Raw genomic sequence first — 72,089 nt, forward strand, 5'->3', positions numbered from 1 at the left:
CACACCTTGGTCCCACTATTACATGCAAGGGGAGCTACTACGCATGTCAAACTTTTAACGAGTCTATGGGTAAAGATTTGTGCGCCCCAGACCAGAAATACGTCACAAAATCAGACGAACAAAACTACTTCATTAAACGAACAAAACAACTTCAACTTCACGTCATTAACCATATATTATTTATCTTGCTCATCTAAAACCTAGAGTTCCCAGGCCAGCCGAGAGACGTAGTCTCTCCAGCATGTCCTGGGTCGTCCCTGGGGCCTCCTCCCGGTGGGATGTGCCCGGAACACCTCACCAGGGAGGCGTCCAGGGGGCATCCTAACCAAATGCCCGAGCCACCTCATCTGGCTCCTCTTAATGTGGAGGAGCAGCGGCTCGACTCCAAGCCCTTCCCAGATAATCGAGTAAAAAAAAAAAAGGACTGTACGTGATTTAAAACAAAGTTTAAACAGGCCGTATGCATTCGAGCTTCATTGTTTGATTGTATTTTATGTTTTAAATGTAAATTTGATTTGTATTTCATTCAGCAATTCTCCCGCTAGTGGTTCTCGTACCACACTTTGAGAATCATTGATATAGTGGATAAGGAGTAAACTGAATGCAGTCATCATGTCATGTCAGGCTTCACTAAAATAAAAACTAGCCACACAAGCTGTTTTTAAACTAAGAAATATAATTTATTGCATAAAGATTATTGTAACAATTAAGTTACAGGTAAGAAGGCTAGATGTTTATTTACAATTGGTACATTACAGAGATAAAACGTCACTGAAATAAATTTTTTAAACTTTTTTGTAAAAATTCCTTTTTATTTTTTTAGAGAAAATCTTTTTGAACAAAAGCAAAGAGAAGTTTAATCCATGTGCAGCAACATGTATCAGAGCTACATTGAACAATCCCAAAATATCTCAGAATACTGGTCTACATTAGCCAGTCTCTGCAACAAGAAAGCCACTAATAGCATCCATGTTCTTGATCCAACCATCCTATTCAGAAAGTTGACCCTCAGAAAAAAAAAAAAAGCATTCCTGCGTCACTTTTTGTTTGATACAAAATCAAAAACCCTGTCTGTGTTATGCTCTTATTTGAAAAAATAGAATTATTCTTCCGAGAGGCAAAAGAAGTCGAGATGCTTTTCTTTTCTTTTGCGCTTGCATAGCACTTAGAAATGAGAACCCCACCTAACTCCTGCACACACACGCATGCGTACACACGCACGCGCGCGCACAGTCTAGGATTAGGCAGACCAGCCGAAATGTCCACACAAATAAATGTACACATAATAATGGTGGTGTGTGAAGGGTTGTGTTGCCCAAAGATAAAAAGAAGACAGCATACACACACACACACACACAAATGCACACACACACCAATTCATTCAAGCAGTGACATGACTCACTGCAGAAGGACGGATACTTCCAGTGCTTTGGTTTTGAGATTCCAAAGTTATAAACTTTTTTTGTTTGCGCACGTTTCTTACAATTCCAGATGTAACAGACATCAATGTTTCCCTTCTAACAATAGCTTAAAACATGGATGGCACCTAACCAACACTGATGATGAAACTAGCTTGAAGGTCCCGAGCGCAAAACAGGCAGCTTAGGAAACAGGGCTGAAGTGACCAAGTTAATGAGCTACATTGACGAGACTGAAACATAGAGCGAGTGTCGAGGTAAAAGTTATACACTCTTGCCTGCCTTGTTTATTCAAAGCATCACTAATCAATGCTGACAAATTTATCTGTTACCTCCAATGGCACATTTAAGCACCTCTTCTCACATACAGTGGAACCTCCAAAGTGAAACGCCTTAATAGTGCAGTGTCAACCCAAATTCCCATGGGGGGAATCATCATCAATCATCGTGTGACCAGACAACTTTCCCAATAAATAGCACATTTACTAAGTATACTGAAAGAGATGCAGCATAATTAAGAGGAAGAGGCAGAGTAGTTCCCCAATTATGTAAGTTCCATTAAAAGTCGTTCCCACAGAGCAGAGAAGAAATATATGCCTGTGAGTATTGTCGTATGGCCTGTTTGTATGTGTTGCTGCTCCATGTATGTTTAAGTAGCACTTGTCTTGGTTACATACATGGTTTTCCTTGAACATTTTGGTGTTGACTCCGCTGTTGTTTTGTGTCAGTTTTACAGTAAACTTCAAGCGCGAAAAACAAATAATCAAAGAGATGTTATAGTAGAGTCTCCCTTTTCTTGACAGAGTGAGAACAGTCACAAAGGAATAGCTTGCGTGTTTTCATAAGTTTAAATGTGTTTAAAGCGTATGGGAGGGGTAAAACGAATAATTATGTAAAATATACTTTTAAACATGGCCTTTAATGGCATATTTTCACCTATTGGGGGTGGGTCTGGAACATATCCCTTGCGAATAATTCACTGTATTTTTCCTCAGACAACCAATGTTGATGATCACTTTCTTAATCAGTACATACCGACCCTGGTGAGGATAAGCGGAACGGAGGATGGATGAATGAATGAATACCGACACATGCTGTAACACAAGCATCCTTTCTTTTTCTGAATTTCTTAACATTGATTGCACACCTGCACTGCATGTTGTTTATTGTTGCATTTGTATATTTACTTACATAATAAGGTTTGATTGGTTTTATAAACCCCACCTGTTTTTCTGATCTCACCTGCACAATCTCATCCTATGATTATGTTATTGTATTGAGTTTGTTGTATTGTGCAAGTACATAAATAAAAGCAACCACGAAACACAAGCTGTGTTCTCATACTGCTTGGACAGACAGACGTACAAGGCTTCATTAAGTCCAGCCACAAAGTGACAGTACTGTTCTACAAACATCTTCCTATTTCTTCTCTGAGTGAGTAATTTGACTGTTTTACTTTTATTTAGTTCACTTTTCTTTTTCTCTCGCTACAGTGTTACCCTGCTGTCCATGGGGGATAGGGACCGGGCCCTGTCGCAAATAGTGACTGTGAGCAATTGACGCCACCTAAAAACGTTATATTTGCCTATAGGTGCAACAAGATGGTGGCAAAGCACCACTGTTATAATAGAAAGGACATTGGCCTGAGCACAAAAGCAGTGAATGATAGAAGGTATGTTCCAAAAAAAATAAAACAACTATATATATATATATATATATATATATATATATCTGTGAGTATGTGTGCAACACTGTACTTGTATGACAGTTAAGAATGCTAAAATGTTACTTAAAACATTGCCTGTACGGTCAAGGTTTAATGATGGACCAGATCAATCCATTTTTAATTATTCCCAGTGATTCCATCAAAATGAAGGTTAATCTGCATCCCGCAACAGATGGTGTTCAACTTTGGAGGCTCCTCTGTCTCACATTTGAATGAAAACAAAAGTACAAAATGTTGTTGTTCTCCATGACTGAGTGACCTGCGGAATGCTTAAATCTAATCCATGGCCGCCGGGTATACTGTAGTAGAATTAGTACACAGGCAAACAACAGGGAAACGAGAGCAGCAATGATAAACAACCCCCAAATATAAAGAGCGATCCCAAAAGGAAACTTTTCAAGGATGATCAGAAAACTTGCAATTTATCCTCACTGGATGCAAGTGCTGCAAAGTGGGAGGAGAGATTACACCCAAGCACCCCCTGCCAATTGCAATGATGTAGTGTGTACGCCAAGGCTTTGAGGCATTTTGTTAGCACAATAGAAACAGTCACTCGTTCTACTCGATGAGATAAGAAGAGCCCAAAGCCAGGCGTTCAAACCAGGACCCTTCCTTTCGTCTTTCTCTGATTCGTCCGCAGCCAATGAGCGAGAAACTCGAGCCAGTCTTGAGCGAGAGCCGATTAATGACCGCTTTATGGTCGGTGTGCGTCTGCAGCCCGAGGTGCTCGAACACACAGGTTGTTCGTGCACGCCCGCAACGACAATGGAGATTTGCGTTGGTGACAAAACAACCAGGCGGCTGGCCTGAGGTGTGATGGCGTTCCATCATGAGCTTCCATTCTGCTACTCAAACACGGGTAATCCCACGTACGCTTTTGTCATACTGTTCAGACTTCAGGGGGCTGAATACATTCTTTTTTTGTTTTCTACCCTGAAAGCAGCTCTATTTATATACAGTACATGAATGTGGTCATTTTCAGACTTCTAAGGAGAAAACATCTTAGAACTGGTTTCAAATCTCAACATTGCTTTGGAGGATTCAGGCTGAGTGGTTATGGAAATGAGTTGGTGAAGAGGTGACAAAGAGGTAATCGAGTACATGGAAAAGAAACTAAATTGCTTCACCATCCGTGTCGCAGTCGACATATTCATAGGCATGTTTATGATTAGTCGCATTTATTGTTCTTGTTCTTCCTCCGCTGATCAACAATCCTCATCTGTCGTCATGACGACGAGCACCTCACTCTTGCCCATTTCTTCAAGAGCCGTTGCCAGTGAGACCAGGTCTGCGTCGCCCTGGTGACAAGCTTCCCATAAGTCCAGCAGAACTCCTGTGGGGCTGGGCTTTGTTGCAAAGTAGTTCAAATACCTTTAGAGGGGGAAAATTATACTGAAAGTCAACGGAAAGTCCATCACGGATAATTCAATATAATTACATTAAAATACAATATAGAGTCAATCTTTTGTAGGTCATTCAGTGCTGTACGGTCATATTTAATATTATATACCGGGGATGGACAGGGCTCAAGGGCCAAATTAAATTTTTAAAATGGACAAATGGGCCAGGTCATTCATAGGTGAAGTAAAACAATTTTAAATTGTGAATCTAAAAAATGTAAATTCATCCATTTTCTAGACCGCTTATCCTTATTAGGTCCGTGGGTGAGCTGGAGCCGATCCCATCTGACTTTGGGCGAGAGGCGGGGTACACCCTGAACCGGTCCCCAGCCAATCGCAGGGCACATATAGACAAACAAATACTGTATTCATACTCACAGTCACACCTTCGGAAAATGTACGTTGTTCAATGAACCTAACATGTTTTTGGGATGCGGGAGGAAGCCGGAGTACCCGGAGAAAACCCACGTAAGCACGGGGAGAACATGCCCGGATTCAAGCCCAACACCTCAAAACTATGAGGCAGATATGCACATCACCATTTCACTATTCCACCATAAAAGAGTAATAATAAAATAATAATAAAGAATATTTTCTCACTTTTGCTGTTGATATTAATTTATTTCTAATTGATTAATCATACGATAGAAAATCAATGAAAACAAGTTAATTCTTGGGGGACATGAATGTGAATAGTGAAAATCTGTGAATAATTGATGCTTATTATCATTGAAAAAAAAAAAAAAAGGTTATGGATTTTTTTTCCCCTCAAAAAAAATGTGGGGATAGATTCCCCCCTTCAAAAACAAATCAGTGAATAGGTGACTCCGTGAATGCCAAACCGTGAATATGCAGGGGTCCACTGTATGTAAAATATATATCTAAAATTGCATCAATTACTTGCATATTTTCGCTATTTGAACTGGGGTTTGGTTCACTGCATACGTTATCACGTAACACTCTCTGGATGACGCCAGAGCAGTGATTCCAAGCCAGTGTGCCATGGCACATTAGTGTGGTGTGAGTGATCATCAGGTGTTATCCAATTTCACTTAGGTGGTCCGAAAATTATTTATTTACTACAAATAATGAATTTTTTGTTCCTCGACCTATGCCAGCGATGTAAATTGAAAGGCAGAACAATGTAATGCTTTTCTACTTGATGGCAGAAGGTACAATTAATCTGTGTATCCACTTGTTGTCAGTCATACAACAGTATTATTATTATTACCAGTTATCATTATTTCAGTAAATATAATTTTAGTGACATTTATATTTGGTGGTGTGCTGTAAGATTTTTTTCCAATGTAAAATATGGGCCTAGGCTCAATAAAGGTTATGAAACACTCCACAAAAAGTATATGGCTGGTCTTGACAGAATAAGGCTTAGGGCTGACCTGTCAAAGCCTAAACTGCGTGCCAGTAGCCTCCAGTCACACCCTCGGGCGCTCGGCGCGTCCAAACTGGCACAGATCTTCTGGCGGATAGAGCAAGGCAAGCGGAAGGCATACGGTCCTACTTGAGAAGAAGGCAGACAGGAGCCTGCTGAAGGGAGCGGCGAGTGAGGGGGTAGCGTCTGCGTTGAGCAGAAAAAAAAAGCAGAAAAGGCTTGAGAACATTCTTGGTGATTTGTGCACTGAGCGGCGAGGATCTCAACATTACCTCCTGGATGTCGGTGTGCAGCTGAAAAATTTGTCCCTCCCCTTCCACTTGTCGCACGCAGATTTTACAAGAGAGCTGTGACACGGCCAGGCTGCTTCTCTCCAGGCTGAATGTGCAATGCAGAGGTCTCTGACTGCCACTCCAAATATGATAGAATGGGATCTCCTGTTAGAAATAATCAAAGAAGTGCATCTTCACAGTCACTATCTATTATTAATGTATCACAATGTCGATATGCTATTAACAGCATTGTGTTCAGATTGCGGGCTAAGGGGACTCACCTGGTACTTGGCCAATAGTTTGCTTCTCCAGTGAGTGTGAGGGATGTCGTGGATGGACAGACGCAGGTTGTGGTAGCTGTCTTTAAACAGCAGCGGCTTAGGATCCTCCAGTAAGACCCCACCCAGACTCCGCTCCAGATCCAGCACTTCCTGTATGGAGAAAACGAAGGCCTTGGGATTTACTTCCAGCTTGGATTTGGTATGGACACCTGCACATCTGATCAGAGGTATTCCATCCATCCATTCGCTTATCCTCACTAAGGTCGCGGGCGTGCTGGAGCTTATCCCAGCTATCTTTGGGCGAAAGGCGGGGTACACCCTGAACTGGTCGCCAGCCAATCACAGGGCACATACTGTATAAACAAACAACCATTCGCACTCACATTCACACCTACGGGCAATTTAGACTCTTCAATTATCCTATCATGCATGTTTTTGGGATGTGGGAGGAAACTGGAGTGACCGGAGAAAACTCATGCAGGCATGGGTCGAACATGCAAACTCCACACAGGCGAGGCCGGATTTGAACCCGGGTCCTCAGAACTGTGAGGCAGATGTGCTAACCAGTTCGGAGGTATTCATCTCACAAAATGTGTATTATTCTGGTTGCAGTTAGCGGTTGTGTCGAAATATTCTAACATTTTGCCCATCTTTGTAGCTGTGATAACAAAAACATATTAATTATTATAAAACACTGTTAACTTCGCTGTCAAAAAATTAAGATATTTGTGAAGGCACATTTCTTTGATGCAGTTCTTGTGTATAGCTAATTTTGTGGCTGGGAAGTAAACAGGCTTTTGAAAGCGGAAACCGGAATGTCTCTAAACTGTACATGGCACATCTATACTTCATAAATAAAGCATAATTAATTCAACCATATTTTCTCTAGTCAATCCATCTATCTATCTATCTACACTATCTCCATCCACCCATCCATCTATCCACCTACCTATACATTATTCTATACATCTACACTCTACACAAGGCAATTGCAGCTACCTATTGGCACCACCCGTTTCTTGGTCGTGTCTCTGTATTGTTTTGAGAAGTTTTTCCAGCAGATGAAATTTCTGGCTGCCTGTGGCTCTAAAACCTCTGAGATCATGAAAACTGTTATTATCTGACCATCGTTACACTAGTTACGTGTCATTTTAACAGCAATTGCGGTATTACGCCGCACCAGAAACGGTTGGAAGTCGCTCATCAGAAAGAAGAGAACAAGGAGAAGAGAACAGCAGTGAATGATTGTTTTTTTTTCTTCTACTGCATAATTTACGGATGATTTTTGTGGATTTTCAAATGGGTTTCTTTTGTAACCAAGCACGTGATGAATTCTACATTTCAGAGATGCCTCGTTAAATATTTGGTATTTCTTAGGGTAAGGTGGTGAAAAGTCATGCGTGCCAGTGAAGCTGTGCAGATACAGTAATTACAGGCAGTCTAAAAGTTAAAATTCAAGTTACTAGTGAAATGCAGTCATTTGTCAGGTCTGAATGGATGCTTCACAGAAAAAGTGTTTGGGGTGCGGGTGGCAGCATTACATGTGTGCCACCATTTCCTCAATTTGAGTCTCTATAGCAACCTTTGACAGAGTAATTCACAAAATGGGTTCTTGCTGTGTAGAAAGAACTTACTGAGGCAGAGCGTCTTTTTGAGCCGAGGCCACTACTTGACAATATGGTTTGATTGATAGACACCATAAGGTTAGAAAACAACATAAAATCATGAAAAAGGTACCATGTGGAAGAAAAAGGAAAATAGAAAATTAACATAAAAAAGTGACCATCTCCCACCTTGAGCGCATGAGGGGTGTCGTGGATGCAGTAAACGCGAAGGCTGTAGTCCAGGGAGAGGCAGGGTGCTCGCGGTGCAAACAAAGCCAATTGAAGGCGCTTGCAGGCGGGTTGCGGAGGGCACGACTGACCCACCAGACCGTACGTGCCCAGCTGCTCCATGAGAACGTGACAACACTCCTCCTCCAACTGCAGATAGCACGGAGAGGACAAACTTTCCTCTCCCACTGTCAGCACCTCCTGGGGGGAGGAGTGAACTGGGTCTCAACAACATGGTTACAAAGGAGAGCATTGTCTCATTCACACATGAAGCAGTCTCACCTCCCATGCTCCTTGGTGGGTCTGTGTCTTGAATGTGAGTGTCCAGTCAGGTGTTGGTGTGTCTAGCTGGGCACAATGGGGCAAGGTGAGGACCACGGGGCGATTGAGCAGCAAAGCAGACGGACCACAGCTCACTGCGGGGCTAAGCACAGTCTGACTGCCCTCAGAGGGCAACCTGTAAATGCCACACAACAATTCGTTTTAAGAGCTGCCAAAACATCACACTCAACTTCAAAGAGCACAGGCGTGCTTTTGTTGAAGCTGACATTTCTGTTGTCCAGCATCAGATGAGGCATAACACAATAGTTCCATCTGAAGTGAGAAGCACTGTGACACGTGGGTTGCAAATAAAGATGAAATCACGGACACTTACGTCGTTTTGTCCCATTTGCTGATAATGAGGTACATCTCATAGAACTTCCCCTGGGGGATGGTGCCAGGCGGGACCAGCAGACTCACACCTAAAGCAGAAGGTGTCTTTTGTGTAATCTGGGAGAGACTGGTTCACATAAATGCATTTTTCAACTATTTTTATATGCAAGTAACACTGACGGGACACAATAGGACATTCTCATGATATCCTACTTAACCAGGTGTCTACAAAATTGTCTTCACAAATATAATACGCAGTTTAGAATGATACTGTCAGAGATGTATATACTGTATTTAAAGATAAGTTCAATCAGAGATGGGGGGACTCGAGTTGCCAGTTTAATGACTTGCGACTTGCTTTCCAAATACTAAAAAAAGACTTGACTTTGGACTTGGTAGCCAAGAGACTTGACTTGGCTTTGACTTGAACTCCATGACTTGCCAAGTCATCTCGTTTACAGTTGGAAATCTGCATTTTAATTAAGACGGGTTGGCTTTTTTTTTTTTTTTTTTTTTTTTTTAAAGAAAGTTTTTTTTTTTGGGGTGGTCATTGGCACTCTATTTTCCCCCTTCACTCTCTCTCTCCCTCATTTACTAATGAGGCGAAGCGGTGTGCATAAAGTAGCACCTAAAATATAATGCCAACCACTGAATGGTGAGGAAGCGAAGCAGCATTGTTAGCGGTCAGTAGTGGAGATTTAAAATAAATAAATAAATAAAATAAAAAGTGTGAAGACGTTTGCCGGCATGACAAAAGAGCGTGACGATGCCAGGTGCATTATAGGTCTGCTGTATGGCATCACTTTGCATTACGATAACTGTGATAAAAAAAACTCATTGACAAAAGTGCGTTCCACCATTAGAAAGTACAGTACAAATTGTGAGTAGCTACGTGTGAATATAATCTTGATAATCTCTCTTGATAATCTCCCAATTTCAGGACCCTGTTACTGATGTGATGAGTTTTATTGGTAACAAGTTTGAACAATGTTTTATTGGTAACAAGTTTGAACAATGTAAATGCCTGCATTGCCTACCTGTGTTGGGGATGGTGAGACGCCCCCCGAGATGGCCCAGGGTGGCGCTGGTGCTCAGCCCAGGCTCTCTGGACAGTGTGTGGCTGTGGAACTGTCGCTCCCTCCCTCCGGTGCCCACCGACTTCAGGCTGAGGATCTCGCTGTCTCCTGAGCACATGTCAGCGGGGATCTCCAGCGACGAAAGGGTGGAGGAGTTATACATCTTGATTTTGAGACTGGGCAAGGGGTCCAACAGGGGGGAAGTGGTCATGGGGATTTTGTGGTGGTTTTCGTTAACACCCTGCTGCAAGGAGAAGAGCGGGCCGCGGAATGGCCCCGCGGTGGCTGTCAGGTCGGGAGGAGCGGATGGATGTAGAGGGTGGAGGTTATCTGTGGACATGCACACACATGAGATAGAAAGAGGCTCTTCTTTTATCTGCAAAAATGAAGTGGCCTCAGCTGAGAGTGCAAAACGTGATGCAAGTGAAATGGATTAATGTTATTCATTAATATTTGATGGACAGAACAAGAGAAAAGATACCATGACAAATGCTTTGAACTCTAAAAAATGTAATGCGGTAAAAGCAGGGGGAACTGTCTACGTGAGAGGAGATAATGTTCTGATGGTATAAAAAGCATTCCTGATAAAAATAGAAAACTGCTGAAAGTGGAATGAAATGTGAAGAAACACTTCTATGAGTAGGGTCAAAAGGAGCAAAAAAAAAAAAAAAAAAACAGGAAATTAAACACTGTGTGTGTCTGTTTGGGTGTATCAACTGACCTTGTCTGGGAGGCTTGTAGTTGCCAGGGTGAAAGGCAGCGGTGAGGGCAGAAGAAGAGTCTGTGATGTCTCCATGGAGGTGGCTGCATCTGCGGCGGTATGCCAGCACGCCCACGCACAGCACCAGGATCACGCACAGCAGCAGCGCCCCTGCCAGACCGGCGTAGACTGCTACACCCATCTCTGGCGCCAACGCTGAAAGAAAAACACAAAAGGTTGCACACACAAAGATCGCTGAAGGGGAAAAGCGGCTAATTAAGTGCTAGTCATATGAGTACAGTAAACCCCCGCATACTCAGCATTTGCAAATTCACCAATCGTCTGATTTTTCTGGGAACCTATCGCGGATTAATCGCTGGAAAGACCACCTATTCTCTGTTTTTGTGCTAAGGCCAGCCCCTTGTCTCATATCACAATATTGCTTTGATGCCATCTGGTGGCATCTTGGTGATAATGTTGAACAAAGGGGAGGAGCTTCATTTAGTCAGGCCATAGCTTTGTCCAATAGAAAAAAAATGCTTTGCCGCCATTATGTGGCATCTTTAGGCAATTACAAACCTTTGTGTGGGGTTTCAATTATATTTGCAATTCGCGGCAGGGCTCGGTCCCTAATTCCCCACGAATAGCGGGAGTTCACTGCAATGAGGGTGTTAGTTAAGCAGCATCAGATTTAGATGTCACCAGCGAATAGCAACACTGTATGTGCCTCCAATGCCTGATTCATTCATTTGATTTGGATTGAGGTCAAGTGTGCCAGAGTTTGTTTTGAGCAGTTCCAGGACCAGTCATGTAATATAACTGGGCAGAAAAACTTTGTTCCTTAGTTACGTACTTAAGTAGAATTTTCACACCTCCACACTTTATTTGCCAAGTATGTCAAATACACACAAATAATTTGGCTCCGGTAGTTGGAGCCGCTCTAGTACGACAACAGACAGCTATTTGACAGGAAATACTTTTAAGACATAAAAACACAGTACGGAGAGTTATTGAGCAATGAAAGGCTACAGGTAATGTGGTAATGCCAATACAATTTCTTTTTTTTTTGTTTTGACAATTGTACAATTTGGAGCAGTTTGAAATGACTAAATAAAATTCCCAAATGCCTCAATAATATGTATACTTTTACTATGATACCCCTAAACATCTCTGTTACTTGTTATGACAAAAAGATATCCAAAGGAAGTGTTTGTTGATAGATATTCTCCATCAAGCCCCTCGATTTGGAACGATCTGCCTGAGGATCTGAGACACGCAAATTCGGTGGCATCTTTTAAATTACTTCTTAAAACGCACTTTTACAGACCGGCTTTTATGTAATGTTGTGTACTCCTCCATTTTTATTAATTTTTTATTTCTCTGAATTTATTAATATTTTTATTTCTATAGATTTTTTGCGTATATCTATATTTATTCATTCATTTATTAATGGATTTTATGTTGTTGTTTTTGTTTTTACGTGTACTTAAATAGTTATTAATTCATTTGGTTTTTATTATGTTATTATAGTAATTATGTTATATATTTGAGTTTTTTACATAGTATTTCCATTGTATCATGTTTTTATTTAGCTGTACTTACCTATCTCTCTTTTTTAATCCTACATCTACCCTCTTGGTCTCAGTTGGGCAAGCTGGGTTCTTGCATTGCTTGGGGCTTCACTGTTTTGTTCAGATTTGTTTTTCATGAGATACAATTGTGATATTTGGTGTGTACTTTGTTTTATTCTGTCTGTCAAAACACTTTGAGAACGTGTTTCAAGGGTACTATACAAATAAAGTTATTATTATTATTATTAATTTCTGAACCAGGGAGCACAAAGCAGAAGAATAGTGGTTCCTGGACTAATGTGGAAGGGATACTTGTCGCGGGAGATCATGAAATGAGATGCAGGTAATGAGGAAGTCCTTATATGGGTGCACCAGAAGTACAGTATCTCTCTCTCTTTTCAGCGTTGCATAATGGTCAGGCTAACTTCGCTCATTAGCCAACACGCAGTATACCTCTGAAGTAAACTCTCCATCCATCAAATTCCCGTACTGCTTAGGGTATGGGGGTCGCAGCTATGCTGCAGCCTATCCCAGCTGACTTCGGAGGAGAGGAGGCATACACCCTGGACTGGTCAACAACCAATCGCAGGGCACATCTAGACAAACACTGACAAACTACTCACACATAGGACAATTTAGTCTTCAATTAACCTAACATGCATGTTTTTGGAATGTGGGAGGAGTACGCGCAGAAAACCCACACAAGCTTTGGGAGAACATGCAAACTCCACACAGGAAGGCTGGAGGCCGGATAGAAACTAAATGAATAAAAATAAAATAAATACAAACATAAAAATCCAACCACTCATTTTAAAAATTATTTTACTTCCAATAGTTAAGTACATTTAATATCAGAAAATTCCTTTGAATCCCTAACTACAGCAAATGTCATATACTTTAAGAATATACCCCAAGTAATACTCCACTAGGTGACTTTAATGGCTTCCAAAGTTATTTTCTGTTAGGATACTAGTACTTCGACTCAAGTATCGCTTACTTTATACAAGACTTTCCAAGACCATCTGAACGGGTGTTGACCAAACCCAAGAGCTCTTTTGGTCAGTTGATTTGGTCTGCATTGGAGTGTGCATTTGTATTGACTCCTGACCAAATGCACTACACCAATAAGGGAAAGACACTATATAATTCTTTTTAAAGAGCCCAAAGCAAACACCTCACTTAAATCTTCTTTCATTTACCAGAGTAGGAGTACTGGTGAGTAAATATGAGATGTCCTGATTCGAGCTTGATACATTTGCAAAGACCCTGGATGAGTACTAATCGTGAAAATATCACTAAATGAGATGGAGCCAATTATAGCTTTGGATAAAGTTTAGAAATCTAAAATGAGGACAGAGGATTTCCTCTTCCATCTGTTCCTTTTTTTAATAACATTGAAGAGCTGATCACTTCACAGCCATGAAGTAGCGAGGAAGAGGAGGCGCAATCCCAGCGGCCAGTACCACTTCTCGTCTACACGCGAGCATGCGATTTGATGGCTCTGCCAACACTCCTGCTGGGATGTTTCCACTATTCCATTCCGTTTAAGAGGATCATGCAGTAAAACAACAATGACAAACAGTGAAAGACGTAAAAGCAACATTGGATGAAGATGTTGGCCTTATGTTCACCTGCTCCCCACTGGGCTCCATCTCTTTCATCTCCTGCTGGCTGATTGCTGGTTGGGATTAGACTGCTCAATGCAGCCTCCTCAACCCTAACTACCGAAAGCAGCGATTAGGAATAATTGCTCCTTTTATTTGCGCGTGGGTTCCCCTTACAGTTGTGAATTGTAATTTGTTGACAATTTTTCTCACAGTTCTGTGTGTATGGTACCAATGCAGGATGACGCACCAAAGTCGAACTGCAAATTTGGCAGAATACTGCACATGGTCCAATATGTAATTGTTTGAATATGTAATTTAAGCAAAGACCGGGTCAGAAACTAAAGCAACCAGATGCAACTGTGGAATAGAATCGGTTTTTTTTTTTTTTTTAAACATATAATTTTTGTGTGTGCCAAATTTAGTAAAAACACTGCACACAACTCTGAAAAAGGTATCTTGGGTCCTGGCTGGTCCACCATCATCAGATGGTGCTGAAGACAATGGAGAAGATACTATTATCCTTATTTGAAGCCACAATACATATCAAATGACTCTAAAGGCCTCTTTATACTCCAGCGCCCGCGCTGCCGATAGCACCTGCATCGCATCACGTGAACGACGCATAGGGGTTGCGCGGCCCCTATGAGTCACTTGACACGCACACGGCAAAAATTGTTGCTGCGCGTAGAATGCCGCGGGGATCATCTCTCGTGATGGTCTTTTTTAGTCACATGCTGTGATGACGTACTCAGCGTTCCCCTTGGTTCCACATACCACCTTCTTGATCGATTATAATTAAATGTATCATCTGGTCATCTAAGTCCATTTGTTATAGCAGGCACTGTTCCACGGTCGCCATTGTTGTTGCTTTGCTCCTTGTCACGGAAAGGAAAGGAAAAACGGCTACCGGAAATGGCCAAAAAATGCAGCGGAAACTCCACCCTGTGGTGTCCTAGCCAATACTAGCCGTAGCGACATGAATGAGAACTGCAGCACATTTTCAAAACAGCATGCGTGGGTTGTGCTCGAGTATAAAGGCAAATTGCACGTGGGATAGCCGTAGTGACGTCAGCGCAGTCACCGCCCGGCTGAGTATAAACAAGCCTTAACCCTGAGCTTGCCTGGTTGGAGACAAAGACGGACGTAAGGGAGGAGGAGAGAAACGTGTCCATTTGTTAAAAAAAATATGGAGAGGAGATGTACTGTATATGGTTGTTATTTAATGAGAGGGCAGAGAAGAAAGTCGATGAAGAACAAGACAGAGTAGCAGTTGAAGGAGATGCAGGACAGGAGCAGTGTGAAGGAAAAATCGGTGAGAGAGGCTGACTCGCTGGAAGAGGAGCGCTTCCATGCTCATGTGGCACGATGGAACCAAATCTGACAGCCGTCCGCACTTATTACGAGAAGCGGAACAATAGGGAATTAGATGCATTACTTAGGCTGCACTCCCCTGAGCCCATGTCACATTGCGCTAAAGGAATTAGTATCATTTTAACTTTCAACCAAATCAAAGATTAGCTGAACAAATCAACTGTGCTGTCTTTCCACCTCACAGCTCAGAAGACATCATTTGAACATGCTGATTCTCTATTTATTTCACATTTTGTTTTTCGATTTATTCTCAACTGCAGCAAGTTGTGATGTGAAGGTGAGAAAGAAAGGTGAGACATCCTCTTAAGTGAATGTGAGATAACAACAACGCTGTGCACAACAGATGTTAGATGTTCAAGAGACGTCAGACACCGCCGAGTATGAAAGCCAAAAAAACAAAACAAAACAAAACAAAAAACAGTGACGTCATGGTGGTGGGCGAACTTACGATGGCTTGCATGTTCAATAGAAACCATTTTATCTGTATGAACAGAAAAAAACAAGACAGAAAAAAATATGAAATGAATAGACAACACCATACAAATCAAAGGGAGTAACAGAATGCACAAGCAAAGTGTCCCATACAAATGAATATAAAGACTGCTCGAGGTACATTCAAAAGACAAAATAGTAATCACTTCAAATGTGAGTGAATAGCCCTGTTCGAAGGCCAGTGCCATTGTTTTTTTTTTGTTGATCGAGAACGACAATCAAAAAAGATTTAAAATGACTAACATAGATGGTGGCAGGAGATGGCTTTGTGCGTGGTGCGTGAAGGAGAAGATTGAAATCATGCTGTCAAGGCTGCTAACATCTTTCTAGTCACCCTGCAGAGTGTTGTATCACGTTCGTTTTCATGTTAAAACATTTCTCTCCTGGCAGCACTACACCAAAATACACTCATCAGTACACTTGAAACAATGCAGGGGTACCTAATGACGTGACCTAGAATCTAAATCTTTGCTGGGTGGTCACAAAAAAAAACAAATCAAATCACCACATTCCTTCATTCAACAGTGGAAGACAGCAACGAAAAAGTGACGTTTATGACAGCTGCATTTGTTTCCCCTCAAAGGGAAGACAAATAATGAGACACAAGAGAGCCAAATAGTATTTGAAATAATAAAAACAATCAGCGATCAGTAGGTAATTTGCTAAGTGACCCATTCACAGATTGTCCACAGTGGACTGCTTCTCATCTTCCCTCCGTGTCACAATAACTCGGGTGCGTCTTTTCCTGGCGATCTCCCGAGACTGTTGTGTTAGATCACAAAGTACATTTTTCTAATCTGCTGCTCCATGCAAGACTGTTTGTGTCAGGAATCGCGTGTATTTCTCAGAGTCGAAGTGAAGCTCACTCTTTCCTCGGAGGATGCATCCGATCCTCCAAGTCGAATTTAGTAGGGGTTTGACCGAATATTTGGGCGTGCTGCTTTTGTGTCTTTTTGTAGATGTCTCTTAAGTATATGCGGCCTCTTTGATGTGTGTCGCGCTGTCAACTGAATCGTTCACTGCTCATCACGGGGCGCACACTCGGCGTCAGGGCGAGTCTGACTCATTCTAATATGCTTTACAGAGCGCTAGGTTTTCGACTCTGTGTCATTCTTATTTCCTTCCATCTGTGCTTTTCAGAAGTGGGTCGCTTGCCTTCTTCCTTTGTGAAGTAACATGTTCCATCTTGAAACATCTGTCTAGGATGTAGCTATTTTTCTTTTCATCTGTCTCTGCAGGATTCATGTTCTTTGATGCTACTGCAAGGTTTCAAACCTTGAGGAATACATCTTTGTATGAAATCACTTGACATGCACTGCACCCGATAAAATGATCTGACTGTGCAAAGAAATTGCTTTTCAAAAGATGTTCTATTGTCATTTGAATGACCGCCTGGGGCAACAAATATAATCGAAGGGGATGAGTCCTGATGGAGGCCTTAGAAACTCTACATTCTCTCAGATACTCCATCCATCCATCCATGTTCTCTACCGCTTATCCTCACTAGGGTCGTAGGCTGCTGGAGCCTATCCCAGCGATCTTCGGGCAGGAGGCGGGGTACACCCTGAACCGGTCCCCAACCAATCGCAGGGCACATATAAACAAACAACCATTCACACTCACATTCACACCTACGGGCAATTTAGAGTCTTCACTCAACCTACCACGCATGCTTTTGGGATGTGAGAGGAAACCAGAGTACCCGGAGAAAACCCACCCAGGCACGGGGAGAACATGCAAACTCCACACAGGTGGGGCCGGGATTTGAACCCCGTTCCCCAGAACTGTGAGGCAGATGTGCTAACCAGTCGAACACCGTGCCGTCTCTCAGATACTAAGCGATTGAAATCTTCGCAGAGATATAGTGTGTATTCATGGTCCAGTGGAAGATTTAAGGTTGAAATACGAGTTCAACATTTACTCACTGCGTGTACAGAGACCCTCGGTACAGTTTTTACTCTCCATCATGCTCCCGCTGCAGTGCTTGCCTCCATTCCTGGGTGGCGGAGCTTGACATTCGCGGCTTCTCCAGTGGGTGCACTCTGTGCCACAGGCAGACCACTTTGCCCATTCTGTCCAGCCTCCATCCACTGCAATGACACAATAATTAGAGGTGAGAAAATCAACTAGCAACAGCACACCACGATTCTGTAACAGCGATGAATCGAGCGTGACGTAACTACATGACATAGAGGACAAATATAATAGGTGAAAGTGGCTCATCTAGCAATTTGAAGATGCCTTTTATGGTTTCATTTCTCAGTCATGGTGGTGTGGCAGGCAAAGCAAGAAGTCTCACAAGTGATGATGCAACGTTTGATATATATGTTTGTAGCACTGGGTTACAAACATATATATATATATATATATATATATATATATATATATATATATATATATATATATATTTAAAGTTGTCTATGCTTTTGTTAAAACTGATTTAAGACAATTTTGCATCTCTGAATCCAAAAACAACTTCTCTTTCTCTTGTTCAGGTCAGGTTTTTATGCAAAGGTTTTTATTATTATTATTATTTTTAAATCTGATTTTCTCATTAAATTACATTATTGTGACATTGGTTGATTTTTGTTAATATTTATCATCTGAATTTTTTTTTATTTCTAACAGTTCGTTAATCTAATGTTACAAACTTCACTTATTGTAAATTGAATAATAGTGTGCTTGCATGAGTTTACTAGAGTGAATTGAAGCCTTTAGACCTATACCCTAAATTGGGTATAGGTCATAAATGCCTGTGGGTCAAATTTGGCCCACGATGTAATTATATTTGGCCCGCAAGGCCATATCAAATGTGTATTAGAGCTGGCCCGCCAGTACAGAGCACATGCGCCACTAATATTACAAATCTCAGAATGCTTTGCCAGTGTGTAGGCCCATCAGTCTAGACCGGCGAGCGCCCCTTCCCTTTCTGTTGCAGTCGTTAGCAATTATGCTACCAGTCTCCTCGAGCAAATTTACACTTCCCCTTCCCAAAAATGGCCAAACGAAAGATGGAAAACGGTTTACTTCCAAGACAAGTGGGAGGCAGATTGTCTGTTCACTAAAGTAAAAGACAGACCTGTTTGTCGTGTGCGGAGCAAAGTGGCTGTAACAAAGAATATAACTTAATTGAATTAATGTTTTTGTTAATGCCCTTTATCAACTCCTGGCAAGGGACTGTTAATAGTTTGAAGTTTGGATTTTTATTGAAGGACACTCTTTTTTTTGGGGGTTGTTTTGTTGTTGACCTTTGAAAATAGATTTACATCAAAAAGGAAGGTAGTTGGAGATAGATAAATAGAAGATGGAGAGACAGAAGAATTAATGTTATCTATATAAATACAAAACAACAAACAAATACCAGTGTCTTTTATTGCAAATTTGATTTATCGTGTTTATAATATTAAAGTTTGTTTATTCCAGATTCAGTGTTTAAGCAAAATTTAAGCTTGTTGTCCTATAATAAACTTTAACGCTACATTTCTGCAGAGAAGGGAAACATGCACATTGCAGTGATTTTTCATTAAATATTGAGTTTGGCCCGTGACGCTGTCCCAATTTTTTATTTTGGCCCACCGTGAATTTGAGTTTGACACCCCTGGTGTAGGTCGTCATTAATGTCAATTAACCAATTGAAAAAAAATACAGAGCTCAATGTTCTTCTGGTTGCCCCAGTTATTTGAAGTAACTGCTTAAAAAGTGTCATTTGTGAAGCTGCGTGACTACAGGGGACAAGAAATAAGACAGATGAGATGGTCATGCTAACCTGGGCACAGTGTGGTGCAAGTCACTCTCTGGAAGGGTGGGCCTTCACAGAAGGCTCCTCCATTGAGGGGGGCAGGGTTGGTGCAACTACGTGTTCTTCGCTGCCAACCCCGTCCACATTTGGTGTTACACTCGGACCATTCTGTCCATGAGGACCATCCGCCGCTCACTGACAAAGACACAAAACAAAGGGCTATGTTAGCTTTGTTTCACTTGAATGGTAAATGGACTGCACTTATATAGCGCTTGATCTACACCATCACAGTGCCCAAAGCGCTTCACAAAGCCTCACATTCACCCACTCTCACACACATTCATACACCAATGGGCATGCAAGGCGCTGCCAGGCCCACTGGGAGCAAATTAGGGTTCAGTGTCTTGCCCAAGGACACTTCGAAATGCGGACAGTCGTAGCCGGGATTAGAACCAATGACCCTTCGGTCACTGGATGACCTGCTCTACTGAATTGTACAGGAGAAAAAAAAGAGGAGAGGAACTTTGTTACCGTAAACAATCAGAGTTGCTGTGCTGCTGCGCCTTTTGGCAACCACATTACGAGCCAAGCAAGTGTAGTTGGCCTGTATCCGAGAGTCTGGCCTGTTTGATTATTAGGTTGCGATCAATGGTAATCAGAAAGTTGGAGTCCTGCGAAGGGTCAATGACATCTTCATTCTTCAGCCAGTCCACCTTAAAGGAGACCGAACTTCATTATTCAAACATTATACATTCATGGAAAATATCCAGTACATGCAGTATTTTTGTTGGAAAATCCCTGGAATTAGTCACAAAGTTCTGACAATCTGGAAATATATTGCATATCTGCATTATTTCAAACTGGCAAAACAACTTTGAAGACTTCATCATTTATTCATACTTTGCCCTGGGAAGCCATCATTAATTAGTCTAGTATTTTGGACATCCTTCCAAATCAATAATCAATAATCCCTGACAGTTTGAAAAGGTTTCATTGAAAATTTATGGAAAGAGACATTGGAGGTGTACAAACGGAGTTGACTTTGGAGCTCATTAACAATCTATAGGGTTCTCACTACGAAATAGGAAAATTAATTCCTAATAATTAATAGCTTATTTGGCTTTCACCAAGTGTCTGCCAATTGTTAATGATACTGTATATTTACAGTGCTTAACATATTTATTAAACCACCACACAATGTATGGTCCCATTCCTTCTCATGGTGGACGGGTTTGTATGTCCTTTTGATCCTAGGAGCCTAAGTTGTCTGGGGATTTACGCCCCTGGTAGGGTCACCCATGGCAAACACGTCCTAGGTGAGGAAGAGGGCGGAGCTGTCAACCGATCACCACCTGGCGGTAAAGTTGGCTCAAATTGTGGTAGAAGATGCCGCTCCAACCTGACAGACCCAAACATATTGTGAGGGTCTGTTGGGAATGTCTGGTAGAGTCCCCTTAAGAAGGAGCTGCAACTCCCACCTCCGACAGAACTTCACCCACGTCCCGGGGAAGGCGGGGGATATTGAGTCCGAGTGGACCATGTTCCGTGCTTCTACTGTTGAGGCAGCCGACCGGAGCTGTGGCCGTAAGGTAGTTGGGGCCTGTCGGTGGACACCAGCGGAGGGATGCCCTTAAGATGAAGAAGGAGTCCGATGGTACTTTGGAGGCAGCTTATGGGTACTGGCTGGCCAAGCGGAACGCAGCTTTCGTGGTCGCTGAGGCAAAAACTCCGGCATCGGAGGAGTAAGGTGAGGCCATGGAGAATGACTTCCGGATGGCTTCGAAGAAATTCTGGTCCATCATCCGGCATCTCAGGAGGGGGAAGCAGTGCACCATCAACACTGTGTATACTGGGGATGGGGCGTCTGACTCGGTGGGCCGAATACTTCGAAGACCTCCTCAATTCCACTGACACGCCTTCCCATGAGGCAGCAGAGTCTGGGGACTCTGAGGTGGGTTCTTCTATCTCTGGGGTTGAGGTCACCTAGGTGGTTAACGAGCTTCTTGGTGACAGGCCCCCAGGTGACAGGCCCCCCGAGTTCCTAAAGGCCCTGGATGTTGTGGGGGGCAGGCCACTGGGGACAGTGCCTCTGGATTGACAGATCAGGGTGGTGGTCCCCCTTTTTAAGAAGATGGACTGGAGGGTGTGTTCCAACTACTACACTCCTCAGCCTCCCTGGTAAAGTCTATTCATGGGTTCTGGAGAGTAGGATCCATCAGGAAGTCGTATCTCAGATTCAGAATGAGCAGCGTGGTTTTCGTCCTGGCCATGGAACAATGGACCAGATCTACACCCTCACCAGGGTCCTCGAGGGTGCATGGGAGTTCGCCCAACCAGTCTATATGTGTTTTGTGGACTTGGAGAAGGCGTTCGACCGTGTCCTTCTGGGAGTCCTGTGGGGGGGTTCTCCGGCAGTACGGGGTACCAGACTTCCTGATAAGGGCTGTTCGCTTCCTGTATGACCGGTGTCAGAGTTTGTTCCACAATACCGGCAGTAAATCGGAGTAAATTCTTTTCCAATGAGCGTTGGAGGCTGCCCTTTGTTGCAGATTCTGTTCGTTACCTTTATGGACAGAATTTCTAGGACCAGGCGGGGTGTTGAGGGGATTTGGTTTGATGTCATCACTATCATGTTGCTGGTTTTTGCAGATGACGCTGGAATGGCTGGGATGAAAATCAGCACCTCCAAATTTAAGCCCATGGTCCTCAGTCAGAAAAGGGTGGAGTGCCCTCTCTGGGTCAAGGAGGAGAACCTGCCCCAAGTGTAGGAGTTCAAGTATCTCGGGGTCTTGTTCACGAGTGAGGGAAGAATGGACCGGGAGATCGACAGGCGGATCGGTGCAGCATCTAATGTTGCAAAGCTCTTGATTTATCGGTCGTTCTATGTTTCTATCCTCACCTATGGTTGCGAGCAGTGGGTCGTGACTAAAAGAACAAGATTATTCAAGTGGCTGCAATGAGTTTCTTTCGCAGGGTGTCCGGGCTCTCCCTTAGAGATAAGGTGAGAAGCTCGGTCATCCGGGAGGGGCTCAGAGTCAAGCCACTGCTCCTCTGCATTGAGAGGAGCAGTGGATGGGACTCCAGGCACGTCCCACCAGGAGGAGACCCCGGGGACGACCCAGGACACACTTGAGAGACTATGTCTCTCGGCTGGCCTGGGAATGCCTTGGGATCGCCTCGGAAGAGCTAGACGAAGTGCCTGCGGAGAGAGAAATCTGGGCTTCCGTGCTTAAGCTGCCCCCGCAACCTGACCTCGGATAAGCGGAGGAAAATGGATGGGATGGATGGATGGACAATGCAAGGTTTGTCCCACAGATGCCCTAAAATTACATTATAGGTGTACCAAAATAATTTTTTTCATGTTTCTGTAATCTATACACACCAGTATTGAGCAGCTCTTTAACTAAAATTATATTGTTCATGCACATTTTAGCATTAACGATATAATTTTATAGTGTTTAATTTTTTTTAATTTAGTGTGAAACAAATAGTAAAGCACATTATATCTTGATTAAGATGTCACATTGAAGTTGTTTCTGGCATTCCTAAATAGAAAAAAAAATGTTTTAGTGGTTGAATGTTACACACAAAATCTATGTGGTGATGGACGGTAGCCTATTTATCGAATGTATCTACCCGGTTCCAATAATAACAATAATATCACATGAAGACGAGGGTGATGTGAGAGAGTTCTACCTCAGCAGGGGGCATGGCTTCTGGGGGGCGACACTGCAACAGGACTTCCTGCTCCAGTCGCACCTCCCGCCCCAGTGGCTCCTGCTCAAAGTTTTTCCTCAAGTCTAGAGGGCAGAAACACAGATCTGCAGTAAGTGAAAGTTGCTTTGTGACTGCTGAACGCCATTCAGTTCAATCACTAAAGAAGAGTTTATGTAATTTCAGTGTCACGCTGTCATTCTTTTCTCCCATATGTACCTTCAAAACAGGACTGTCAATCACTCAACAACTCACACAGTCATGCCGGATGACAGCATATTAGTTTGCACGTATGCTTGACAGATGACATGAAAAGCAAAAAGTTGCCAAAAACTGACATGCAATGCGGACGTAGGCGCGGTTGCTCTTGGTGGTGCCAGCTGAGCTCCAGGCTACACACTGACACCAGTAGTCCTCCAACCCAAACAGCTCCTCAACTTGGGTCCTTGACACTGAGATGTCCACCTCCCTCACCACCAGCCCTGTGGGGAGACAGCAATAGAGAGAGATAATGTACATTTGCTATGAGTTGGCGGCAGGCCAATTGCAGTTAATGTGCACATAAAACCTTGAAGGAACTAATGGAACATCCATCCATCCATCCATCCATTTTCTGAGCCGCTTTTCCTCACTAGGGTCGCGGGCGTGCTGGAGCCTATCCCAGCTGTCATCGGGTAGGAGGCGGGGTACACTCTGAAGTGGTTGCCAGCCAATCGCAGGGCACATAGAAACAAACAACCATTCGCACTCACAGTCATGCCTACGGGCAATTTTAGAGTCTCCAATTAATGCGTGTTTTTGGGATGTGGGAGGAAACCGGAGTGCCCGGAGAAAACCCACGCAGACACATGTAGTTGAAAATGATGTTTGTAACTGAGTATGCTGTTTAGGTCTGTAAAATACAAGGTGGCATTGCTGAGTGTCTGTAGTTTTGTTCACTGGGCATCTTTGATCTTCACCTGTGCTCTGGTCCAAGCTCTCCCTGGTTACATGATCATTTTGATTGACCCACTCCCCATTGCACTTGAAGTAGATCTGTGTTGCTGGTGACGCCCTGCACCGAAGCTGAACGGGTCGGTTCTTAACAATAAAAGCATCCTCTGGTTCGAGCAGGAATTCTGGGAGAGGTTCTGCTGGTGCTGACGGATAAGAGTCCGGGAGAACCTCAGCATCACTGTAGTCGCTGCTCTCTGAAAACATTGACGAACAAAGACAGGGGCTGATTGAAATGATTGTTCTTCCTAAGAAACACTTCAGCATTTCTAATTTTGCTGGTTTTCTGTGGATCAGCCTGCCAAGATATGGTCAATAAAGGCCTTCCAAAGACATCACAGCAGTCCACGTTTCTAAATAAGGGAGTTGCGGATGACCTTCATTGGAGAGGCAGCTCTGATCCTGACATTATCTGGTGACGTGCTCAATACGACACATACCCACTGACATTTCTGCATAGAGCTTTTATTGGTAGAAAGGACACCATCTTCCATCATTTTAGTTTTTATTCAAACTGTTTTTGTCTTTAGAATTCAGGCATCAACTCAATGCAACTTATATTGTAAGATCAGGTTGATGTTAAGAAAACCACTGTCCAAAAGAATCACACTGAAGGGAGGAATTTTAAAATGAAATATTATAAAAAGTTTTCAATTTCAATTTCTTGTTGACAGATATTTTAGAACTGTTAGCAGTGTGTCACTTTTATTTTTTGTTTTGTTTTCTTACCGGTAATTACATCTCTTTTATGGTATGATGTAAATACTTTTGTAGCCGATGCAGCTATCACCACCCCAGTTTAGCACCCTCCAGTGGAAACGCAAACCTGATTAGTTTACGGATCTGTACCATGGCAAACCGAGATGAACTTTACACCTTAGTGGTTAACTAGGACAGAGGAATAATGTTGAGCCTCAGTGGAGTTACCTTTTTATATTTCAATAAGAGAACTTATGGCAGACCACAGCAGCTGAGCAGTTACCACAGTGCATGCTTTCAAAAGGTATTTGTCATTGTTTTGAAATGCTTTGTATTTTAGGAGATGGCATTTAAAAAAATTTTTTTTTTTTTACACGGCTCCAGTGGTGCTTAAACAAATTCCATCAATGTGTTAAATTCATCATTCCTTCAAGTTTTTCACATTCAAACATGGCAATATCACAATTTAGCATCATTGTTCAATAAAACTAAAACGTGTGAAGGCTTTCAACAATGAGACTCGGGTCATGTACATTTTCATGGTGTTATAAATGTATCAAGCTCAACATGAGCAGTTATTCCACAACCTTAGAACAAGAGAAACTACTTAGACTTACAATCTTCTATTTTAGGAACATGAACAGTTCTCCACGAACCACCCTCTAGCCCACTTCCCCCCCTGACAGACTCTTTGCTCAGACATTAGAGCAAAGCAAGGCTGAAAGCAATGGCAAGCAGGAGTGCAAGTTTAGGAGCCTCTAAAGCCAAGATCAGTGGGATTTATGGGATTCTAATCAATGGTGGAGGTATAGTTAAAGAGCTCTCTCTCAACCCAAAGGCACCTATTAGTCATCCTTACAGAGCATCTCCTGACAGCCTCTCACATAAACCTATCCAAAGAATTTCTACACAAAGACTCTGTATTGACAAAATGTTTTCACTTTTTTTTAAAGCAATGATAAGGCCAGTGATGTATGAGAAAAATAAATGAATGATGTATGGCTGGAGGACAACAAAGTAAGCCAAAATAACACAATACGGTTTAGTGATTAGTGAACCTGTTGAATGCCCCTGAGGTTGTACACATTGGAATTTCAACAGTTGCCCAGAACTTCATAGTTATAAATAAGAGACGGATTATTTACAATTTCCAATTTTTCCTACTAGAAAAAATATTTGGAAATGTGAACAAATGGGAGGTCAGCCAGCATCCTAAAATGACATTAGTAGTTATTTCAATTAAGTTCCAGTATTCTGTTTCAGTTACAGTATAAAGATTTTTCATCGTTTACATTTTATGGATTGACATGAAACCAGAAAAGAAACTTTCACAATGGTCATTGCACCGGACTATTGCGAGATTAGTTATTCAAACTGCTCAAAGTGCTAGAGGACTCTGCATCTTTTTGCAAAATTGTCAAAAAAATAAATAAATAAAAATTTGGCCCGGCATTACCAGATAACTAGCAACCCTTTATTGCTCAGTGACTGTTTTTCTCAATGTCATTATGTCTCAAAAGTGTGCTCTGTCAATTGACTGTCTGTTGTCGTACTAGAGTGGGTCCAACTACCGGAGACAAATTCCTTGTGTGTTTTTTGGACATACTTGGCAAATAAACATAGTTGTGATTCGGATTCTGATCTCATCAGTGGTGAAGATCACATGACCAGGAAGTCCACAGTGTGCCCTCCAATCAGCAAAAAACAAACAAACAAAAAAACACTACATCTCTTTTGTCACACAGTGAGATATCAGTAATACAACAAACAGTTACAGCAGGTTATGCCATGCATAACATTGATAAAAGTTACATGCAAAACTCTTAGTGGGTACACTTGCAGGTGCACACAAGCGTGAAGAAAACGTTAACACATCTGAACATGGATGGCAATTGTCATGGTGCTTCTACAACGCTCGCTCTCTGTTTGTTCTCTTCCTCTGTCTTCTTGCTAGAATGTCGCCTACAGCCTTTCAGACTTTGAACTCTCTGTCAATAACCAATTTTGTTGCTCCTCCCCACCTTTCACCCACGCTCTCTCTCGTTGCCCAGCATTGATTGTTCGGTGTTCAAACATCAGCTGAAAAGAGAAAAAAAAAAAAAAAAACCCACACAGCCTGTCACTTGTCAGGCATGGGGAGAGCGGGCTCGGGTAGGGTAAGGTGGCGGGGGGGAATAGCACGAGAGACAGCCCAATAGAGCGAGATGGTGGTTCACTTAGAAAGAATGAGAGAAGAGCCCTGCGAATTTGGATAAACCTCTTACTGCGTGTGCGTGAGTGGGTGTGTGTATTCTGGGGCCTGCACACTTTAATTAAAACACTTTTAGATGATGGAGGTAAGAGAGCAACAGACAATGTATTTCTCTTGCCCAGTCTCTCTCAGAGATAATGCAGTTGGGAGGTTTTAAGTGGAAGCGGTGTTTTTGGGCCAGTGTACAAACATCCATCAGAGCTCAGCAGCCGGCAATTTGTGCAGATAGGAGGACCAACAGCTCCTTGCATTGCGACACAACATGACTTTTATTACTCTAATGGTAGAAAACAGACAGCTGGAAAGCATCGGGTTCGGGACATTCTTTTCAAGAAAAACATGTACAGAGACACGCTAACATGCTAACCTGTGTTTAAGAAGTCACTTCTACCTTTATTGTACAAAGAACCTTTTCAAAGGTGTAAAATTAATTCAATTCAGTTTGATAGTTATGAAGGGTACTAAAATAATTGTCAAAAATATAATGTATGTTCATGGCTCAACATATACAATCACACACCAAAAGATTTAATAGAAACCTTGAGTTTACTTTTAGAATTATGATTTATTTTATTTTTTTTTAGGACATACTATAGCATACTACAAAATAAACCTAAAAATGTGTGTCACTGATTGCAAATGAAATTTGTCAGTGTGCACAAACAAAATGTAAAAAACTTAACATAGACCGATATTCTTTCCTTCAGCCTTTTCAGTGTGAGGAAATACACTGAACAAAAATATAAACGCAACACTTTTGTTTTTGTTCCCATTTTTCGTGAGCTGGACTCAAAGATCTAAAACTTCTTCTCCATACACAAAAGGCCATTTCCCTCAAATATTGTTCACAAATCTATTTAAATCTGTGTTAGTGAGCATTTCTCTTTTGTCGAGATAATCCATCCCACCTCACAGGTGTGACATATCAAGATGCTGATTAGACAGCATGATTGTTGCACAGGTGTGCCTTAGGCTGGCCACAATAAAAGGCCACTCTGAAAGTGCAGTTTTGCTTTATTGTGGGGGTCTTGGGTGGGGGTCAGAAAAACATGCAATATTTAGTGTGACCACCATTTGCCTCACAGCAGTGCAACACATCTCCTTCGCATAGACTTGATCAGGTTGTTGATTGTGGCCTGTGGAATGTTCAATGGCTGTGCGAAGTTGCTGCATATTGGCAGGAACTGGAACACGCTGTCGTATACGCCGATCAAGAGCATCCCAAAAATGCTCAATGGGTGACATGTTCGGGGAGTATGCTGGCTCTGCAAGAACTGGGATGTTTTCAGCTTCCAGGAATTGTGTCCAGATCCTTGCAACATGAGGTGATGGTCGTGGATGAATAGCACAACAATGGGCCTGAGGATCTCGTCACGGTATCTCTGTGCATTCAAAATGCCATCAATAAAATGCACCTGTGTTCGTTGCCCATTACATACGCCTGCCCATACCATAACCTCACCGCCACCATTGGCCACTCGATCCACAACGTTGACATCAGCAAACCGCTCACCCACACAACGCCACCCACGCTGTCCTGAACAGTGAAAACCGGGATTCATCCATGAAGAGAACACCTCTCCAACCTCTCCAACGATCACATTCGCCATCGAATGTGATCATTTTCCCACTCAAGTCGGTTACAACAAGGACTTGCAGTCAGGTCGAGACCCCGATGAGGACAGCGAGCATGCAGATGAGCGTCCCTGAGACGGTTTCTGACAGTTTGTGCAGAAATTATTTGGTTATGCAAACCGATTGTTGCAGCAGCTGTCCGGGTGGCTGGTCTCAGACAATCTTGGAGGTGAACATGCTGGTTGTGGAGGTCCTGGGCTGGTGTCGTCTGCGGTTGTGAGGCCGGTTTGATATACTGCCATATTGTCTGAAACGCCTTTGGAGACTGCTTATGCAATTCACAGGCAACAGCTCTGGTGGACATTCCTGCAGTCAGCATGCCAACTGCACGATCCCTCAGAACTTGCAACATCTTTGGCATTGTGCTGGGTGATAAAACTTCAAATTTCAAAGTGGCCTTTTATTGTGGCCAGCCTATGGCACACCAGTGCAATAATCAATGCTGTCTAATCAGCATGATGATATGCCACACCTGTGAGGTGGGATTGATTATCTCGACAAAGGAGAAATGCTCACTAACACAGATTTAGTCAGATTTGTGAACAATATTTGAGGGAAATGGCTTTTTGGGTATGTAGAAAACGTTTTCGATCTTAGAGTCCACTTCACGAAAAATGGGAGAAAAACTAAAGTGTTGCGTTTATATTTTTGTTCAGTGTAAATGAGAACAATGTTGTATTTAAAAGTGTCCAGAATTAGATGTATTTTTTTTCCCCAAATCGCTGGCCTAACATCATAACTGCCAAAGTAATTTTTGGAACGTTTTCAGAAAGCAAGAAAAAAACAAGCAAGCAAGCAAAGCCCAGTTGCCTTGATTCAAACTTTGCGGATTACCATGACATGGATGACTGAGAATCTACACTAAACAGACAAAGTCAAAGACACAATTTATAACAAGCACATTGGTATTTATTTTTACTTGATATTGTGACAGTAAGTTAAAAATCACTTGGGCAATTATGCTATTCAGACATTAATGAAATGTTTTCAGGCTCCAAAACACAGTTCACATGTACGGTAAATGGCTTAAAGGCCAGGGCAAAACCATTTTCATCCACACACCACAATAGAAACAAACATTAAGTCAGGGTTTTCTCTACCAAATTGTACTGTGGTTAGCTGAAATGGTCTGTATCGCTTGGTGAAAATGTGTGTAGTAAAACTAAGGCTGTGAGTGTGTGGCACACTGTGAGACTCAATGCTATGTAATCAATGTGACAGTAATGGAGCGTGACCACACAAGAAGGCAGGACTGGGAGTCGTCTGGACCAAAGAGATGTGCTGGAAAGACAAGAAAGCTTGGCCAGAGTCAGGTCAAGAGCCACTAATCGACGAGTGGAGAAAGGATGGGGTTAGTAAGTACCTGAATCTAGTTGATGTCTGCACATCTCACCACGATGGTACAATCTCCTCTCACTTGCAAATACATCGTAAACACACAATCGTAAGTCTCAGTATGCGGACTCCAGTGAGGAGTTAAAAGAATGTAATTTTCTTTACCATTCCACACTGTGCTCAAATGTGCAAACTTTAGCTGTTAAACTACAGGGAGACATTACAATAAAGAGCATGCATGCAGATTCCCCCTACACAGTATACCTGTAGTTCAGGTGTCCTGCCAGGACAAAAGCCAACAAACAACAGCAAATAATTTCTCTTCCTCCGCTCCAGTTGGGTGTACGACATAAAAATGCTTTTTGTCTTTCTCTCTCAACTCCAGTCCTGGCTGCTGGATTCAAATGGCTTCAGTGAACACACAAATAGGTACAACAGCCCACAGCTAGGAAGTACAAATGAGTCACTGTGGACAAACAGCTGTATGAACAGAAAGCCAAAAGCCATGTTCTTATCAAGCAGTACAGTATAATTCAGATCTGTACAAATGTGCATGACATTGTACTTTCAGAAATTCTGTGTAAGACCAAGTTTACTATTTTATTTGTGGCGAGCGGAACTAAACTTCCCCACTCAACGTGCACACACACAGTCATCAAATGTTCCACATGATCATCACACTTTCAAAGAACAACTGCCACAGTCCCCCACCACACATACCTATGCAGATACACACGTGCACACACAGCCAGAGGCAGGCTGAAAGTAGCAACGATGGATGGAGTGGGACAGTTTCTCCTTGACTTCTTTAAAGGACAATTACATTGAGTGATTTATGGACCAACTGAGTTCATCATCATCAGTGCAAACAACAGTCAACGGGGGGCAGACCGAAGAAATGCAAAGAATAAAACATTTTTACATTTTAGATGATATGTGCATGGAAAATTACAGAATGTGTATGTTGGCATGTGGTGATTGGAGTGCAGGTTGGACACAGCATCTCTTCTCAAATCAACAAAGGCCGACCGAGTGTGAAGATTCATAGAGTTTGCCCATCTGACTAAGCCCACATGCACACACACACACACACACACACACACACTTGTGCAACCAATTCCACTTCAAGCAGCCTCCTTCAACAGCGGCAGAGAGAGAGAAAAAAGACATCTTTTAATAAGGAATTCACTTGTAAACAAACACACACACTTCATTGTGGTTACCCAGACAGCAGGAGGCAGGAAGCAGATTTTGACATCCCGCTAAGATTGCGCAGATCTAACACTGTGTCCCCGCGGTTGTTACATGATGGCCTTGTGAATTTCTTGTATGGATATTTTGATACTGTCACCAATATGAGCACCACATGGCTCTGACACTTTGTACTCTCCATGAGGACTCCAACAGACTTAATCCTTAACACCGGCAGCCACACACATTCAAATGCCTTGATTCTTCCAACTCTTTGCTGCCTGGAAATTCATAGTTGTAATAACTTTGTTAGCCAGAGTTTTAAAAAGTTGGACAATTTAAAAGAGTTTAAAACACATTAAACTCTAAATGTATAATGATTAAAAAAATCCATTATAGAGGTTTGATATGGCAAATATGGTAGAGTTACTATTATTGCATATGAATAGATACTAGAATTTGTAGTGCTACTGTGAATTTGTAGTGCTACTGTGACAAGAATTGATTGTATACACTGTACTGGCTGGTTTATAATTATCCCTGTGTGCAACACAAGGGACAGCCTACTCAAAGTGAGACTGCGTGAGTGTGTTTTTAAATGTATGGGTAAGTGTGACTGCAAGATTGGGAGCGCTAAGAGGATTTGTGGTTGTGTTGTAGCAGCCAACCCACTGGCGCTACCAGTGCCGTAGAGTGGACTGGACAAGCAGGGGGTGGGCCCTGTTTTGGCCGGAAATGTATTCTGCCGCAACTAGAGGGCGCCACCCCCACAGAGCTCATTAATCATAGCCCATCAAAAAGTGGCCCTGTGCCGTTTGTGTGCGCGCCCCAGAGACCTCCTGCTGCATGGGAACACGGGAGTAGGCAAGTAGCACAATCAATCACTATCAAAGGTGCAGAAGGGAGACGCTGGGCGAGAGGCAGAAGGAGGAGGCACCGTGGGTGACACAACGTTGTTTTCCTATTATGCGCTCGAAATTACAGAGCAATGTCGCACTTAGAGGTCAGGTTAGACCAACACGCGTCTAGTCCCAACAGTACAGTAAGTGTTTTGCATACGGCGCCAATGCTTGTCTGCCCCACGACTGTGCAGCTGCCTGATGAGCAATGCCCAGAAATCTACCCAGTGTGGCTGGTTGCCATGGCTGGTATTCACTTGGAGCACAGTCCTCTTGAGGCCTGCAGCCTACACAGACATTAACTACAGTATAGATCACACACTTCCCTTTTTTGTTTTTGTTTTGCCTGCTTACCTTGTAAGATTTGGTTGCAGCCTATCTGTCCCTTTTCATTTATTGCATGTGTGTGTGTGTGTGTTTGAGTGTAATATATATATATATATATGTATATATATATATATCAATTTTCAACACCGCTTATCCTGGTGAGGGTCGCGGGACGCTGGAGCCTATCCCAGCTGACTTCGGGCGAAAGGCGGACTACACCCTGAACTGGTCGCCAGTCAGTCGCAGGGCACATATAGACACGGACAACCATTCACACTCACATTCACACCGTCACTGAGTGGGAACTGTAACCCACGCTGCCTGCACCAAAGTCAGGCGAGTGTACCACTACACCATCAGTGACTTCTATATATATATATATGTCTGTATGTATGTGTGTGTGTGTGTGTGTGTGTGTGTGTGTGTGTGTGTGTGTGTGTGTGTGCATGTAAACATTGTGAAAAGATGAGCAGTACAATGGAAGTTGGGGCCATTTAAATGGGAGTAATTACACGAGAAGATGAGGTGCATTCCTTCCTGAGGGCAAACTGATTATAGGCCTCACCTCTCTGGACCCCTGTAATTAAGCACACACACACACACACACAGACACACAGACACACACACTACACCCCCCTTTCTGAAAAAACAAAAACACCACCACCACTCCCACAATCACAATGTCCCTAACCCTATGTGGTAAAGTTACCACCTTCATTCATTCATTCATTTTCCATACCGCTGATCCTCACTATGGTCGCTGGCATGCTGCAGCCTATCCCAGTTGACTTCGGGCGGGAGGTGGGGTACACCCTGAACTGGTCGCCAGACAATCGCAGGGCACATATAAAACAAACAACCATTCGCACTCACATTCATACCTACAGACAATTTAGAGTCTTCAATTAACCTACCACACATGTTTTTGGGATGTGGGAGGAAACCAGAGTACCCGGAGAAATTCCACGCAGGGATGGGGAGAACATGCAAACTCCACACAGGCGAGGCCGGATTTGAACCCGGGTCCTCAGAACTGTGAGGCAGATGTGCTAACTAGTCCTGAAATAAACTCCACCTGACTTTGTCCTTACCCATTTCTTTATTGCCACATGCAGACACTTGCAAGTGTTTGTGTTTTAACAAATGCCAGAATTTCCCTTCCAGGTAAATCTGTACTGTTTCTTACTCCACTTTGGTATCCCTTAGCGGTCCTTACACAAAGGAGGGCGGACTTGTGCACATGACCTCACACTTAAAAGACCTCGTCAAAACCAGTCAGTCCACCACAGTCAGGGATTCCAGTCAGATTGGAGACATACAGACTGTGAAATTACACATTCCTCTCTGTAACACCCTAAATTGTTGCAAATAACCCATGCTTAGAGGTCCTGCTCCTCTTTCATTTATTCTCTGACACCAAGTCTGTGTAGGACAACAAGAAGACCGTTTGTGTGGTTCTCAGAATTGCATCTACTTACTCAAATTACAATATTCTCCTAACAAGAAAAACCATTAATAAAGCGGGATTTGAGCATGACATTTTATTTCACCCTGATTTTTAATTCTTATCTAGCAAAAAAGTCCACAAATGCAGGGTTGGATGAGTGTGGTGTGAAGAATTTAAAAACACGATCCCCTAAAACTCCATCAAACACCTGATGAGATTAACTGCACCAGAGATGGTGACTGTGGCTGGACAACAATATCCATTGACAAACTCCAAAATCTTGCAAATGGAAGCTTATAACTGGAAGCATCTCCACAGTTTTTTCTCTAAGAAGCATACTGTAAACACTTGAGTCACAACAGCAGTTGTTACACAATCACACGCAATTGGTCAACCTTTTAAGTTAAACCTGTTGCTTTATTCAGACACACACACACACACACAAAACGCCTTATGTGACTCTGACCAGTCCTTAGGTGTGAATATGAGTATAAATGGCTGTTTCTCTCTCTGAGCCATGCAATTGGTTGGCAACCAGGGTGTACCCCACCTCACACCCAAAGTCATCTGGGATATGCTGATAAACCCACAACCCTAATGAGGATTAACACTTTCGAGTACGGCTTGATGGATGGGTTATAGACATTGAACTCTCTGTCCAAGAAACTTAAAATGTGTTACACTTAAGATGGGCATATGATTGTAAATATGAATTTAGAAGTGTTGTCTTTAAATTGTAACTCACACTCCATGAGTGAATTGCCTTCGACAGCCAATGATTAAAGTGTTCATGTTCATAGTATATGAACCAACTACTTCAGTCCTGTAGAGTCCGGTAATGCTTGGGTCAAACTGTTTATGTCTGTCAAACAAAGTCAAAAGGGGACTGTTTGTGTTAAAACAATGCTAATGTTTTCCTTTCTTTCTTGATCAGTGCTGAAATCTCAAGGAAAGAGACACAAGTGTATAATCTCACAGAAAGTAGATACACAGTAATTACTGTAAGTACTTCCTGCCATCCAATAGTAAGTACTTCCTACCATTCATTTGTTGTCTGTCACGATGCCTCACTGGAATAAATAGAGGAACCAAGACACATTATTTCTTGTAAATGAATAATTTTTTGAGCAGTTAAGTAAAATTTCCCATGGCACACCTGAAGATTGCTCATGGCACACTGGTTGGGAATCACTGCTCTACACTCTTCAAAAGATGATTTGCACATACTGTTCATCCACTTTGACCAGGGGCATGTCGGTGAAAAGGCTCCAATTTTAGAAACTGTAGTCCATGATTTTCGTGGCCAACCAAATTTTGTGCACATTTCTGACACTTAAGAAATTCATCCGACTGCTGTATGAGCGGTCAGAAGCTCTCAATTGGTGACAAATGAGGCCCCAAACAAGTGATTTGGAATCTGGCGAGATTATCACATTGCATGCCCAGTTTTAACTACAGGCTACAAACAGACTAGAAAAAAAGGTAAGCGAAATCTTGTGTATTTGGTGAAAATGTGGCTTTATCAAGTGACAACCACCGTGATTATGAAAAGGTTTGGCAGAAGGCGTCACAACATATGTGTTTTTCATGATTTGATATGACAACTCTGCATGCCCAAGAGACAGGAAGTCAACTGGCGCTGTACAAATGAAATCAGACACTCTGATCAGGTGATAATTAAAGAGAGATGAGAATGTCGGGGGCTTGGTGAGAGACGCTGATATATTGCAGGAGAAGACAGATGGATTAAAAATGAAAGGGCCGCATTTCTTCGAGCTTTACGGAGACTGTGAGCAAAGGCTGGGGAAGACAGAAATAGAGGTAGTTGAGGAAAGAATTTGAGCAAAAGGACTAGAAAATGGGAGCGATGGAGGGGCAAGTACAAGAAGCTGGGAGGAGGGAGCCAAGGGTGTAAGTGGGTAGCTGCGCCAGGAGCTACGTGAGGAAAGAGAGAAGGTATGTTGATGGAAAGAGCGAGGGGAAAAGAAATGGAGAGAGACATAGAAATAGTCCCTGGGTGCAGTTCAAGTGCAACTCTTGATAACTATGAGTGAGTGTGTGTGTGTGTGTGTGTATGCACACTGGCTATGGTTGCCACAGTATCTGGTTCTATTGGAGAAGCCTGCTGCTATAATGTGTTGTGACAGGGGCTGATTCTTGTGACTAACTGCTTTGGCAGGGGAGCTTCTCTGTCATGCTAATGAACAGATGAGCCGGTTTGACAGCGGATCGACGTGCCGAATGCGTGTGACGATTATCACAACACACACATGCGTACACATACTACAGAGAGCGACTGAGGCAATATGTGCGCCGCTCATGGCAGAGCTCACGAGCCTCTCCACAAATGACAGCACATGTGACAAAGTGAGGAACAACGAGCCACACAAACACCGTAAGCGTTTGCGTCACTCTGCTTCTTCATTACGTCCCATTGCATCGGCGAAATCCCAAGACATGTTAGCCTAGCCTCAGTGACTGTGTGTGTAGCTGGTGGGTTATAGGCGAAATATTTGTACCATTTTTATATCAGATACTGTCAAAGGCAAAAACTATCATTGAGAGCATGTGTGAACTGATGAAAAATGCGTAGCCTCTCACTTGCAATCTTATGTTTTAGTTTAAAGACATTAGTCCTTTCCCCCAGTGTGATGAGTCAACATGAATGCGTCAATCATTCATGAGGCTTTGGCTCCTGACTGACATTCTTTGCTGCTCTGCCCTGCAGCTAAAAACATGCCCTCGACCTGTAGATAAGAGGAGTAGGGAAAAGAGGTTAGAACAAATCCCATAATTGGGACAACTATGACGGACTGACTGGAAGAATGCCGATGAAGACAGATATGCAAAATAAATATGTAAAAATCTAAAAAAATACGCAAATGAGAGTGAAATGCTCATGTGTACATCAGTTGGAAGATGGTTGTCACACACGCGATGCCAAGATGACTGTTTTCTCGCTCACCCTCAAGACTTTCTTGTCTCCTCCTTCTGCCATCACCTGGACTTGGCAGGTTACGCTTCTGGTGAGTCAGCCAAGCAAATTGAGCAAATTCACAACAAACTGCATTAAAATGGTACACCAGTGCATCTTGAGTTATGTCACTGTACCACCAACTATATAATGGCAAAGGTTTCATTCAGAAACATACTGTGACTATGACACCCTGTAAATTCACTTACAATAATTTTGAATTTTGAACATATTGAAATTGTCTGTCTACTCTTGAAACTTTTTAGTGAAACAATTTATAAAAACAGAGTATGCTCTTGTTTCCAAAACAATATAGAGTTACACAGCTAACATAGAGCAATGGCTGTGAATAGATAGATTCTCAGCTCTGGTGCTGAAACTGTCAACTAATGTTTACTTGTGGTGTGTTATTATGAAAACTACAACCTTTTTTTCATGTGACAAACAGGGTGGTACATACTGTGATATGCAACAAAACCTGCACATTTTAGCACTTACAAGACAATGTCCCTTTTTGGCACAGAAAAGGGATATATAAGGTCTATGCACCCCTGTTCAAATACCAGGTTTTTGTGATATAAAAATATGACACCAAGGTAACTAATTTCAAACTTCTTCCAATAACATTAACTATAACTTGTACAACTCAATGGAGGGGGGAAAAAAAAGAAATCTTTCGAGAGAGGGGGTTAAAAAAAACAACCAAGATAATGTGGTTGCACTGTGGCTTCAACTTGAAAGCGAAAAAAATGAACAGCTGAATTTTGGGGTTAGTCAGAGCCACTGTAAATAGAGGCAGGTATGTATGATTACATAACATTTTACAGGAGTTTGAATGATATTGGTTCTTTCTGAATACAGCCACATCACCAGTTATAATAGTTATTTTTTTACTTCCCCGTCTCGAAAAGATTTCTTTTGTTTCATTGAGTTGTACAGGGTATACTGTATTATGTATAGGTCACATTAATGATGGAAAAAGTTTTGAAAGGATTTATCATAGTCTTATTTCTTTATATCACAAAAACATGGCATCTTTTTTAGATCCACAGTATTTAAGCCTCAATGTTTGGTTAGTCCATTGGTTGCTTACACAGTAAAAAACCATCCGACATGTAGACAATATTCTCATAGGGCGTGTGTGTGTGTGTGTGTCACTGCTAGCAAGGTCTACACTGGGCAGTATATTAGACACTTACCTGTTCATCATGCATTGGTGGACTCTAGCAGTCTGAAAAAGTTATTATTTGAATGGCTCTGATCCACTGAGCCTCTCAGAAACTACAGGCAGCCCAGGGTCAGCAGGCCAATGACTCCCAACAGCATCGTTTTGTTTTGTTTACGGGGCATATTTTTTCAATAGAGTGTTTTTTTGGTTAGTATGTGTGGACTGACTCCCTCTCTGGGTGTCCCACTCAGTGCTGGTGAAGAGGTTTGTGTAACCCATTAGGATGATGAAGAGGCCTTTCATCAGTGCACACCCTCAGGCCAGGCACTGACAGGAGCTTTACTTCGACAGGCCTCTCAAACACACCACTCCACATGAGACAGCACCCAGTGACGAGGTCCGCAGGTGATCCCAACGCACACACACTCACACACAGCAAAGAAGCGCAACCTTTTTGTTGTCAACTTTCCACTTCAGCTGTTACACACTGGGGGACAATGCCCGGGATTTTTTTTTGCAAAGGTTATTACATAACAACAAAAAGACATGAATACTTATCATACATATCCTAAAAGATAAGCGAATCTACTCGCGATTGAAGAAGCTTTATTGTCAATTCCACAATAATGTAAAAACATGCAAAGAATTGAAAAAATGTTTCTGTCTGAAATTAGCCATAGTTTACAGAAGGTTAGTTAGGTTATAATAAGACGATAACATAAATAAATACACAAATAAATTATAAAAAAAAGACGTGTGGTCAATTTTAAGAGGCTGTTGACAATGATCCATCGCCCCATTCAAATTATATATATATATATATATATATATACATACATACATACACATACATACATATACATACATACACACACACACACACATGCACACACACACACACACACACACACACACACGTACACACACATATCCATATAACCCGGCTGCATTGCTCAGTGTGTAAGGTTGGGCATCGTTTGAATTTGAGCGATTCCGGTCCCGATTCCGGTTCCTCATTTCAATTCTGGTTCCAAACGATTATTGATTCCGATTCGTTTAGGGGGCTGGTTCAAAAACTTTGCATGGTTTAAATAAAGGGTGTCCAAATTATGAACCTCCGTTTTCTTAGCAGCTTGCAGCATAAACTAAAATGAAAATCTGACTCGGGGTTCTTTATAACCAGTATCAATATCGAACCTATAAACTAGAAGGCAATGTGTGTGGAACTAACCCAATTGACTTAATATTCGTTCATAATGGTTTTAAAAGTTAAATATAGCATTGTTAAAATAGTTATTTGTGACTGTTTTATCAAGTCAAATGGTTTATGTGCAAGACTTATCTTGACTTTGTGTTTTAAGCATGTAGCCATTTATTTAGAAGGGTACGCACCAGAACTCAGCATTTTGGCACGAAAAATAACTTCACACAACAGCGATAAAAACGAAAGTAAAACGAGACGCAAGAAAAAGAGTAATGGATGGAACCAAATGCTCTGTAAAACGTTGATTCCTTTACCTACCCACCGATGAGACACAGGGTTAGTGTTTGTGATACTGTGAGACAACGTTTTTGTGCATTTTGTCCCAATTCATTGTGATGTAAAGTTGCTAGTTTGACCTTTGGCGAGGTTTTAGCTCAATGTTAAGCTTGTTATGTTATGTTAACTGTTTCTACTTTTTTCCCTGTATGGTCAAGTCATTTATATTTTATTTTTGTGTCTGTCATCAGCTCTTACGTATGTTTGAAGACTAAAGTAAACGCTAAAAACAGAGAAACGGAATGTTTGTCCCTATCCCAATCGGTTCTCGATTCCCAACCCTATCAGTGTGCGACGGGCTTAATGTTGTCATCAAATGAACCAGTCTATGTCCTGTACAAAATTTGACCTGTCCATGAAAATCAGTTTGTTAACCAGGGTCGGGTAAAATAATTTACATCTGATGTTGAGTCTGTAATAAAAGTACAATGTAAAAGTAAAAGTACTATGCATGCATCGCAGGGAATGAAAGGCCTTGCAATGAGTTTTAAAATAAAAGTTTTTAAACAGATTTCACCATCTTCATGTCTTCTGTGCCAAACTTTGAAAACCCCTTTAGTGAACAATTATTGTTGGTCTCATTAAAAAAAACAACAAAAAAAAACAGGATCATGACATTTTTTTAAAATGTATTTATTTAAAATTAATGATTTAATTTAATGTTGAACTTTTAATACAAAATACTCACAAGCAGACACAGGCAGCATGGCGAGGTAGTGGTTAGCACATCTGCCTCAAAGTCAGGAGATGCAGGTGTGAATCTCCTTGGGCACATCTTTTTGAGGAGTTTGCATGTTCTTACCATGCTTGTGTGGGTTTTCTGTGGGAACTCTGTTTTCACCTCCTAATATTCTTCTTAAGTTGAAGACCCAAAATTGACCATAGGTGTCAATGTGAGTGTGAATGGTTGCTTGTCTGTATGAGCCATGTAATTTACTGATGACCAATCCAGGATGTACACTGCCTCTCACCCAAAGTCAGCTGGGATAGGCTCCAGTTACCCGTGACCCTAAAGAGGACAAACCGATTTGGAAAATGGATGGATATTGTGCATAAAATAGTCTCTAACTAAATGCTCACCGTGTACTTCTTATTGAATATTAGCCAATAAAGTTCAGTATATGAGGAGGACGCGAGAAGGCTCAAGAGGCAGAACATCTTGACTAATTTCTCACTCAGTATTCTGATCTATTTTTAATCATCGGCGTACAGAGACTAATAGCATAACAGCCATGCAGGGCTCAGTCCAAATGGGCAAAGTCATTCATCAAATGGGTAGTGAGAGAGGAAGACAGAGCATGAGATGAGAAAGGAAAGAAGACAGGTATAGAGGGAGGGAAGAGACAAAGATAAAGTGAGAGTACAAGCGACAAGTGGAAAAGACTGAGGGAGCGAGACAGAAATTGATAAAGACAGGGAGCAAAAAGACAACAAAAGCCAGAGGAGCCACAGGAGGCAAGACGACCTGCTTTCATAGAAGGAGTATTGATTACTTAAACATGAAAAGCAAAAGAAAGGGTCTTGCATAGAGAGGAGATAAATGAACTCACTAAAGTAGGCTTGAAAACACCAAACTGGGCTAGAGTAACCAACAAAACTGCATAATCGTTCTTAAAATCTAATAAAGTGAAAGCAAGTCACGAAGCTGGTGGCAGCTGCTTCATCTATCGCTAGGATGACTAATAAAGTCTGATGGATAAAAGATATGACAGGTCGGGAGTGGGACGACTGGGCTAAATACTGTATATACACAGAGAACATTACTACAAAGCATATGGGAGATGACTTGCTCTGATTAAATCTCATTCTATGATGGATTTATGAGGCAGCCTAAAAATTATACTGTAGTGTATATGGGCAGTTTAGGAGACACATTTATTTTTGTCATTTATGGCGACATTACATTAAAGTCCTTTCCAATGATTGTCTTACAACATTAATCATAGCTACAACTTGGTTAAATCCTACAAATGTTTCCGATTTGGGGCAAAGATGCCCTAAATGCTATTTGTTGAACTATATGAGACTGGGAAATGCAAAAGTGATTACTTTATGGAGGCAAAAAGGTAACGCAGAGAAAGTAACCGACTGTAAGTTATTACCATTTGTTAATAAATAGATGCAAAGAAGCTAAACTATTACAATTTATGCATCTATCCAATTTGTTGACCGCGTGTCCTCATTAGGGTCACAGTTGAGCTGGAGTCTATGCCAGCTAACTTTGGGCGAGAGGCAGGGCAGATGCAGGACTGGTCGCCAGCTAATTGCAGGGCACATGCAAATATATGCTAAACACCAACATGATTGGCAGCATCTTTGATCATTTTTGCATAGTGCAAAGTTTGAATAAGCACAGTAAACAATGACATTATATTCACAGCTGTTAAAGAAGGATTTGTATAACTAACACATAATGTTGGCTTTATTGCGATAGCTATTTCTTGTTGAAACACAGTCGACAGTAGGGAAAATAAGCCCCTCAAGTTGCACAAAACTTTGCTTCCAAGCTGATGCCACACGAGACTCATCATTGTTAAGAATGTTCAGTCTACTTAGAACATTGCATGTACAGGATTTTTGATGGTGACAGTTTGACCCTGGAACAGATTATTTCCATTCCCATGACTTTTAATGAGGAAAAGGGTTTCCAAATCCGAGGTCAAACCGTGTTCTGAAATCAATTGTGTTTGAACTTAAAGCCACTGTACTTGTTTAAATTTCTATTCTTCTTATTGATGTAATCATTCTCAGGTAAGTCATCACTATTTGTGTATCTCTCAATGCTCTAGAAATATGACTCCTACTGTATTGACATGTTCACCTTGAAATGTCTCTGGTCCAAACAAGTATGAGTGCACCTGTTTGGGTGGTCAACCAGAGCATCAAAAGCATTATTACAGGTACATCAGCAGACACCAATGTAAACCAAGTACAGTGTATGTCAACCAAATGAAAATATGTACAAATATTCACAAAGCAAAACATGACAGCTGATTGAAGCAAGGTAACATCATCCAGGATACACACAGAGGTTGGGTATTGTTGAAGCAGCTTTGCAGCGGCACGCTCATAAGACAGAAAATAATTACCTAGCGCAAATCTGTGAGTCAGGCATTGCTATGTTGCGTTAACGCCCCAACGCTCTACTGGCCAGCATTGTAATGTCTTCACGGTTCAGCACCCAGCACAATGACGAAACAAGTACACCACATCACTGACCGTAGGTACCCAAAGGTCTTGAGGCTTATGCCATGGGGTACCTAACCTGTCTGTGACGGTTGGCCTCTTATTTATGGGTGCCATAAAAATCCTTTCTCCACTCCATGTAAAACAAAATGAAAATATAACAACCTATAGACTAGTTATTTATCTCCGATCTCTCTCCATTAAATATTAGTCAGTGCGGGATGGATGAAATGACTCTGACATTAATATGCATTACATATTGTCATCTACAATCACTTCAATGGCAGTGGAAACAATGAACACAATCAGTGGGGCAAATAAAAAGAATAGGAAATGGGGATGGAGGACTGACAAATGGAGAGAAGAGGTGAAGCTACCAGAGTACATGGAGAGAGTGACAAAGAAGACAGCAAAGCACACACACAACGCACACGCACACACAAACACACACGGCTGGGCCTCGAGAGAAGTACAAAGTAATGAAAAGTACACTGCAGCATGCTCTACCTTTAAGTCACCAACAGCAAGCACAAACACTGGATGACATCTCCCCCATCTAACCCGCTTTATCTCCTCCATGACCACATATGAGCAATAATTCCAATCTTTGCCTGCTCTTCCACTTTCCATCTTCGCTCTCACTTGCACAGGCCCTGGCTAAAGTTGCATATCATGTGGTCCATTAAGAATCCAGGGGGTGTGAAGCACTGAGACCAAAATATCCACAGGGCTCTCTGTTTCTCTCACCAACTCATAGATTGAACACCGCAGGGTAATATCACAATAAGCTCTCCTTGTCCCTGTCCCCCCATGCAGTTCTATAATTCATCTTAATTGAGAAAAACAAGCAAGTAAAGGGGAGCACTAGAAGGATGTAAAGTGCAGTTCACGTGTTTCTGGGATTCGGGGATTTTGTGTATGTTTTCTCTCTGGAAAGGGAAACGATAGGAGTTTACGGTTTCCAAATATATTGACCTTTCAGCATACTTTTCTCACATAGGCACAACTGAGGTACTTTGAGTACCCAGAATGTTCAAACAAGTTTTTTTTTTTACTTTCTTCCTGTTCTTTCCAAAACAGTTTCTATCAGCTCTTTTGAGACATGAACAAAAAAAAAAAAAATCAATCTGGCCTCATCAGGTTTCAACTTTTCAATACGAAATAACCGTCCGGATTGGTGGTCGATTGAGGCCCATCTTATATTTCAGCATACTGTTGAACATTCGTGACTACATTTCTGATGTTCAATCAATACAGAAGTAATGCATGAAGAGCAAAGGGGATTTCAACACTGGCTGCTACTGTGCCAAGCTTCTGCCACAGTTCCACAAGTGGATACATGTTTTTTTTTTTTTTTTTTTTAAATAGAGTACAGTAACGTTTATGTTTGCTTGCATTTTTTTTTTCATCCACGCTTCAAAGCCTGCGCTATCTAGGGCATTGGTCCCCACTTTTAATCAATTTTCAAAACACAGGAGTACTAAGGCAGCCAGGATTTCCCAGCAGGACTGTAGAGAGTGGACATAGCAATAATAATAACAACACAAAATCTAATCAGAATTATGCTCTAAAGAGATTAGGTCAGAATAATCCCCAGAATAAACACAAATAGGGAGGGAGGTTGCCACTCCAAATACAGTACAGAGGAAAGCCACATTGCTTATGTGTGGATGTTTATTCTATATTGTGGCATTTACAATGGATTTTTGGGCAGCCAAGAAGCCACACTGAGCATTCTAGTGGGGATTAATACAGTACAGTAGTCCTTATTTGAAATTAAATTTGGCATTCTGTTATGCATGAACAGCCCACATGCAACACAATACAAAATCACATAAGAATTACAAATAACTAATGTATTAAATGTATAATCTGGGGTGAGTGGTTTAATATAAAACAGGCGTTCAAAACATCAAATTTCAAGAGAAAAAAAACAACATTAAAATTAATAATTTAATTGACTGGTTAATTTCCCCCCGGGTCGATCAAGGAAACTGCTGTGTCTCGCGCCACCTTGAGGTACCATACCATTGCAGTTTGTACCTCAGCCAAACAAGTGGAGTCAAAAAGTTACCACTTTTTGGATATCTTAGGCTACGTTCACACTGCAGGGCATGGTGCCCAATTCCGATTTTTTGTTCAATCCGATCACTTTATGTAGTCGTTCACATGACAAAAACAAATGCGACTGTGGACGGAACGCGTCCGTGACGTCACACGCATGCACATAAAACAGGACGTCACATTGTCCATGCGCACAAACAAGGGCCGCCGTGTTTATGGAAGTAAACATGGTCCCTTGCGTCGGTCTCGACATGACGCATTTGTGGCAATTTCAAGGTTTTTGTGAAACCGCAGCAAACATTTTCTTATAGCTATCAGTTCTAAAGCATATTCTTTCGCCACTGTTTTCTGCTCCTTTGTTCGCTGTTGCTTTTGTGGCGTGTCTATTTTGTCAAACGATTGTGACGTTTGTCACCTTTTGATGACGTATAGGTCGGATAAGCGCCACGTGAGCGTCCAGATTGCACTTGTAACGGATACATATCCATTTTACTGTATTTCCACATATGAAAGAGGAATGGGTCGGAAACGAAAAATAAAAAGAGAAAAATTAAAAAAAAAGAAATTTATTTATTTTACCCACAATTGGGTAAAATAAATAAATAAATCGGGATTGACCTGCAGTGTGACCATAGCGTTAGTGCCCATCAGAACGCAACAAAATGCGTACTGTAACAAAAAATTGCACTTGGTAAAAACTAAGCATACCTCAATACCATCTTACAGTTTTTCTAAGTAACAAGTAGTTTTGAGTAAAACAGTAAATAGTGTAGGACACATCCAGTCAGCAGCATAACACAAAAACATTAAACCTCGTTACACTAAACTTTGTAGCGTGGTGGTTACAGGAAATATATGGGGGAAAAAATGGAAATTAGGAAAAAAGTGCAAATTCAGGAATTTATTTTCAATGATGGACTCACTCTGACATCAATAGAACTGTCCACCCCCAGAATCGAAATTGTATAACCAATTATCTGTTCATCATCTTCCACGGAGCAGGACTGCTAACTCATACAATAGATTGGTTAAAAAAAAAAAAAAACACACACAAATGGGATGCAACAACAATTATCACAGTTGTTAAAAAGTTGGTCCGTGCACTGAATTGCATTCTAGTTATATACGGTCTTTACAGCATTGTTAAAATGTAAAGGTAGCTTCAGATGTTTGCACAGTACTGAATATGGAATTAAAACCAACCTCTACATGCTGTCTTATACTGTATAACCATTTTAACCAATTGCAACTTGTATGTGTTGATTGACTTCGCAGTTGTGGCTTTGCTGGTGCTGACGTTGTGTGGTCAGGGTTCAGGGGTCTGTGTGGACAAGGCCTGAGGAGACCTTGAGGTCACCGGCTGCCTTTCTGCTGAGCCAGCTATTGTGCAGCATGCATGGCCGCACAACTTCATGTCTATTCAGAGTCTATTCAGCAGCTTCAGCTAAGTGTAATAGAAGAACCTGCTCCATTGTCCGACGCAAAGTCTGTTTGAGCTCGGCTCACTTCATCTCCCAGTGAGTTCATAGAAACAGATAAGTCTCAAAGAATAGGGGCGGATTTACACAAGAAAAAAAAGACACGTTCAACACATTCAGGTCAATTCCAGCTCTCTAACAACAAGCTGCTTGACCTCACTGGAGGATCTTTGTATAATGTCTCAAAAGAGAAGAGGGGAGTAGACTTCTCATCCCATATACAGCCACTTACTCTATAAACACTAACAGGTCATTTAACTCAGTTTATTTCCATTCCCTCTCAGTTTCAAGGAATGAAATTTGATGCATTAAAATATCCCAATTCAGAAATGGCTGACAAGAGATCAGCGACACTGCTCAGAAGTTCACAATTCCCAAAGTGTTGTGTAAGTATATGACCATGCACACAAAATGGCCAAATTACTCTTAAAAAAGCCATCTAGCGGTATCAGCACAACTAAGTCAGAGAGTGCAATGGCTTTCTCATTTAAAGTGCCTCCAAAGAGCCCATTATTACCTTCCCAGAATGCAAATGTGCTATGGGGGAATTAGAGGTTGAGCCAATACCAGTGTAAGCCCATAAAAATCTGCCCTTCCATGATCATTCAGCGACATGAGTCATGGGCAAGACTGGGACACTGGCCTTTAAATGTGTCATAATTATGAGTCTATGCTTGAAATTAATGGTGGTGCTTTGTATTTCTCTCCCACAGGGCGGGAACCAAGCCACGCATATGTTAGTGTCAGCGCTGCTAATGAAATAAATAAACTTGTAATCGTACTTGTTAGGCCGCCATAAGTGGCAGGTAAAGACAAGGGGCCCGCGGGGATAAATGTCTTGTTTCAGATCTTACCCCATCAAGAGGTATTTAGGGATGTTAGAGGGGGCTGCTATTTTGTTTGTAGAGACAGACTCCCTCATCCAGCATGTCTCAGTGTAATTACACGCTACAGAAGACCTTCATTCCTGTCTTCTACACACAGAAAGATGAAAGATAGGAGACAGGCATGTAATCGCCTCTTTTTCTGAAAGAGGGGTAAAGAAAGATAATAGAAGGACAAAAGGTTATAGAGTGTCTGTTAGATTTTAATAAACCTCCCCTGTCTCTTGTTTACTTCTGTCTACTGTCTTTCATTACCCTAGCAGTTTCCTGTTGTCTGCTTCAAGATGTGTAAAATTCAGTGTTAGTTTTTATAAGGCCCATTGCTGAGCGTTAACATAAAAGCTGCATGCACATTTGCACGTATCCATGTACAGGCACTCTGACAGAGGTGTGTGTGGGAAGTGACATGCACACACGAAGTATAACAACATGACATCAGCTCTGGGAAGTTGAACTACATCCATGAAGGGGTCCACAACTGCAAATCCTCTGAGGGCCACAGTTCAGCTCAATAAGACACAGGCAAAACTGGTTTAAAATAACAAGGAATCAACACCTCACACGAAGACATACAGTATGAACTATTGGGCACATGTTGAGTCTATTTTGAACACATTTAAGTCACCTAGTACTGCTCCTTCGTCGATAGAGGTTACTGCTGTTCTGCAGAAAAACTGTGTTTGGGCATCCATTTGAGTATACTGTATCAGATAGTTGTCAGAATTTTCCATAAAGTGATTGGTAATCTGCTTGACTTCTGTGTGAGAGTCTTGTGAGTTAGACAAAAATCATTTGCCATACATGAGCTCTTAGAAATGCCACCAAATCCTGTCACTTGGTGTTTTTTTGTGTGTGCTTGAACCCAACTATGAATTACACTGATAGCTGGGATAGGCACCAGCATGCCCTCCACCCAAGTGAGGATAAGCGGTCCAGAAAATGGATGGATGGATGTTACAAAAGCTATATTTTTACGACATAAGAGGTGAGTCAGAAAAGTTCGAGGACTGGTGTCATAAAACCCAAACTACAAACGTCAACCAGCATGTCTACATAGAGATCCTGCGGCATTTGCTTCGTTCAGTGCACGAGAAGAGCCGACAGTTGTGGCAGGACAACTTGTGCCTGCTTTAAACATGAAAACGCGCCTGCTCATAATGCCCTGAGCATCCGACAGTTCGTGGCTAAGAAGAACATCGCCGTGCTGAAGCAAGGTGTAGCAGAGAAGGCTAGGAACATGTGTTAGACTCATGGAAGATTACTCCGAAGGGGAGTAATCGGAGCTTGGAGCTTGTCATTTGGATTGGAAATACACCTTTTGTGACACTCGTCCTAGACGTTTTCTGCCACACCTCGTATTGTAGCATGTTTGTTTGATTTGAACCAAACATCTACTTTTTATGGGCAGGGTGTGGTAGCATCCTGGAGCCTTTGAACATCTAAGTTCCTGTGTGGCATCTGAGTCTAAAAAGATAAATAAATAAATAAATACATCCTGGAGTCTCTCTGTCACTGTGATGCGGCCAAGAAACCTTTATAGACTCCAGGAGGTTTCTGTGCCAGCTTATCATCATTGAACACTAGATACTGTAACTTTAGCGGGACAAAAGAAGCCAGCTATGTGTCGATCAAATGTACTGATAGAGAACTCAAATTATTGGTGAAACTCTATATTCCTTTTCATTTTTCTTCTCCTCTGGTTTTACTGCAGATCCCATTGCTGCCAACCCTGCAGGATACTGTGTTCGCCTGTCTAACTGTGGTACAAAGGCCTCCAGGGAGAGGGCTACAAACAACCCATCTGCCAAGGAATCTGCCAGTCCGTCTGTCTGGCTCTCCACAGGTATGTCTGTCCCTGCACAAATCCATGTGGCATTTATTAAGTCATGAAAGAGGAGGGCTGGTGTTGAATGCAGCGTGAAGGTTGAATCCATAGACAGGCATTGCTCAGTGTTTAATGACCCACTATAACTATACCTATTCATCTCCCGCATCACAGCACTGAAAAGCACTGGAAATGGTCCTCTGCCGAACATATTGCATCATGTTCAATCATAATTCTTCAGTGATATTTTTCCCATGGCCTTTCAGGCATAATACCACCCCTCCCCCTTTAAAGGTGCAGGAACGTGCTGAACTTTAACTCATGTGACTATAGTTTAATGTTATCAGAAAGGCAAAAAGAGACACCCACTGTATGGCCTACGAGGAACAAATCTAGCAGAAATAAGATCCCTGATTTATTAAGATCAGTAGTACATTCATTAGATAGAGATTGCACATAGAATCCATTTGTCCCCCAACACACGCACACCTATGCACGCACGCACACACCCACGCAAGCACACACACACAGACACACACACCTTACTGGATCTCAACAGAAGCACCCATCAGAGCAGAAACACACAAAGTTAATGAACCTGCCCCAGTCAACATGGCTGTCCATCTGCTTTCATAATCCCAATTAACTGCTGGTTGAGGGTGCGACCCAATCAGGCATATGAAACACACGCTTTCAAAACAGTCATTTTCAATATTTCCTATAGAGAAAAGAGTGCACAGTCCTGTGTTACTGTGCACAACGTTGGGTGCAGTAGGGGAGGGGGATGTCTGCTGATGTATCTATCATAATGCCCGCGTGCCTTAGCTCAGCTCACTTGCTAATCTAAGCAGAGTGGCAGAGGGAGGTGAGGGTGAGGTCGGCTGCTGAGCCCATCTGGTCGGCAGCAGGTAAGAGGCTTGAAACACACACACCCACTGACACATTTGATGCACACTTAAACCTAACCTTAACTACATGCAAGTACATCTGCCACATCAGGCCAGACCTTGTCCCGTTACTTCACATGTGGAGCCCATTTTAAAACAATCCCTAAGTCATAAATCGGGTTGATGCTTGTAGCGTGTGCCATGCTCACCTGACATGGGGGATGAAGCTGGTGGATAAACAAGGTGGAATCCTGTGCAATCTGAAAGCTTGGCAAAGCAAGAATGTGCGTGTGGGTGTAGCTGATTGAGATTGGGATTGTGACCCTACTCTGACCTGATGCAGAAAAGGGAGTAATACCTATGTAAAATGGCTGGCTTCCCATCAGCGTGCAGCCATTGCAAACACTCATACATCCACACAAATCAAGCCAAGATGAGCCTGTCCTCTTGTGATTAAGACTTACATTCAAGGAAAGAAGAGTGTGTTTCTAGAAGCTTCCAGTCAAAAAAAGTTGGAGAAGTAGAAAGATTTAAGTCCTGGAAGAGATGATGGTAGGGGAATTAAAGAGTGAGGAAGGGCAGATCTTTTTTTTCTTTCACTAGTATTTCTCCAAGAAACATTGAATTACCTACCCAAGAGTGAGAGTTTGAGCCAGTTTCAGTTTTACATTTCAAAAAACAGGCAAAGCACCAAACACGTACAGATAGGCATACTGTAAAAACTATAATATGCTTTCTCACTGTCAGCCTTGCTGTTTCATCTTCCAACTTCTCACACAGACACCAAAAAGTCTGTGATTTCACAAGAGAAATACAATTGTTGTTAGGAAAAAGTAGCGACGGCAAACAGAATTGTTCTTTTTTCCGGCTCACAGCATACATTTGCATGGTCACTTTTGGCTAGGCAGAATATCTATAAGCCCAATAACAACTCTGGGAGACAAATCATGCTCAGAAAATTGCTTCAACAGACAATAAAGAGAATGAAAAAAAATAGTATACACATTCATTTCCCAAAGGAATCACTTGTTCTTCAGAAAAAAACGATCTTGTTTCACCCAAGCGCCATCTGCAGGATCTGGTGAGGCACTGGACATCTTGCCCATGTTGTGCACGTGTGACGTTATGCTCTAATACCATCGTTGACAACATCTGAAATTTATGTGCAACCTTGTGACCTCTGAATAAGTGGCCAATCAATGCTCCATTATTGACAGGCACATTGAGCAATGGAGCAACATGGTGCTTTAACTCCACCTCAATCGCCACACTAAATATCACCTCAACTCACCGTTGACATGCGGCTAATCAGGGACGCCGACTCACAAACGTTACGTTTGGCTTAAGAACTCAAGGTGAGGGGAGGGCTTGAAAGGAACGGTAAGTTGTTTGAAAGTCATGCTGTTGCCATAAACGTGCGGCTCATTTGTGAGCTGAAGATAGGCCCTCATATGCTCAGCGTGGCCATCACTCCGAGGAGGTCTGAGTGTCATTCCCCTACTTTTTACACACCAGCTGCTCAGTGTACACTCTGTAGTGTTAGAAGCCCCTTCCCACTTCACAGGGGGGTGTCACCCACATCCACTTCCACACATGACAAAGCTCCCTCCTAACATCAGTGTCTTACCGACCCATGGCAACTAAAACACCTCCCACATTCAGCAGCACCCTGAGGGCGGCAGGGAGCCTAATAAGCGGTACACTCTCAGAAATGGGATTCTTCATGGTGCTTTTTAAACAGCAATTCCCAAACTCGGAGAGCTGACTTGCTAAAAAATGATGGTGTGACACTGATATGGATGACAGAGATTGTTATATGTGGGACTATAAAGCTATAAATACGCCTGATGAGACGATCAAGAGAAGGAAGGAAGAGGGGAAATGGGGATGAGAGGAGGCAATTTATTAATGTGGAGATAGTGAAATGTAGCTTTGAGTGTTAGATTCAAAAGATGGAATTTTAAAAAATACATCAGCATGCTTGTATGACTCCCATCTGTGTTTCTAATGCAGAACATTTGCTACCCTACCGCAGTATCTTATTAACATGCTTTAAGGAGAGTTTCCCTCTGGTTAAGCCAAAGCTCCAGACACACTCGCATACAAACAGGCACAAACACGAGCATTAACAGATTGACTTTGGACTAAGCTCAGAGTGAACTTGGCTCCAAATGGCTTCTTGAAGACAAAAAGCTTCTGCTAAGAAGATAAGGAGAAATCTGCATGCCCTGAAAGAACTTCTCGGGCAGGGACACATGCCGAGTGCTGGACTACAGGACCAGCCAATCAAGTGCTGACAGTGCCTCTGATCTATGGATCTCACCAAGGCCGTGTGTGTGTGTCCGTGTGTCCATCTCTTCGAAGGGTGTTGCTCAGGATCAGGCATGGCCCCCTGTAGTGAGTCCTTATCCTATTGGTCACGATGCTCTGAGTACTGCTGAGATCTCAAATGAAAATTCCTGCACTCACTTCAGTGCACCAGCAGGTATCCCACATTAATATATACAAATCTGACTTCTTCAAAAGAGGCTCTCTTTCGTATGTGTGGGAGTGCTGTCTTATTTATTTCATGTGTAAAAGTCATAACTTGCATTTTAATCAGCAGGATAATATTTTAGCTAAAGCATTCAGGTGTGGTCAGATCCTGTGCTTGAGTGGGTTATGCAATTTGCAACATCAAGAATTTCTCACACACACAATAGTTAGCATTGCTCTTGAGGAACTTCTGAATGAGTTCTGAGTGTGTGTGTGTTCTCCTGCCACCCCCTTCACCCCACACAAAGGGGCATAAAAAAGCCCTACGGAGTCTTCTATTCATCCAAAGTACAATGGAACCCCACAGAGGTTTTCTTCCCATTTCCCCGCCTGCCCCACCCGTGTCCCCCCACAGGGCAGGATAGAGGGGCGGTGGGGGATCCTGTCATGCCGGCCCAGCAGCAACTCAGCTCCCATCTGCCACCAAAACTTCCCCCCGAATCATTCATCCATCCCCCTCAACTCAATGGGTTTTTATCAAACACTTTTTCTAATTTCCCTAAGATAAAAAGTCATATCGAAAATATTTCTGAAACTAAAAATCCATTAAATTGAAACATTCCAGCATTGTACGAAGGTTTTACATGAAAGCACTCAGGTATGATAGACTAGGTGGTGTGAAATAAAGATGTTTTGAAAAGAATTCCTCTCCATTCTTTTTTTTTATATAAATAAGGACTATTAGAATGTACGGGTTCATCTGTTACCAGTCTAAATTGGAAGGAAATAATGACCTATATTCACCTCCAGTCAGCCCAGCTCCTCTGTCGCTCACTTTTCTTTCAATTCTTCATTGTCAGCTTCCTACTTCATTTACCTTGCTCTTTTTGCTCCTTCGACAGAACCCTCACTATTTGCAGCAGATTTATGGTCCGGCCTAACATGCACAATATTGGCAAAGCATTAAACATGTCTACTCTTATACTGTGAGCTCTCTCCATCGATAAGAGCCTTAATAAAAACATCTCCCTAGAGGATTTGTGTATGTCTTTTTCACTTTCTGCTCTATGCTTGGACCCCTCCACAACTGATTATATCCTTCTTCAGCCTAAACTTCTGGTCCTTCTGCTGCTTTGCAAGCTCTAATGCTGCTCTTTTTCACCTTCTCGTCCTCCTCATAGCCTCATTCTTCAGTCTGTGCCAGAGGTTTAATGATGCTTAAATGGCAATGCTATGGAATTTCCTTCTTCTCTCATGAAGAATATTTAAAAGCCAAGCCCTGAGATATCAATCTATCTTTCTGTGCCACTCATCTCTTCATCCCTTATCCATCTCCTCGCTCTGGTTCTGCCCTAACCGCTGGATTGCCTCTCAGTATATATGAAGTGGAACCCGTATATTTAAATCCCCTATAGGTCACACAATTTAGAAAACGGGTTTTTAGGAAAGTCCGAAAAAAAAAATATATCAACCAATTATCAATTATTATTATTATTAACCTGTCAGCATGGTTGAAGTCATGCAACATTTCAGCAAATATTGTGAGACCTCTGTTTTGTCACTACCAGAGCTCAATTCTGCCAGCATAGAAAGATACATTTTCCCCAAGTGGCTTGCTGCTATATACACAGCCACTAGTCATCAAAGGGAGTGTTTTTTTTCTTCCATTTTAAATTACTTTTTACATTTGCGTGGAAGATAATTCAAATGAAAACTTTGGTTGTACAGTTAATACAGATTTTATGATGCGACAGACCCTGGCAGAGATCCTTATTTACTTTCATGACTTCCTACAGGATAAATTGTTTCCAAGTCTGAGCATATTGAAAGTAGACCAGGCTCCTGAAATGGATCGCCGTCAACCTTTGAGATTCTTTCGTGGCATGCTCACATCCTCTGGGTGCAATTGGCACACTTGTTAGAACAGCCACTCTTTCATCTCGTCTTTAAAAGCCTTTCCATCCATTTTCTTTACCGCTTATCCTCACTAGGGTCGCGGGTAAAAGCCTTTCGGTACCCTAAAATCCTTTACAAACCCCTGTAGCTCCCTGGGTCAGTTGCGCCGATGAGAGCTAAGCAGCTGTTACCGTCCCATTTCTTGCTCCTTTGCTGTCCACAATGTGAGCATCATGAGCACATTTTTAAATATTAACAAAGACCACTTTGCACATATGAATAATACAGCAGAGAGGCCAGTGGCTGGCCAGCGATCCCATCCGCTGCCGCCTGATGGCCATAAAACTAATGCATTGCTCCGGGACAGAACATGCCCGAGTATCACATGCTGACAGGACCAGCCTGTCGAACCATTCTGGTTCAAGCTAGGCCCAAAGAAATCTTTCTCTTACTTCATTCACCAAACTCCTCTACCACCTGTTAGAATGAGCACCACTACCTCTTCAAATACAGCACTGTTTCACAGACACTTTAGTCTAGTCGGACGTCACATTTGTGTTCTGATCCTCTGAAGCGAACTCAACCTGCTCCAGGGTCAAATTCAAGAAATTTCAAGTGTTTTTCAGCACACAACAGGAGTAAATTAGTTGCATTGAAACAAATATATACTGTAAATTATTAACATGTTTCTTTATTTGTAATTATACTAGACTTTACGCCGATCTGATCGGTGTTATCGGTATCGGCCGATAATTAGCATTTTATGCTGATCGCCTTCCATGTCTTAAATTGCCCATCGGATCAATGATGTCATCGATCGGCTCCGCACAAGACACTTAACTCAGCGTCTTCGTCGCGTATGAATCCAAAAGCTAGTTTATTTTTAGTCTTGTCACGTGTCTTGTTACGCATTACTGTAACTATCTGACGGCCAATAAAGTTTTTTCAATCTTGTCGGTAAAAAAAAAACACGTCATCGGTGTGGGACTATTTTGCGGTGTCTCAGACAAACAACACGTACGTTATTTGCAGTCTGTGCACAACTGAAGTACGTCGTGGGGAACGTCATCCAAATGCTTCAACACAACAAATTTGATCAAGCACCTTAAGAATCAACACGAGGAGCACCAACGCAGAGTGGGGGGGGGGGGGGTGTCAAACGGACTCGAACTCTGGACAACACCTGTCCATATAGCAGCATATAGCAGTGAGAAAAGTTGGAGTAAGCATCTCATTAACAGTATTTATTAAAGTAATTTACTTGCAATAAAGTCATTTAATTACAATAAGTTAGCACCCATTATTTCTGTCATGTTGTAATGTTGATTTGACCTTAACTTATGTCAGTGGCCAATCCTTGAATGCCCCCGAGAGGTCATTGGTCTTTTAACTTTTGTCTAAAATGCTAGAGAATAATTTTGAGCTGGGACGGACGGCTCCAGCACGCCCGCAACCCTTGTGAGGATAAGTTGTACAGAAAATGCATGTATGGATGGATACAGTAAACAGTATACAAGTATATACAATAAATGAACAAGTCATGTAAATAGACACATTGCTCCATCTTGTGATCGGATCGGTGATCGGTTATCGTTTTTTTAAACTTGCTGATCGGTCCCAAAAATCCTGATCGTGTAAAGCCTGAATTATACATATGAGCGAAGCACTTAATTCAAAGCACATGCCAAACATCATTCAATTTGAAGCATTTTCAAGAATGTTAAGCACTTGGTTCACTGTTAGCTTTTTCACAATTGTCATGCTTCTTTGATTGAAAAATCTCTGTCTTCTGACCACTAATTCAGTTTGGCCTTTTGGTTACAGGAGTCTTCTAACTCCTGGACTGTTGTTCAAAAGAATGAAGGTTAACACACTTAACAGTATTCATCCACATCTTAAAGGGCGTGTTTGACATGTTACGCACTCTACCTTTCAATACTCAACTGCTTACTTCGATACGCTTGGCTTTGCTCTGCTTCTATCTTCTGTTCTATCCCTCCCAGTCCAGACCAGTCTGCTGGCATTCCTCCCACCCACACCCCCCAGGGTCATCTCTACATTTAATCGTAATGTGTTCCAAACATTGTACAAACACACCTCCCACATGCCAGCTCAGTAAATCTAATGACGTCATCGATAATGACGACACAAAAGTTACTCCAGACAATTCATGAGTATGTCAACACTAAGAGCTTAGTGCAGTAATGTCAGTACATCCAGCCATTTGTGTATATTACTCCACAGGAACTAGTGGAGTAATATACACAAATGTGTCCCATGGTGCATTTCCCTAAATATACAGTATGACTCGCTTTCTCCTAGGTACAAACTGAGCTATTATCCCCCGTACCCCCTCCACCTACCACTGCTCCCCTTACAGAATCTCACTGCAATACTCCACACTGTTAATATCTACATTTCTCATGCAAGCATTTCTGAACGGTCTACAATTTTAATAAACGTAAGCTGCTTTTCTGCTCCGCCTGTTATGGGAATAATACAGACGTGTGTATTGTGCATCCAGGGTGGGGTCAGACAGGGAAATAACCACAGACCTAGAAAGACTTTCAGGCCAGTGTCCTATTACCTCTGTCATTAATGCCAAAAGTAAACTTCTGTATTCAATGTAGTGTTCTTTTAGCAAATCTTTTGCAAAATTCTTTTTTTTTTTTTTTAAACTGTAAACAGAGTTTAATCCACAATTCACTAAACCCTCAGATATTTGTCTTGGAGTTCAAGCTGACAAAAGCAAAGGAGGGACATCCAGGCTTCGAAACTGGACTAACACAGGAGACGGCCATTGTCGCCTCAGTGTCCAAGTCCCATTAGCTCACCCCATGTGAGCCGGCTGATGCGTGGAACAATCCCAAAGCCTGCAACACTCACTTCAACTAATGCAGGTCTAATGATGTATGAGCACCTGAGTGAATTAACAGCTACTTAACCAACTCATACAACCAATGTTTTTAATTTATTTTTTTAACATGAGCAACAATGAAAATAATTTAAAAACAAAACAAAACAGTTACTCTGTGCACCTTTCTTAATTAATTTACATTGGGGGACTTGTTTTTAATTATGCTCTAAGTAAAAGAAACAATGGACTCATGCAAAGTGCAAGCTTTTACTTCCATCAAATCAAGCTGCACTCCAGAAGTAATCTTGGAAGGCAATTGTGGTTATTCTGTTACAGTATTAACTTATTACCCGGAATAACAGTACAATGGTGTGGAAATGTTTCCATGTATCATAATGTGTAATAGTCTAAAAGTAATAGACATAATGTAATTTTGGGGCTTACCGGTATACACCACATATCCCCCGATCAAGAGCAAAAGCACAATCGGACCGTAAACTTGTCCACGCTGCATCCGAACGGAGAGCATCGTTTCCGGCTACACTGCTGCAAAGCGTCCGTGGGTGCTCACGCGGCGTGTTTCGCCACACCAAGTGTCTTTCTTGTTCAGAAAAGTGATATAGGAGAATATCAAACAAAGTGAAATCCCACCATGAAGTGACAGTAAACGCATCCGCTCCGGCAACTACAACAAAAACGGAACGGTGTACTTTTCCTCCATGTCAAACTTGGACAAAAAAAAAAAAAAAAAGAGCAATATCGAAGCAAATTGGCAATATTCCCTGCAACTTTCAGGTTAAGCTTTGCTTTGAATGACAACCACAAAGGACGCTTTGAAAAAAGTCACTAAAAAGTTTGGACGCGACTGTGCAATGAACAGCCAGCGTCCTGGACCCCAAAAAATACAAAATACAAAACACGAAATAAAAAAACGCAACCCCTGCGTTTAACATTAAAAATAAAACACTCGTTCCGACAAAGGGTGCTGTCAGATAGCCCAGTTCAACGCAGACTGGACGCCCGAGTCTGCTGGAGGCACTCTGGACGTCTTTCCGGTCCGCCAGGTGTAAACAAGGAGAGCCAAGGACCAACACAAGCCGGACTAGGAGCCTCCGCCTGGCCAATCACATTGCAACCTCCTCCTCATCCTCATCCTCGTCGCACTGATGACTGAACAAGTGAATGGGAGTTCAGTGCAAGCGACGAGGAAATACGTTGCACAGGAGCGAGAGCGAAAACCCGGATCCTCTTTCTATCTATCCATCTATCTATCCATCTATCTATCCATCTATCTATCTATCTATCTATCTATCTATCTATCTATCTATCTATCTATCTATCTATCTATCTATCTATCTATCTATCTATCTATCTATCTATCCATCCATCTATCCATCCATCTATCTATCTATCCTTTCTGGTCCTGCAGCCTTCATAAGGCATCTGACGCCTTATTATTATTATGTTTTCCACTCTTCTCTTTCATAAATGTACCCCCGGTGGCCACAAGGGAGCACCCTTTCATTAATGAGCTTACGCCTTTATGTGGATGACAATGGAGTTCATAAAGTGTCCTTCATATATGACGGTATAGTGCGTGGCATGATTAATGAGTGGACACCACTGGGATATTGAATTGGGAAAACAATTCACACTACAGGGAAGAACTGCATATAAATGCACATGAGAGAAGAATGCATTGCAGAGTGGAAGATACTGCAAAGTGACTGCACAACTATTATGGTATGAGTTGGGATTTTTTTATATATAGTGTTATTTATTTATTTATTTTACGAGAGAGTAGTCACTGATGTTGTAGTGGTACATTCGCCTGACTTCAGTGCTGGTACGTGGGTCCATTTCCCTCTCTCAGTGGTGGTGTGAATGCGAGAGTGAACGGTTGTCTGTCTCTATATGTGCCCTGTGACTGGCGACCAGTCCAAAGTGTAGTCTGCCTTTTGGGATTGGCTCCAGCTAACCCGTGGCCCTGAACAGGATAAACAGTATTGGAAATGGATGGATGAACGTTACTAGGCAGAGAGAAATGGCATTTGGATTTTTCTAGTCCTGGATATTCTGTCGCATTGCCAATAATAATAATAATAATAAAAAAATAATAATAATAATAAAATCCTTGAAATAAAAGTTTCACAGGGATGTCTTTATTTCATGAGTTAAGATTATCTTACAGAATATTGTTTTAAAAAATTATGAAAAGAAAAAAAATCAAATTCAAACGTAATGACACTATACACAATTTCTAAATACGTGTTATTAAAGTTGACATCAAATCTTTTTGGAAATCATGGAATATTTTATGCATCATGTCTGGGTATCAGGATTATTCTATGTGGCAAGGAACTAGCGGTAAAATGATGTAATTATCAACAGTCTCCGAGCTCCACTAAATTTTGGGAGGGGTGAGGCATGAGTCACTTTAGAAGCTGCAGACATAGAGAAAGGTAAGGAAACAGAACTTTCTTTCACTTCTTCAACCTTGCAACATTAGTCAAATATGTTCGATTGGTGAAAAAACATTTCTCACCAACTAACGGAGTCACTGGCAAATTGTAATGATTTCCCCCTGAGTTCATGTCCCACCCCTCCACAAAACTTTGTGAAAACCAATTAAGTATGGAACTACTTAGTTTTGCTCTTCTTGATAATTAATGAACAGCATTTAATTTTGAGGAAACGATGCATCAATGAAAAAAACAAGCCAGTGTGTGGGTATGAACGTGTACGAATTGCATTTGTGAAGTGCCCTTCTAGTTTGATCATTTTATCTATGGACATTGTTTTCATAATAAACAAACATAGTTATGATGTCTTCATCTATGTTACATAATGTTCATGTTCATTTTATGACATAGCTCAGGCAGCTATGTTGAACTTGGGGGAAGAAAAAAAAAAAAAAAAACATTGTTGTTCTATGTTCGTCAACATTGCCACTGATGCAATGAACTGAAAATTGCTTTGAACCCACGGTCCAAAAACTGCAAATGGTTGACTACACTTCATTAAGTGTGTGTGACAGTTGTGCCTGGAGCTGATGGGTAAAGTTCAGGGAATTTGGCACCACAAGAAGCCAAGGTTGTTCATCAGACTGACACCCCATTGGCAGAAGTCATAACAAACAGGAATGTTGGAAGAACATTCTTCCTGACTTACTTTTATGTTGGAGTCTTTGAGTGTTCTCTCACTTCTTATCTCGACAGTATTGCCCAAATAGCTACAGAGCTGGTTACACCAACTACCGTGCATATGAGATGTATGCTATTGTGTGCTATTTCATTCTTGTGATTAAACCAAAATAAACTTTTGTACAGTCAGTTTAACCTCTACAATACTGGAAGCCGATAAGGGGTGTTTAGTGATCATCCATTCATCCATTCATCCATTTTCTATACCGCTTATCCTCATAGGCTGGAGCCTGACTCTGGGGGAGAGGCGGGATACACCCTGAACTGTTCGCCAGCCAATCGCGGGGCACATAGACAAACAACCATTCGCACTCACAGTCACACCTACGGGCAATTTAGAGTTGTCAATTAACCTACCATGCATGTTTTTGGGATGTGGGAGGAAACCGGAGTGCCCGGAGAAAACCCACGCAGGCACGGGGAAAACATGCAAACTAACCAGTTGGGCACCGTGCCGCCGTTAAGTGATTGTTGTCCACAAAATAAATCTTCAGCTTAATGGTACTTAACAAAATAAGTAACACACATGTTTCGGCATAGGGCAAATCTTATTATATTTTGAACATGTCAAAATCTGGGAAACATTGTCTGTGTACTATAAAATGTAAACATTATGATTCTACATTCTACAAGCAAGTCATGACAATACCATAATAATAACCATTATCATACTGTATTTAGAAAATTGTCAATACTGTGTATGATAATGCCAGTTTTGTAGAAACAGTTTGTGGAAGGACCTTTTCTGTTCCAGCATGACTGTGCCCCAGTGGATGAAGCAAGGTCCAGAAAGGTGCTTGGATGAGTTTGGAATGGAAGAACCTGAGAGCTTTGACCTCCACCTCAGGAAAAATACTTCTTTGAAAGGACAGGGAGAGCTAGACATTCAACTAAAGGCTGAGGAAGACCACTATTGAAGACATAAAATGACTGTAACTGTCTTGTCTGGTGGTGATACCTTTTCTAATTAAAATGGTCAAGGGCATCTAGTGTTTAATGCAATATGGGAGAGGTATTGGGGGGATGTAAAAATATGCTGAGAACCATAAAGGCTATGTAGACAAACAACTATTATTAAGAAGATAATGGGCTGTTATAGAGGACTCTTTGGTATTACAGACCCTCAAGTGCATTGTATTGTAGGCTTGACATAAAAGAGTGCAAACTGCATATCTCTGAAAAGCAGAGGGGCTCTAAAAATAGAAGAGGTGTTCCAGAAGATGCGATAATTGAATATTATTTTCAGGAATGAGTAAGTTGACCTATTCAGTAGACTAATTTTTTTTTTTTTTTTTACAGCCCAGAGGAGAACTTGTTTAATAGACTGTGGTTGAACTGGATAAGGCAAAAAAAAAAAAAAAATAATAATAATAATATTAAAGGCACCAGCCTGCAGGCTTTTGGCACACCACAATAAGTCTTAACCTTTTAAAAAATGAATACAACCACAGACAATAAGATGTCTTCCTCATTTGGTGTCCTGCAACACACAAGATGTGTTGAAAGTGTTAGGTCAGTCACTTACTTTCAGTTTTATCACACATTTTTCACAGATGACTAGCGGACGTGAATCTATGCACCAAAACATAAGGAGACGGGCATCATCTTATTTACAAAAGAGAAAAAATAAATGTCACAATTAAATTGAGGTAACTTGATTTAACTACATGAGAGTTTGTTTGTATTTTTATGCCTCAAGGAGCCCCATACACAGTATTTATTGAACGTAAATGAGCTTCAAGCCATGATGATGAATACTGACTAATTTACAAAATACTGCCCCAACACCGGGTTTCTGTGAATAATGACTTGGAAGCTCGGCTGGGCGAAGATCTGCTACTTTTATGAGACGACCGGACTGCATAGTCTGAAACTCTATCATGTCAAAGCCAAAAGATAGGCAGAGTTGCATTGAGTTTTGCTGGGTGCACGTGCGCAATGCAGTTGGCACTCCCTTACGTATATAGACTTGGGGCTCAACAAGTAGCCACCCCCTAGCTCTGCCCCTAGTTGTCATGGTAATGAAAGCTGCAGTACACTGGGTGGGGTAGGCACGACAGTGAATCAAGTGCATGAAACCAAACTGCCACTCCAAACTGAATGATTTCAACCAGGGTGCAAAATGTGGAAGCAGTGTGCCTTTTCTTGATCCTTGGGGTATTTTGAAAAAAAAATAAAAATGAAAAAATGCATAATACTTTTCTTTTAATTTAAATAAGAAACTGATGATCATGGGGGCAGACTGGTTAGCACATCTACCACGGAGAATGGATGGATGGATGATCATGGTGAGCTACTAGAACTAGTCATAGGCTGTGCACATTATGTTGTTGGAATGTTTCGTCCATCATAACTGCATTCATGTGTGTGTGTGTGTGTGTGTGTGTGTGTCTGTCTGTGCGTGTCTCCCTGTCACTATTCATTGACTTCACCTGTCCTCCATCCGTGTAATCCCTGGACACACCTGGGCCCATTGGCTTCAGGGCTTTCAGCAGATTGCATGTGTCACACTTAGGACAATTACACGGATTGTTGTCCTAGAAAGTCTGCTGACTCCCTGCCTCGCAGTGGAGAGATGCACTGTGATAGACAAGTCTCACAAGGTTTTCTTTTTGTTGTTTTTTTCATACAATGCATGGCCCAATGAAATCAAAACCTTTTTTTGTTGAAGAAGTTATTTAAATGCTGGATTACAAACAGCAGGTGATATGATTGCTAAGTATTCACTTCAGAATGGAAGTCTAATATTCATCATTACACACTAATGACAATGGTGAGACCAAGCATTCCTCTTGGACTCAGGCAGATTTCATTAGTTAACAACATCACAGTACCACTGAAACGCATTTTGACTGTCACTGATGCTAAATAATTGGCCAACACTTGAGAACCCCAAATATTTTAATATTTTATTGGACCACATTGTCAGCAAAAAGGGCCTTATACTCTGTTGAAGGGCATTGTGACTCATATATCAAATATCTCACAGACTGCCAACTGTTTAAGCGTGACTTATACTGTCACTTTACAAAGAGTAGCTGTCTGTTAAGGTGATATGTAAAATATATTTAAAATAATCTACATGTTTCTTAAATCTGTGCATGTAGATTTTTTTTAAAAGAACACTCAAGCCTTTCACTTATTCATTGATTTGTTTTCTTCTACTTATTTGAACTTGAACTGTGTTTTTAGCTTTTTTGTCAATGTATTAATTTATAATTCTCATACTTTTTTTTTACTTTACCTTATTTCCCTCATTTATTTTGTAAGCTTTGAATTACGTTAACTAAGTTATTGAGTATTTACTTTATTTTAACATTTCTTTTTAGAACAGTTTTTAGCAAATCTATGATTTTTTCCAGAATACTATATACTGCGTATATTATTTGTGCATCTTTGTTCATTGTTTTATATAGGTTACAGACCAGAAATAATTGTTTATTTTTATTTTATAGAATCAATGTCTACATTTTATTCACTAATTTATGAATTGTTTACTTACTTTTACTTTACTTATTTCCTTAAATCAGTTTGAAAAGTTTTTTTTTTTTTCAGCTGTTGTGAATGATGTGGGCTTTTTAGTCAATTAATGCTTATTGGAAGCCGTAAGCAAATTGGATTTTGTTTTGTTTTATCTTAATAATTGTTTTTCACAACTGTTTTCATATTGTTAAGCACTTTGTGTTACATTGATTGGATTTGATGAATAGAGGTGTTGTGAAACTGGAACGTGTCAGGCTGAGTGTGAACACTAATTAAACTTAAATATGCAGGAAGTACAGACAATGAAGAACATTGGTCGTCAAGAATCATAGAACGACACTTGTTGTTCTTTGTGTAGGAAAATCATGCAAAGAGTGGTACACATACCGTTTTTTTAAATTTAAAAGATGCTCTCATATGGCTCCCGTTTGTTTTTTTTTATCTGTCTGCACTTCAGAATCAGAATCAGAATCATCTTTATTTGCCAACTATGTTAAAAACATACAAGGAATTTGTCCCCGGTAGTCGGAGCCACTCTAGTACGACAACAGAAAATACAACACAAAATGACAGAAAATACTTTTGAGACATAAAAACACAGTCACTGAGCAATAAAAGGTTACCAGTAATGTGGTAATGCCGATACTTACATTTTTTTTTTTGACAATTGTACAATTGATGCAGAGTCCTCTACAATTTAGAGCAGTTTGAAATGATGAATGGACCAATAGCCTGGCACAGTGACCATTGTGCAAATGGCGCAGAGACTTCAAAAAAATTAAGCATTTTAAAGTGACTAGTAGTGTGATAATCTGGAACAGTGTCAATTGTGCAAATGCTGCAGATACTTCTCAAGCACATGTGTGGCCAGTATTGGTCAACAACAGATATGCAAATATGTGACAACAATCACAAGACAAAATTGGCTGTATGTTACAATGGAATTGTAAGTTAACTGTTTAAGAAGTTAATGGCAAGAGGGAAGAAGCTTTTGGAATGTCTGCTAGTTTTAGATTGCATTGTTCGATAGCGCCTAGCAGAGGGGAGCTGGAAGAGGTGGTGACCAGAATGTGGAGGGTCCAAGAGGATTTTACATGCTCTTGTCTTTGTCTCCAGCCTCACTTCCTGTGTTCTGCTCGTCAGGAAGCTGTAAATCCACTGGCAGATGGCAGGTGAGACGCTGACCTGGAGAAGCTTAGCGGAGAGGAGTTCAGGGATGATGGTGTTGAACGCAGAGCTGAAGTCTACAAACAGGATCATTGGGTAGGTCCCCGCACTGTCGAGGTGTTCTAGGATGAAGTGCAGTCCCATGTTGACTGCATCAACCACAGAACTGTTTGTTCGATAGACAAAATGCAGGGGGTCCAGCAGGGGTCCTGTGACGCTCTTGAGGTGGTCCTGCACGAGGCGTTCAAAGGACCTCATGACCACAGATGTCAGGGCGACAGGCTTGTAGTTGTTCACACCCGAGATTGCAGGTTTCTTGGGGACTGGGATGATGGTGGAGCGTTTGAAACAGGATAGTACTTCACACAGTTCCAAAAGTCTTTTGAAGATCTGTGTGAAGACTGGAGCAAGCTGGTCCGCACAGACTTTGAGGCAGGATGGGGACACAAGGTCTGCCTCGCTGCTTTGTTGATCTTTTGTTGTTTGAAGATCCGTCTCACATTCTGTTTGTGGATGCTCAATGCAGGATGGGGAGTTAGAGGTGCGATGGTGGTCGGTGGTGCAGCTGGGTGGGTGTGGGGTGTGTAAGTGCCCTTTTCAAATCTGCAGTAGAAGGTGTTCAAGTCGTCAGCTCGTCCTTTATTGTTGTCTCCTTAAGGGGATGATCGCTTGTAGTTGATTAGTGATTGTAATCCAGTTCAGACTGATTTAGAGTCATTAGCGGTAAACTGTTTTTCCATCTTTTCTGCATAATTTCTCTTTGCAATGTTAATTTCTTTAGTCATCTGATTTCTATCGCAATTATACAGGGCTCTATCCCCACTTTGATAGGCGTCCACTTTAGCCTGGAGAAGTTGCTGAAGTTTGGCAATGAACCACAGCTTGTTGTTATTGAACGTGCGAAATGTCTTTGTTGGTACAAATGCATCTTCACAGAAACTGATATAGCATTTGATACAGTCCGTATAGTCATCTATGTTGTCAGTTCAACAGTCTTGCAGTTCTAACTTTGCTTCATAGGTCCACTTCTTCACTGTTGTCACCACAGGCTTCGCACATTTAAGTTTCTGCCTGTATGTTGGTATTAAGTGAATTAAGCAGTGGTCAGACGAGCTCAGAGTTGCACGAGGGTAGCATGGTATGCAGCATTAAGCGCGGTATAGCAGTGGTCTAGAATGTTGTTTTCCCTGGTAGACAGTTAATGTGTTATTTGTATTTAGCGAGTTTGTGGTTGAGGTTAGCTTTGTTAAAGTTCCCAAGAATAATGAGGGGTGTATCTGGGTCCTTTTTTCCAAGTTCGTTTCATTGTTTAGCGAGCGTTAGCAGTGCGGCATTCATGTTAGCTTGAGGAGGAATGGAGATGTAACTGAGGTGATCACACGGTTAGGCGCCATCTTTTGCGTAAACGTTTGTGGCTCTGTGGTGACATCTTGTGTTAAAGAAGACATTGTAGATGTTTAAAGTCTTTGATCTGGTCTCTTTCGCCATTCACCCAAATCGGGAGGGAGGAAGTTGTTTTGGCCAATCTTTTTCTGACAGAGTAAGGAAGGAAGGAATCTTGTCTTAGACTTGTTTTGCGAAATGCGCAAGTAGGTTGCGCAAATACCGGATTGCTCCTAGCAGCTGTAGGTGAAAGAAAGTCTAGTGGTTCCACTATTCTTCGCCAAATAAATATCACAGCTAAAACGCTGTAATAGCGAATTCACAGTGCCTCTTTAATCATCCATCCATTCTCAACACCGCTTATCCTGGTTAGGGTCACGGGGCGCTGGAGCCTATCCCAGCTAACTTCGGGCGAAAGGCCGACTACACCCTGAACTGGTCGCCAGTCAGTCGCAGGGCACATATAGACACGGACAACCATTCGTCACTGAGTGGGAACTGAACCTACTCTGCCCGCACCAAAGTCAGGTGAGTGCACCACAACACTACCTCTTTCATCAGCTAAATAAAATATTATTTGTTCAGTCTCTCTCAATCCATTTAATAGCTCGAAGACGCTGACAAAGTATGGCAACTTATGTTGTAACTGAATCCAAACTCAATATGATGTTTCATTTTCATGGAGGACTGGACTTACTATAGCCTCTGGAGGTACAGTGCTTGAGTCGATGGGGGAATGTGTCTAAAGCCAGATTTTACAGGCAACACACACATTTAATGGTTTCTCCACTCAGAGTTAGTATCTAGCACAAAGGCGCTTAAATGACAAACTTAAGTGGATGGTCAAATCTGTGCAGCCACAAAAGTGTGTTTTCTGACTTAAGCACATGGGAGAATATGGCCCATAGTGATTGATGTATTCGATATGACCAAGACCGCACTTTTAGGGATATCTCCAGCAATACATGCGACTTTCTCATCCCAGACATCCGTTGTAGTTCCAATACTGACCTGTGAGAAGAAGCATGGGGCTGCAGGGCTTCCAGATTGACAGAAAATACAAAAAAAGAACACAACTTGTCGCTCCTCTATTTGTGTGTATTTTGTTGTGGCTTTTGGTCGATTCCTAATTGGCTTTTGTTCTGTTGTACGCCATGGCTTGGCTAAACTTATTTATTTATGTATTTATTTAAAATTTCATTTATTTGGACAGGACAATGCACTTTAATGAAACAAATTAACCAAAGTACGTGATTGAACTGTAAAAGTGTCAGATTTAGCACAGGGCTAATTTCCGTCTGTAGTCCCCAAAACATAAAAACATGACACATGTTGGCAATAGCCCATTAAAGACAAAAGGAACTAAAACATGTACAATACATGTTAAGTACAAAAGTAACAAAAATAAAACACACAATCATATAATTAGTGTCCACGTTTGGTTTGTTAGGAGGCATATTTTGAAGTTTACTTTTAAGCTTCTTGATAGTGGGACTTTCTCTTATTAGTGTTGACCAAACACATAGGATTTGCGCTTGTAAATATTGAACAGGTTTAACATTTATAATTGTCAGCCCTGACTGTTTTCCAAGCAGATCAGGGAGGTAAAATCACAGTTAACACCCCCCCACCACTGTATAAACGATCAAGATAATCTGTCAAACAAAAATTGGGCCTTTCCTGACTTCGATCGCAAGTGAGAGAAAAATGCCGAAATCTGGCTCGATTGTCAGTATGTGTATACAGTACCCCTTTTTAAGATGAATCAGGGTTCCAATATGATTTGCTTGTGGGAGTATATGCCACCCTCTGTGGGCCTGTGTCAGGTAATGTCTCCGTCTATTAGCCCTGATATGAACTATAAACCTAAATTTTGTTTATTATGATGGGCATCGGAGCATTGTTGAGTGATGAAATTTCATAAGGGAAGCATTATGTACACTTTATAATATTGGCTGCTCAGCACATTTTCTCTGCTTGTCCATTCTTCTATTTTTTATGGTTGCTGAGGGCTTTAGGTCACTGTAAGCCAGTGCTTTTTCTGTGAGAGCAACATTATGGTTTCAGTTCTCTATGTACAATATGTGTCTGATTCAAAAGGCAACAAAAGGCATTAAATGTGCCATCAAGTGCGTTTTATACAAATAATGTCTAGATTTTGTGATATAGGGAAACACCTGCGAGTGGAAACATACTTTATATATATCTCTTTTGCTTCATCTCTCTTGAATATCCATCTCTCCTGTTCACCTGTACCTCCTCCCTCACAATTACTCAGTGGCTGTGACTGCATATACTGTACTGTATATGATTTGCCATTAGCTTTAGAGAGGGGGCAGGAGAAAAGGGAGTACAATTGTTTATCTCTTGTAAGAGGCTTGAAGAAAAGCTAGAGATAGAATGAGAAGAATAGACAGAGGCATACACACACTAGGATGCAACCACAAGCTCCAAAGGCAGTATAAAATTGTAAAGGGAGAAAGGGAGAATCGGCTGGAGGGGGACCAGAAGGCCAGTTTTATTAATCACAGTCTTGCTTTAGAGGGAACACCGACAACCCAGAACAGAAATAATACGCTTATGTTGCCAGTAGTGCACTTCCGCCTGCCAGGGACACAAAACACATCCTTAAAAACAGTAGAATTTCTAAAGTCTTTTTTTGAAGAAAATATATGTTATTAAGTTGCATAAAATGAGACATCAGTATATTGCTTGGAAAGGATTAACTTTAGTCTTTATTCCAAAAGATGTAATGCATGACATCACACAAAATATCAGCGAATTTTAGGTGAGACAGGTTATTCCAAAGGAAGGACAAGGCTCAACAAGGGGTGTCAAGAGGGAGAATTCAAGTTAGACACTGAGACTCATCAAACTTTCCAGTGGTTGACTTCTTTTTACACTGAAAAATGACATGCGGAGGTGCATCTGCGCAAATAATCTTTGAATCAGTCAATCAAGTGTGTATTGAGTTTATGACTTAATATCAAAAGTAGAAAATCCAGGTCAGTACAACACATGTACAGCTTTTTTAATGATGGTTATAGATTGACCATGGAACTGATAACTTCTAAATGTATATTTCATATGGAAACAAATCTTTTCAAAATCTCAACAAATTAAGACAGAAACAGATTGTGTTGAGTGATAATTTCCGACTGTTATTGTCTTAGTAGGATGTGTGTCAATTTGTAATGAATTAAATTTTACAGGCAGATTACAGTACTTTTATCTAAACAGAGGTGGATGTCGCAGCACAATGTGTTAGCGCTGATTTGCTCCCATGCATAAAAAAACACGAAAACCACAGGTTAACAGTCAGCTTGCTATTTGAATGTGAGAATGAATGGTTGTCTCTTCCTATGTGTCAGCCAAGCAATTGAGTACCAGTTGTTGCAGGTTGTAACCTGCCTCAAGTGGCAGGGATTGGCTCCCCAAAAAACTGCAAAAGATAAGCGGGGTGGAAATATTCTCATATAGTGGATATGCAATGTAAGTATTTCCTATTTGGAGGAGTTGTTACACTCTCGTGTCACTGTTTAATACATTTTCAATTTGGCACAGGAGGGTTCACCCTGGGAAACTGTATGATAATTGCATCCAAACTCATAAAGCGGCAGTATATTTGTCGATGTAATAAAACAAACTACTTTCTCAGCAGCTGCAAAAACCAAACCAAATAAAAGCAACGCTTTACAAAACGATGTGGCAAAAGAAAAACAAGCAATATCACAATGTTAGCCGTTTTCTGTATGATGAATAGTTTGGTTAACTACTGTCATGTTTTTGTTACGCATCATTAAGAAGTGAATGGATGTACTTTATGTATTTATTGACATTTTCATGCACAAAAACGTTAATTAAGGTCACAGTAAATTGTTCTGTTACTAAAAGTTAAGACTGACTAGCTTCCATACTAAAATAGTCAATTAAAATGGTAGGCTGGGCACAGAGAACAGGGGCTGACCTCACTGTGCAGCCAGTCAGTGGTCTTTTTATTAGCTTGAAAAAGAGCTCAGGTGTGGGGGCACTTTTGTTTGTCTTCATGTGGTCTCCCATCATTGCAATATCACCTCATTTCTGGGTGTGGAAGCCAAAAGCAGAAGTGGAGAAAGAGAAAATGAACAACATGAGTTAGGGGGAGGTGAAAGTAAAGGCTGAGTTGGTGGAAGCCATTTTTCCCCCCTATTATTAGTTGAGTTGTTTAAAAAAAAAGTGTGGGGAGTAGGTGGACACAAGAGCAGGTGGAGGCAGATGTAAAATGATGAACAGTTTATTGAGGAAAGGTTATGGAGGTGTCCCTGGATGTGTTGGCAGGTGGCAGGCAGTGGACAGAACAGGCGGCTGGCTTGGTGGCAGGAATGACGTGGGTCAGGAACACAGGGGAGCACTGGGAACGAGGAGACACAAGAGCTAACAAGGAAAGCGAGGAACAGTGTAGCTTACTTGACATAAGGTGGGCCATGGTACCGCTAGGAGAGGCTGCAATACTTAGGCGAGGATTTCCGGGAACAGGCAGGCTTATATACACCGGTGGTGATGAGGCTGATTGAAGACAGGTGCTGAAAACAGAGAGGGGAGGGGGGAGAGAGAGGACACAAAGCGCCCTCCCGGCTCCAATAATGGAACTGCTGGGCAATATATGACACGTCAATGTCATCAGGAATTTGAACAGCAATTACAATCATAATCAGAGGTCTTTGTGGTCTGCCACTCGAGGTGATTTTACTTTTCATTGAATGCAAATCAGCGTTACCGGTGGAAAACTAATCGATGCAGATCACGGAGTCTGCTAAGACGACAACCACAAATTAGGTACTGAAAATTATTCAAAACTGAATAATGTCAGGAGTAAGCAGTTACCGAAATATTACTTTTAAGATAAACTTTTTTATATATATAACAAAATGGGGTAAACTGGAAATATATCAGATAATATCACGCTCCACTGCCATGATCTCCAGAAGCACTTTTAAAGAAAATAATGTTGTAAAATACAGTTGTAAAAATGTTGTAATGTAATGTATTGATCTTATCATCAAGAATCATAATTAAATCTAGCAATAATATACTGGGGAAAAAATGGGGCACTGGGTGCCTTGTTTCATGATATGTACACTTTGTATAGTATCTATTAACATACTGTATATGTACATGTATATTGTGAAATATTTGCTGGTTGGTGGCAGAGTATGCCCTGGAGAGCACAATGTTTGTGTGTGTATGTGTGTGTTTGTGTGTGATTGTGTGTGTTGGAAGCGTATCTGTGTTAAAATGTACCTCTCTTACGTTCTGGATTCATCTTTAATTATAATTTTGCTCTTGGTTATTATTATTTGTATGTGGTGAAAGGACCCCCTTGAAAATGAGTTGATGCATCTCAAGGCGTGATCCTGAAATAAATAAATGAAATAAATATGCAATCAGGGTTTCAGCCCAAGACCAAAACAGATACAGTATCTGATTCCTCTCCCAGGGACCCAGACGTAGAAAAATAAACCATGCATTGTCATTACATTGGCAAACTATATGTAGTACCAGTCAAAGGTTTGGACACATTTTCTTATGCAATACAAACTTTTGACTGGTACTGTATATA

At 41.5% G+C, this 72,089-nt stretch overlaps 1 protein-coding gene across 1 annotated transcript; it reads right to left on the reverse strand.

Moving 5' to 3' along the window:
* Positions 1 to 4,305: 4,305 nt before the first annotated feature.
* unc5b (unc-5 netrin receptor B) lies at positions 4,306 to 58,435 on the reverse strand. Its single transcript, XM_061690264.1, is given in 18 exon segments — positions 4,306 to 4,515; positions 5,942 to 6,120; positions 6,207 to 6,371; positions 6,488 to 6,637; positions 8,281 to 8,520; positions 8,602 to 8,776; positions 8,975 to 9,062; positions 10,011 to 10,379; positions 10,771 to 10,965; positions 15,747 to 15,779; positions 17,716 to 17,880; positions 19,557 to 19,724; positions 20,061 to 20,133; positions 20,135 to 20,242; positions 23,226 to 23,329; positions 23,582 to 23,725; positions 24,203 to 24,433; positions 57,699 to 58,435. Coding segments are annotated over 18 exon segments (2,838 nt in total). The 5' UTR covers positions 57,784 to 58,435; the 3' UTR covers positions 4,306 to 4,349.
* Positions 58,436 to 72,089: the final 13,654 nt, after the last annotated feature.

This window comes from Phycodurus eques, chromosome 11, assembly GCF_024500275.1.
Source record: "Phycodurus eques isolate BA_2022a chromosome 11, UOR_Pequ_1.1, whole genome shotgun sequence".
Lineage (NCBI taxonomy): Eukaryota > Metazoa > Chordata > Actinopteri > Syngnathiformes > Syngnathidae > Phycodurus > Phycodurus eques.